The 72,089-nt window shown below is 38.5% G+C and overlaps 2 protein-coding genes across 6 annotated transcripts in view; one reads left to right on the forward strand and one right to left on the reverse strand.

The window, feature by feature from the left end:
* ABCE1 (ATP binding cassette subfamily E member 1) overlaps positions 1–7,468 on the forward strand; it is a 29,958-nt gene extending 22,490 nt beyond the window's left edge. For 2 of the 3 annotated variants that reach the window (XM_073892303.1, XM_073892304.1), the window contains exons 12-18: positions 488–547; positions 649–707; positions 2,160–2,270; positions 2,350–2,492; positions 2,618–2,740; positions 4,133–4,244; positions 4,868–5,820. In XM_073892303.1, the coding sequence (XP_073748404.1) occupies positions 488–547; positions 649–707; positions 2,160–2,270; positions 2,350–2,492; positions 2,618–2,740; positions 4,133–4,244; positions 4,868–4,936 (677 nt within the window). In that variant the 3' untranslated portion in view covers positions 4,937–5,820. The other variant, XM_025874257.2, reaches the window with a different exon arrangement.
* A 4,074-nt stretch (positions 7,469–11,542) lies between these two features.
* OTUD4 (OTU deubiquitinase 4) lies at positions 11,543–54,178 on the reverse strand. 3 transcript variants are annotated; one of them, XM_025874255.2, is made up of 21 exons: positions 54,020–54,178; positions 48,998–49,081; positions 46,483–46,533; positions 40,874–40,920; positions 40,121–40,193; positions 38,136–38,217; positions 36,412–36,544; positions 33,235–33,292; positions 32,865–32,982; positions 32,707–32,771; positions 30,007–30,101; positions 28,868–28,971; positions 28,566–28,752; positions 24,042–24,204; positions 22,104–22,227; positions 21,749–21,804; positions 21,183–21,257; positions 20,004–20,151; positions 18,981–19,241; positions 17,973–18,013; positions 11,543–16,554 (listed from the first exon to the last, which is right to left on the reverse strand). In XM_025874255.2, the coding sequence occupies exons 1-21, from the start codon at positions 54,176–54,178 to the stop codon at positions 15,352–15,354; spliced, it is 3,327 nt and encodes a 1,108-aa protein (XP_025730040.1). In that variant the 3' UTR covers positions 11,543–15,351. The 3 variants fall into 3 exon arrangements, with proteins under 3 accessions (XP_025730040.1, XP_025730041.1, XP_025730039.1); XM_025874256.2 differs by having other exon boundaries at positions 20,004–20,148; positions 30,007–30,104; XM_025874254.2 differs by having other exon boundaries at positions 30,007–30,104.
* Between the last annotated feature and the right edge of the window lie 17,911 nt (positions 54,179–72,089).

Below are 72,089 nucleotides of genomic sequence, written 5' to 3' on the forward strand. Positions count from 1 at the left end.
AGTCTTCTAAAAAGTAACCCAAGACTTGTATTTTATAGATCTACCATTTATTAAGATGGTTATTAATGAGATTTATTAGTCTATATTCCTCCCAGTTTAGTTGGAAATGATACTTTAGAGGTGAATCATGAAAGTCTTTTTTTTTTTTTTTAAGATTTTATTTATTTGACAGAGAGAGGGAATACAAGCATGGGGAGTGGGAGAGGGAGAAGCAGGCTTCCTGCTGGGCAGAGAGCCCAGTGCGGGGCTCTGTCCCAGGACCCCGGGATCATGACCCGAGCCAAAGGCAGACGTTTAACGACTTAAGCCACCCAGACACCCCGAATCATGAAAGTTTTAAGTATTTTTCTGTATAACCTTCAGAATTCACTAGTGTCAGTATATATCTTTAAAACTAGTTTCTTATTAAAACACAAGAGTGTACATAGTGATTTACTATAAATGTGAAGCATCTTTCAAGTCCATTTGTTATATATTGTGTTGGCAGGTACTGGTAAAACAACATTTATCAGAATGCTTGCTGGAAGACTTAAGCCTGATGAAGGAGGTACTGTTGTATATTGTTGACTGTTTTTACCCTGTCACACATAGGAAACTTTGAAGATACGGGTGATTTTCAGTGTCTTCTTTATTTGCATTATTTTGCAGGAGAAGTGCCAGTTCTAAATGTCAGTTATAAGCCACAGAAAATCAGTCCCAAATCAACTGTGAGTTATGATTCTGTTATTTGGTTATTAAAGGAAAGTTTATACACACACGCCTATGGTTTTAATCTTTCACTGCACCAGAATTCTTCAGATTATTTTCTGTATAGTTTTACCAAAAAGTGGCTAAGGAAGAGTATTAAGACATCAGTCCTTGATTGATTTCCACTGGTAGGAAATGTTTTTAAATCTGTTTGACATCTTTTTCCAAAATAAAAACCTAATGTGGGGGCACCTGGCTGGCTCAGTCAGTGGAACATGTTACTCTTTATCTTGGGGTCATGAGTTCAAGCCTCATGTTGGGTGTAGAGCTTAACTTTAAAAAAAAAAAAAAAAAAAACCAACAACAGCAATTTAATGTGTTTTGTGCTATGTATAACACCATCGAGAAAGTAAAAGGCCACCTACAAAATAGAATACTTTTGCAATTTAATAATAAGGTACTTACATCCAGATTATATAAAGAACTGTTACAACTCAGTTTAAAAATGGGCAAAGGATTTGAATAGACTTTTTTTTCTCCCCAAAGAAAATGTACAAATGGCCAAATAAGCATGTGTAAAGATGCTCAGGACCATTAGTCATTAGGGAAATGCAAATTAAAACTACAGTGAGATACTGCACACCCACTAGAATGACTTAAAAAGGAACAAGTATTGGTGAGGATATGGATAAATTGGAACCTCATGCATTGCTGATGGGAATGTAAAATAGTAAGAGCCACCTTAAAAAGAAACTTGGCAGTTCCTCATATGATTAATATAGGGTTACATATGAACCAGCGTTTCCACTCCTAGATACATACCCAGAAGAAATGAAGACCTGTCTCAACACAAAAATTTGCACACAAATGCATTATTCGTAATAGCCAGAAAGTGGAAAACCACTTCAATGCCCATCAGCTGATAAATGGATAAACACAGTGTGGTATAGCCATGAAATTGAAAGTATAATATTTGTACTCAGTACCACTTTGTTAGGCCTATTTGAGACAGCTTAGCTTACAATAAAAATTTTATTGTTGATCCTTTATATAAGCTTAGCTTTTAAGTTCTCAGACTCAGTCAGCCCTCTCCTGAAACAAGTGCAAGACATTTTAAGATTCATCCCCATCACATTATGCATTTTATGTTATCTTTCTGATTGCCAGAGGGTACTTCATACTCATGCTGACCTTGAGAATTATTCCTATTCTCAGGTGATATTTTCTTGAAACAGTCATCATTTACTACTTTCAGATTTTAAGATGCTTTTTTTACTTGTTGGACATGATGAGTTTTTAAATAAAAATTGCAGAACAAGCTATAGATGATGAATAAACATAAAAATACTATCATATCTGTGAGTGGCAAATTGATACACTTTTTTTGCTCTGGATCTTAACTTTGTCAATATTGATTATTAGAGGAATTCTGTACTGAAATGAAATTTCAATACTTTTTTCACTAAAAACAGGGAAGTGTTCGACAGTTGCTACATGAAAAGATAAGAGATGCTTACACTCATCCACAATTTGTGACTGATGTGATGAAGCCTCTGCAAATTGAAAATATCATCGATCAAGAAGTACATACTCTGATTTTCATTTTATTATTTTAAACTTTGCACGTCTCTACATAGTTTGCTAAACTTCTTCTCCAAATAGGTGCAGACCTTATCTGGTGGTGAACTGCAGCGAGTGGCTTTAGCTCTTTGTTTGGGCAAGCCTGCTGATGTCTATTTAATTGATGAACCATCTGCGTATTTGGATTCTGAGCAAAGATTGATGGCAGCTCGAGTTGTCAAACGGTAAAGTCCCGCCAGTTAAGAGTATTAGTTTTAATTATGTGCACCGGCATACAGCGGTGCTTAATACAGCATTTGAATAGTTGATAATAGAAAACTGGAAACATTTTCAAAATCATGTATTTTAGTTTCATACTCCATGCTAAGAAGACAGCCTTTGTTGTGGAACATGACTTCATTATGGCCACCTATCTAGCAGATCGAGTCATCGTTTTTGATGGCATTCCATCTAAGAACACAGTCGCAAACAGGTAAAACTATTTTCTGAAACATTGAAGCCTAATTATAAGTTCTGACAATTAGAAAGTTATTAGTCAAAATTTTCCTTTAAGCTTATGAATTTTAATTTTTAAAGAGGTAGCTAGAAAATCTAGGGATGATTGTGTGACTCGCAGGATTATTCATGTTGAATGCTGGATGGGACTGGAAAGACTAGTGTTCAGACTATAGACCTCCTGACCCAGGGTTGGATAAGCATGCAGACCTCTGGGCCGCTCACCTTTTCTTGCAAGTTAACTTTTGTCATCTTCATTATTTGGATTTTCAAAACAGATGTGGGATTTTAATTCCCTGAAAACCATTGATGCTCTTAAACAGCAGATAAAGATGCACATAGGTTATGTGATTTGCCCAACTTACACTGCTAGGGGTAATGCTCACAGTGAACCCCAAATATCTGGTATTGATCTACAACAGAGACAAAATGAATGATTTTACTGTTTCCCCTTTTATTCTCTAATTTTTCTTTATTGGCTCAAATGAGAACACTTGACATATAGAGAAGCCTAACATTCAAATCAGTTTAATGAGAAATTTCTTACACTTTTTAGTGCTAAAACCTTATGTTAGGTTGAAACATATGGAATTACTGATATGCCACCATCTTTTTCCTGTAAAAATAGCAACTTCGTGTGATTCTAACATGTTTTCTGATATTAAAGAGAGGAATGGAGTTGCTATTTGAATAATGCATCCAAAAAGTAAAAGTACTTAGCGTCTTCCCCAAATTCCTTTGTTTTCATTTTTAAATTTACCAGCTGAGAACATATTTCTGAGAGGGAAATTTCATAGACTATATAAAGCTTACTGAATTCAAATAACAATCCTGTGTATTTACAAAAATGTTTAAAATGTTCCACAAGTATGATGCAGTTTAGTATGATTTAAGAATTAGTTTGGGTAAAAAGATGAATAAAGCACAGAAATTGAAAAAGGAATAATGAGTACAATCCATTGTGCTGTACATATTCACTCCAGTTCCAAATTTCTGATGTTAATGTTACCTTTTCTGTTAATCTCTCTTCTCCCCTGAAAATGTCAGATTGGAAATTCTGTAATCTCCTAATTAACCTTTTGTTTTTCTAAAGTAGTATTTCTTAAATGTTTTTTTCCAGATCAGAAACATAGTTTAAACTGGGTTTGTTTTGCACAGAAATATTATAGCCAAACAAACTAAACAGTCCAAGCAAAGACCCTTCTGAACATAGAATTTATAATATGCTGTGATTAGACTATTATTTAGATAACTTATGATTGGGGAACTAGAGGGAACTGTGCTGCTTTAATACTCTTCATCCCAAAATGCAGTTAAATTTGTGGGATAAATTTTAATCACAATTGATAAGATCTTATTTTTCCTCTAGTCCTCAAACCCTTTTGGCTGGCATGAATAAATTTTTGTCTCAGCTTGAAATTACATTCAGAAGAGATCCAAACAACTATAGGCCAAGAATAAACAAACTCAATTCAATTAAGGTAGGTAGAAAAACTCGTGGATAATTTCTCATTATAAATAATCGAAAGGCATGTTTCAAATTGGAGGGCTGTTTCATGAAAAAAATTGTCATTTCGTTAATTCTAAGATTCATATTTTTCACATTAAAATCTGATGGCATCCTTCAGTCTGGTAGGAATTATGATATCGTTGCTATTGCTACGGATACTCAGACCCGTCCATGTTATCTCAGAGTTGTACCCACTGTTGTGCTGCCTGTGTTGAGTTTAATTGCCATTTTAAATATCTTAAGATTACACTAATTCACTGTTGGAACAAAGAAGTTTTTGCAAATACCATGACCATTTTCTCTCATCTATTGTTCTTTTAGTGCATACACAACAGCCAACACCTGATTAAAATATTTTAAGAATCCAGACAAGCTCCTTCAGTGAGCATAAAATTGTACACAGTGGGAAAACATTTTGTCACTTTAATTGGCAGTGTTTTCCTTTCTTTGTGGTACACAAAATTATTCATTATGCCCCCTGCAATTGATGTAATCTGTGGAACAGCTTTTTTTAGAAAGCAGTAATTTCTTGGGGTCACTCAGGAAAAAAAAGTGAACTCTAAAAAACCATTTCTGTGTTTTTGTCTCTTGCAGTGCCTGCTTAAAATGCTGCTTACATTTCATGGCCCTCTAGCCTTTGTCCTTAATACTAGCATTTACTAGATTTTATTATTTTCATATTTGTACTCTGGCTTTGCTACTGAGCTATAACCTCTTAGAAAGCAGAGACCAGATCAAAATAGACATCATGTATTCTTAAGCGCCTGACACAGTGTATTGATGTCTTTAGACTTTGCTGTGTATTTTGTTTATACTTATTTTACTCTCTGGCCAGGATAATGAGATTACAAGTTCTGACTTAAAAACTTTTTATTTTAAAAATCATATCATTAAGTAGAAAAGAAGAACTAAATTCTACAACACTTATGCACAGCTTAATTTTCCTAAGAATTCCTTCTGAAGTGTTACAGATGTTGTATTTGTCATTTTCTTGTGTAGAGACCCATGGTTCTGGCCCCAGGTATACCTAGTCATCATTGCTCTGTGCCCACTCATCTTAGTCATCATACCTTAATCCTAAAAAAGGAAGTTCCTAGGCAGATAGATGGATGGATCATTTACTGGCCACTCTATAAACAGTACTAGGAAAAAATACTTTTATATACATTTTATGTAATAGGCAGTTCTCAAACTGACAATGTTAACCTTTTGGAGGGACTTAAAATCAAAATGATGAAAATGGAATTTAAGAGTTTAGCTGAAAATAGTATTTTATATAGCAAAATTTTACCTACATAAATAAGCCATTTTATATAAAAGGGCTCTGCTTGAGGTGGACCAAGGTAAGTTTTCGGGTGGTAGGGCTGAGTAACAGAGGTACTACTGTTGCCTTTGATTTAGTGGACCCAGGAGTGTGGAGACGCACGCAGACAGTGAGTGCAGAGGTTGTATAGATGCCATTGTAAACACCACCAGCCAATGCTGTGGGTGAAAGCTCTACCCTACATAGAGGAGAATGGTGTGGATTTTGTTGTTTCTGTTTTATTTTTTAGGATGTAGAACAAAAGAAGAGTGGAAACTACTTTTTCTTGGATGACTAGACTGAGAATATTGAAAAGCCATTTCTTAAAAGAAACATTTATTGGGATTTTTGTCATATAAAACTTTAATCAGGTTTTATGCCCCACATACTCTGGAGCTTGAAGTATAATTTACTTAATGTAACATCAAAAGCCAGTTGTGTTGTAAATTATAGTCTAAACACAGAAAATGCACTTTTCTGTTCTTGATGAGGCCCTTCTTGTGTCTAACATTCTAAAGTGAAAACATTTCAAGCTACACAAATTACCTCCAAGTTTTCATGATGTATGGGAAGATTTTCAGTAGGTGTTAATCATATTCATGTACCAAATGCTGACCAGTGTTACCCCCTTTTAAAAATCTTGAAAAAGCTTTCTGTACTTAGAGTTTGCCAAATACTCCTCTTATAATGAAACTGCCCTTATTTTAAAAGCCGGTCGAAGAAGACTCCACTAATGAAATTTGATAAATAAACACATCAGGATTGTATTTGTTATTTGTTTTCAGTCTTTGCACTATGTTTTCAGTGTGTTTAGACTTTCAAAGGAAGATGATCTACTACAAAACACCGTTGGAAAATGGCCATGTTCCCAACTTAAGCACTGTTTACAATGTTTTTGGTGCTTTTGAATATCTGAGTATCAAAAATCATTTCAACACCCTTCCCCCATCCACCAGAAAAAACCCTAACTTTACTATGAATTACTCAGTTTTAGTATTCCATAAGATTCTATATAATACTCAAAGTAATGTCATTCTTAACACAAGTATACAATCACTGATCAAGATTTAGGAAAAGCATTTTAAAGAATATTTGCTTCCTTTAAATGTATAGGCTGAAAATCTTTCAAGTTGATGCCTAAGCATCTATGTAAACTTCCACAGATTTCTAATGGGCAGCCAAGGACAGTGAGCCACTTTCCTAAAGGCAACATTAATGCAAGCGAGTCCCCACATAGCAATGTAAAGTACCTCTTGGTACCAAATATATTCACCTCCATGTTTGGATGTAGAGGACATGATCTAGTTTTGGATACTATGGAGCACGAGCTCTAAAAACTTACCTACATCTTTTGAATTCCTGAGTTTGAACTTTGGTATGTAATGTGAGACCACTTTGAATTACACTTCTAATGCACTGAACTGGAACGAACTTATACTACAAGTGAGGAAAAGAGTTTAATAAATAAATGGGGCAAGCAAAATTGGACAATTGGAAGTTATTGAAGTCTTTTAGAGCTCCTTGAAACAATAGAAGTGTTAATTAATATGCAGACGGTGAATAGAAAATATGGTTTAACTGGTCCCCATTAGGCCTTTTAAAAAATTTAGTAATCCATAATGTTGTGAAAAATTCAAACCTACTGAAATTTATGTAACAAAAACGTTACGATCCTTCCTCACATTACCCTCCCAAAGGTTACCAGTGTTTGCATTTAATAATACATATCCTTTTATGGTTTTTTCCTGTGCACTTAACCTAAGTGTGAATATGTAAAGAGTTTGTTTTGTACATAAATGGGATTATACTAAAATAAGTAGTGCCTATTTTTAAGGATAGGTTAAATTTGTGAATGATTATTTCAAGTATATTGAATAAAATAAGACAAAAGATGTTTTTACTTACTGATTCCATATTCTGCCCTAAAGAAAACACTTGTGATGAGAACACAGCTCTACTTAACTGAGGACAGAATATGTATTAGTTGTGATATTGTTCGTGTAAATGAAGTTTTTAAAATACGGATTTAGTTAAAGTTTTATATAGTAATAAAGGTTTTACAGTTGCTAACACAAGAAAAAAGTTTTTCTATAAAAATCCATTAATACCAACTCAAAATACACCAACAGCGCAGTTGTTAGCTATTACATTTAGAAAGAATGCTCAATATGTCCTAATTGGAAAATATCTCTAAATAGTATAACACAATACACAATTTATATGAAAATATACAAACTATTAAAATACCAAAAGGATACTCAAGACAATAAGCCTTTGGGGAATAACAACTTGGTTAAAGAACAGGTAAGAAAATGAGATAAATGCACATATGGCCATTACCTTTTGAATTTTGTATACTTGTATGTATCAACTGTTTAGAGATCATTTAAGTTTTTAAATCTTCAATAAAGAGATAATCTGCATTATGTTCAACCAGTGTACAGCAATATTAACAATTTTAGACCATGGCATCTTGAAACCCAGTCCCTTATCTCTGGCTTGTAATTGCATATTTTCACATCTGGCATGTAGTCTGTCTTCTGTGTTGAAGGAATGAACCTATTTGCCAGAAAGCAGAAAGACTGGATAAACTATTCAAGTTGGTACTATAATTTCATTGGTATCCATTAACATTTAGATACATTTATGTCAAGCTCTGGCATATTATGCACACCCAGCGGTTCGGAAGAGAAACTGTTCTGGGTTGGAGAGTCCGAAAGGGCTGAGGCGGCAGCTCCCAGAAAAAGTAGCACCTGTAACAAATGAGAAATCTGCAATGTAGAAGCAGAAATCAGCATGGCATGGAGAGGAGTGAGAAAAGGATGAATACAGGCACATGTGGATTTTCAGTGCCTTCAATATAGAAATTTGAGGTTTTGCCATGCTCGTTGTAGGGATCGAAGAGAGAGCAAAAACCACTAGAGAAGCAGCTAGAATTAGTTACTCAGGAGCTTAGTTTTTATTCTGTAGAGTTTTTTTTTGTTGTTTTTTTTTTTTTTAAAGATTTGACAGCACAAGCAGGGGGAGCGGCAGGCAGAGGGAGAACCCTATGTAGGGCTCTATCCCAGGACGCTGGGATCATGACCTGAGCTGAGGTTAGATGCTTGACTGACTGAGCCACCCAGGCGCCCCTGTTGAACCACTACTTAACCTGTCGTTTCTTTGTAATCTGGTCTCTGAAAATTCTGAGGTTTGGTGTGCCAAACAGTCCCCTTTTCCTTCCCACCCAACCTTGTACTCACCAGCACCTTCCCTTGTTGCCGTTTGACAGGGTAGCATGTGCCTAGCCCCGGATGGTGGATCATAAATGGGCTAAACCAATCGTGACAGCCTCCCTCGGTATTTTCCTAGTCTCCCTTGCAGCTACGCATGGCCATGTTGACCCAATTCTGGCTAGTAAGTTCGAAATAGAAGTCTCTTGGGGTGTTTCTGGAAGCCCTCTTGATTTCCTAATAAAAGGAGATACATACCTGGTACTGCTTCTTATGGATTTATGGTGCCGATAAGGTGACACATGGAAATGCCAAGAAAGCCACAAGTTTGCTAGTCTTCACGTTAAAACTGCTCAATTCCCAGCTGCCACTTCCCTCCAGATTTCTTACATGAGGGGGAAATACAACTGTTTATTTAGGCTACCTTAAGTCAAACTGGTTTCCTGTTCAAGTAATCTTGCCTCCTTGGCTGAGGTCCGTCTCTTCAAAGGCTCTCCGTTTGTTTCTGCCCGGTGACCCAAGTGTATTACCACCAGCTGGGAATGACTTTTCATCTTAGCTTGCAAACAGATATGGTAACATGCTCAGTGTTTGGGATTTTTAGGTATAGGGAATTTTTACTCTTCTGACTGCCCTTTTACTGGGATGCTCCTGTCTTTAATGCAGATGTGTTAGTTCCGGCCCCCAACGCCCCAACCTTGCATGCACCCCCGTTTCTCTCTCCCAGACCTACACAGATGTCAGCTAATCAGATTGTCAACCATGTCTATCCACCCCTTCTCATGGGCTGCAGCCTTAGTGCCACTACAAGTCTGTGCCTCTGGTTTCCGGTCTCCATTTCTGGCCCTAATCTGTGAATGTCTCATATAATTATATATACCTTATAAAATTATGAAGGATTTAAATGCTTTTACTTCTGATTTAGAAAAGAATTCCTAAGAAATATGCAACAAGTTACACAGTAATATGTACATCCCTAGGTCGGTACGTAGCATTACTTTGTTTTCTACTCCATAGGAAGGCGGTTAGTCCAAAGCCAGTTTTCATTTAAAAGAAAAAAATTAAAATATTGAAAGGGCCAGGAGGCCATGAGAATCACACTATTCATCCGTATTTACATCTTTGATCTAGATTTTTTTCTAAATGTGAAAAATATAATCACAGGAGGTATGTATGTAGAAAGGATGGACTCTGAAGCTCCAATTTCTAATCCACTCAGATCTAAAAAATTCTAAGATGTTTATAACCAATGTCTGTAGCTTCACTATTCTGGTGAGTGCCATGATTCACATTTCTAGAAGAGCTTTATAAATTGAGGGTTTATGCAAGGAAGCTATTTAACTTCCTTCGTTGTAGTGTACATTTTCATTCTATTCCCTAGACAAACAACAAATACTCAAAAGTGGAAAGCAAGCCTTCTAACTATATAAAACTTTAAAGAGAAACTAGAGAACACTTCCAATCACTTGGTTTCACCTTTTTTATCCCATCCACTTCAAGTAACCAATTCTGAAAGGGCTCCACCCAGCACCAAGACACCCTTCTTGCTTTCCTCATACTCCAGCTTCTCTACTACGTGGGCAAAGACAGTGGCACTCACACAGCTAACAGCGAAATGCTTCCCCCGTCTCGTCCTCTCCCTCCATTCCAAGGTTCTGTGATACTTCATTCACCTGCTTGGGCAATCCCAAACAACTGGCTTCCACGTCTAACCAACTTACATTCGCAGCTTGCTACCCCTGTTCCCAGCTCACCTCTCCACCAAACAACTTGTAATGAAAAGGAAGTCTTTTTTTCAGGCTCTCTTCCTGGGAAAGTCATTCTTAAGATAAGATCCATTAAGTAGATTAAACAAGCATTAAGAAATTTGGGTTTTTGAAGTGTTTCTATCTGCTACCTCATTTTCCAAATGAAACTTTTGGATGATCTTTCTTCATTAGATAATAGAGGTATACCTCAGTGATACTGTGGGTCTAAGGGAATCAAAGTTTTTTGGTTTCCCAGTGCATATAAATGTTTACACTGTAGTCTATTAAGTGTGCAATAGCATTATGTCTAAAGACAATGTATATAACCTTAACTTAAAAATATTTTATTGTTAAAAGATGCTAACCATCATCTGAGCTTTCAGCAAGTCATAATAATCACTGATCACAGTTCACCATGACAAATATAACGAAAAAGCCTGAAATATTGCAAGAATCACCAAAATGTGACAGAGTGAGCAAATGTTGAAAAAAATGGGACCAACAGACTTGCTCAATGCAGGGTTGTCACAAACCTTCTACTTGTAAAAACAGTATCACGAAGCATAATAAAGCAAAACACAGTAAAATACATGCCTATACTGAACGCTAACTTTAAATAAAGTCATTTAATCTGTAAATTATTCTTAGTCTACACATCCCATTTCATTTAATGAATGCTGGAAAAAATGGTAGAGAGCACTAGTTCTAAAACCACTCAGAGCTAGGTCCAACTCCAAATTCTACCACTTATTAGCTGCCTGACCTTAGTCAAATTAAATTACTTGGCCTATCTCAGTTTTATATATGTTTAACTAGGGAAAATAACAGTACCTACCCCATAGATTATAAATCCCACGTGGTTTTTAGTTGCACATACTAGAATTATCTTCTGACTGGATAGAAACCATGGAAATCATCTCATTTTTAGATGCTTACTAAAACTCCTCTTAAAATTTATATGCTATATTACTTGGTTAACCCTGAAACCAAAGAATCACAAGCAGAATCAAGAGACAAAATTTAATATATGCACACAGTTTTATATATAATGCAGCATCACACCATGTAGGGCATTTACTCTTGTTTTATACATTCAGATATGTTTGAAACACTTCTTAAGGCTACAAAACAGAACATAGAAAAATAAACAGGAATATATTCAACACTTACAAAAAGTGATATGATAAAGAATATAAAGTACTATTTTCCTTTCAACACTTCAAAAGATATGTATATATACTTTTTTTACAAGTAACATCACAAATGATCACATCTTCACATGCTTTTAAGTATTATTTGTACTCAGTGTAAGGCTATTATCATTTTTCATACATAAATTTTCTTCTAGCTCTGTAACAACGCAATTTTTAATCCATTCAAGTAAATTCAACCCCAAAGTTGCTGCTTCCCAGCATTAAGACATGCACCCACCCCTCTTCTAAGATTTTCTAAAACTTACATTTCAGGGGGGAAAAAAATTCCCAATTAGTGGGAAAGTGGCTGATACTAGTAGCAAAACCTTAGTTCTCTGAAATTGACATACTGGAACTGAGCCATTACTAAGATTTTAAACAAAAACACAATAGCATTTAGACATTAAATAGGAAGCAAAATACAGTAAACAGAAATCGTGTAGCCAAATATGCATTCTCTTTAGCTACACTAAAATGGACCTTGCTTAGTACCCATAAGTGAAAGACTAAGGTTACCTCATCTAAAACCAAAGGTAAAATAAATGAGGCATAAATAAATATTGCTAGTTTCTAGGATGGCTGAATGTTTTCTAAACCAGAAATGGTTAGAAAGGAACTTTATTGCACCAAGTCAATCATAAGCAAGATTGCAGTTCACAGGCATCTTAATTCAACCTTGAGTCACAAAGGAAACACACTGCAAAAATATACATAGTTTGCATCAAATAAGCTGTTACCAACATTGTGGTTGGGGAAGACCTACTCCTGCCAAGTCAAGACAGGATCTGGGCTTAGGTCAGCCATGAAAATGAACACACGGGTGACCAGGAAACAAGACAAGGACTGCACAGATGCTAGCATCCTACTGCCAGTGAGTACATGGACCAAGGGCTGAAGATGTAACTGAGAGGAAACTGGACTTGAGAAATACACGTGACACTAAAAGGAAAGGGTCAGGAACCAAGTTCAGCAAAAGCAACTAACAAAAATCAACAGGTGAGCTTTGGTCGTTCTAAACATCTGTTCTTCAAAACGTGTATAATCATAATACAGTGAAGTTCCATAATTTCTAACTCAAAACACAAATGATTCTCACTTCTATGCTTCTGTTTTTCTCTTATGTAGAAACATTATATCTCATGTCAGCATACCTTATGACTCAGTTAAAATGAAGGACAAAAGCTTGCTTGGCCCTAGTTTGACCTCAGCATAAGGCAAAATCCCCTGCACTAGTAAAACATTTAAAACAAAACTAAAGGAAAAAAATAAAACTGACTTTCATGCAAAGACTAATTTTAAAACTAAATATCAAAAGTCAGAGTTCTTTTATTCCAGAGGTCACTGCGTAAAGTACAATCTGCTAAAGTTCTCTTTCAGCACTGTTTCCATCATGTCCTGGAGGTAAGATATGGGAAACAGGAAGCAAATCAGTATTTCCTGCAGGAATTAGAGAGTATTCTGTTACTCAACTGAGGTAAGACAGAGTGACAATGAAGAAATGAACGGTATTCTTTCCTATCGACGTTTTAGACATTTCCAGAAGAAACGGAGATCCAATCTCAGTCAATAAAACGAAAGACAGTGGAAATAATTTCTTTTGGACTCCTGAGATCAAACTTATACTGAACTTTTAAATCTGGTCATTATATCTAAATGTGTTTTCATAAAAATTATCAGGTAAGCTAATGTGACATAAAAAAGCATTAGCTGAAAGTGGAGAGACCCTATAATCTTCTCATTCCGTTAACACCTGCTGATGTTAACCAAGAAAAAAATGGCTTCGGCAGTACCTTCCCCAACTGTTCTAGCTTAGAAGATGACAAAAAGAAACTTTTACCAAGTTCTCTCAAGAAATTTTTTTCTTTTCTACACAACCATCCATCTTTACAAATTTTTACCTAGCACCATCATAATAAAATGTTATCTTTCAAAGTGCTCTCTAAAATCCTATGTTACAAAACATCTAAATGCTAATCACTATTCAAATCAGCAGTTACACAGACATTAGGTAATTAAAACACACAGAGGTAAATAACCATTATTACAGTACAGTGGAGATTCAACTGAGCCTAGCTGGCATCCAAACATTCCTGTGGGTAATCAGAGAACCCAGAAAACTCATCTGCTTCAGTTTGTCAAATTCAAGTGAATTGTATTTTCCTTTAAAAGTAATCTGCCTTTAAAAAACAAAAATCTATTTTTGGCTAGGTATATTACAAATGGCATGCAGAGAGAAATTACTACATTATTTGCATAGCACTCAAACTTCCTGATCCAAAGAGAACATAAAAGGGTAGATTTTTCACAATGGTATGTACAAATTAAGAACCACAAGCTACAGTTATTTATAGAGTAACACAGATGCATGAATACTGTGTTGATTCAGAGTTAAATCTCCAACTGAGAATAGAGTGCAACATGCAAAGGGAATTTCTATGAATACTGCCAAGACTGAAAAGAAGCAGGATCAGAAGAGCTAGGTTACCGTAAAGGTAACCAAGCCATAAAATGCAAAGCAACCTGTTTCTAGCAGCATCCTCTAGAAAAGAACTAGGAATCACAATCATCCTTTTTTTGTACAACAGTTCCAGGCGAGTGACAAGCTGAACATGCAAATGTAAAGTGATACACATAACCAATGGTGCAAAGAGAAAAACAAAACACAGTAACTCCATAGAAACCTGTCAAGCTAAAAATTTTTAACATTTCTTCTCACAAAATATTTAAATCTTTGTCAGTGCATTAGTGTTAAAGTGGCATTAAAAAACTTCTGCAGTTTTAACAGATGCAGATTATTTTCAAAATGCATAGCATCTACATTTCTTTCAAGTAGGCACCATGATATTTACACCAGTGCTAGGAATTCTTGGTGGAAACAGCCATTTCATTAGATTTCCTATTATTTCTTAAACATCTGTCTTGTATGCGATCTCAAGTTCAACAAATACTCACCAAAATTCAAAAATATACCCTATGAATATTAAAAGAACTATATACAACATTTCTAAGACACAGGTTAATAGGCTGCCTTATGTGTAATATTAAAGAGAAGACATTATTCAAGTTTGACAGATATTGAGATGAAAGGCCTTTGGGTTGGAAGCATTTCAAAAGACAACAGTGTTTTAGGCTAAGAATTATTTGAGCCCAGTTTATGACTAAGGCATTGCATAATAAAATATACATTTCTATTTGGTGCAATGTTATGTTTTGGAATCTATAGTGTGTCAAATGGTATTTTTCTTGTCACTTTAGTAAACACTATAAAGCACACATTTCCAACATCTGAAATTAAACTTATATAAGGAAAAAACCAAACACTAAATCTAAGTTTTATATTATAAGCTGTTTATAAAAAATACTTTAACAAACTTATTTTATACTTTTTATGGGGGCAGTTACCTGATAAACAGATTCTGAACAAAGAAAAATGGCAATGCCAGGAACTGACTTGCCCCTTGAACACATATCCAAAATCTTGTCCAGGATGGGAGTGAGGGTCAAGGGGGAGGGGAGGAGATAGCTCCAATTTGGGTTTTTATTTTAATGTATTTTCTTAAAGCCTTCAGAAACATTCCACCTAAGAAGAGGTTTCTGCCCTAAAATACCACAGCATCGACTGTCAAGTGTTTTGCCCCCGATGGCCATCTCCCATTCCCGATCTCCTCCTGTCCCCGCGATAAGGCCGTCCTCGGGCATTTCGATGGTACTGGTAACCTTCATCTCGGCTCCTGCTCGGCGGCCCTTTCCAGGACTCCTCGCCTCTCGCATGCGGATATCCACCTCTACCCGAAGAGCCCCAATCACTTTTGTACTTCCTGCCTCCGTAAGTCTGATTATAAAACTGCTTGGATCGACCGCTTCTCAGAATATTAGACACTTCGTTTTCATCTTCCGAACTCTCTTCTTTTGGTCTTTGCACTCTGCTATCCACAGAGTTGGACCCACTGACCACAGCAGCAACAGTCTTAGGATCTTTCACTTTTTCTGATTTTTCTTTCAGACTTGGAATGGTCCTTTTAGGCTCAAGTTCAACAGGCACAGTTTCTCTCTCTCTGTTTAGAATCTGAGTGGGAAGATGGGCCTTTTCCTCTGCTACAGGAGGGACGGAAGCCAATGCCAGATCTGCCTTGGGTGTCTGGGACGACTGCTCCGCCCGGCCTTCATGCTTACTAGCACTCGCTTCAGGGACAGAATGTGCGCCCTCACCTCTGGCCTCCTGAAACTCATCTGTGGAAACTGAACTACATTCTTTAGACAGATCCAGATTCTCCAAGGGCAGATCCAATTCCTTCTCATCAGAGGGCAGAACAATATTCTGCCGCATGACTGGATTTTCTATAAATCCCTGGAAAGGATACCCATACCAAACAGGAGGAAAGAAAGGAGGTGCAATGGGAACTGGGCCTAAGAATGGATTCGGTCCAAAGGACGGTTGCGGGAACATATTCTTGCCACTCAGTGACTCCTCATATTCAGCATGAAGAAGCTGCCCAGCGTTTTCAGATTCAAGATCAGCCTGGTAAGACAACGGTCCATGACTTTCAGACACCTGAGATGGAGGGATAACCAGAGGTGAAGAAAATGTTGGCGGTCCGATCTCTGCCTGTGGCATCTGCCCATTAACACTGGCCTCAGTCTGCATAGGGAAGTGTGCATCGGTACAGGTACAATCACTTTCGTTCTGAGAAGGAGCTTCCTGGAACCAAGGGTTTGGAGGATACACGGGGACAGAGACCTTTGGGTACATCCTGCAGGCTGCCAGGTAGGCCTGGTGCAGAGGGTACAGGTAAGAATGTGGGGCCCACATAGGACAACTATATGCCTAAAAGAGGAAAAAAAAAAAAAAAACAGTTACATTAACAAAAGGGGGTGTTTAGAGCGAGTACTTCAAGTTTCTCATGCCTGCCAAGACCACCTCATCACTGTGATACGTAACATGGAAAGGAATTACAAAAGTCAGTCACTGTTCTAAGATTCCATTTTTATTCCTATCCTGCAAACCACCCAAAGTCCTGGTATTGAGGTGATGAGGAGACAATATGATGAACTCACTCACAGATTATCAGGATCACTAACTCCATCCTTTGGATATAACTGCATGGAAACAATTTTGGGTGATACAGATCCCAGAAACAACCACCATCAAGCACTTGAGCCTCCAGCTTTGAATATCTCAATCACTGGCTCTCTAGCTTGACCTGCATTCGTGTTCTGGCTCTACCCCTAACTCATTGTGTGACCCCACGTCAACTAGTTAATTAGTCTGGACCTTTCTGTTCTACCAGAAAAACGCTGGTATAGAGGTAGAAGATCCCCAAGGTTAGGACTCTACAGGTTCAGGAGCCCTGAGAACACTCCAACTGCACAGATTAATGTTAGACCTCCAGTCAGAGAAGGGAAATACTCAAAATAAACCAAATCTTTCCCCCTGCAAAGAGCCAGCTAAACTCCAAACATAAAGAAAAATTTACCAGTAATTGGCAAATTAACCAATTAGCTGAAGCAAACATTAACTAGTTAAATATAAAACTAGACAATAAATACCATAGACGATAAAATTAACTAAGTCTCCTTTAATGAAATGACCAGTGCCTATACAGGAAGGCACCTTACTTCACATTTTAATGCTCTAAAACCCACAGAAATTAATCCGAAACAGGAGATAATACAGCACTGACAAGGACATAGAGTTCTCTCCAGCCTCTCTATGACAAGCTATTTCCAGGCTGACGACTTCCCAAAGGATACCTCTGCTCTGCCAGTGAACACATCACCTCCATAGGAGAACTTTCACAAGTTCTTTCCTTTGATCCCAATGAGGCAGATGGAAGAATATTATCCACATAACACAAATGAAAAAAGCTAAGCTAAGATACATTAAATGACTTGCCCAGGGATATATAGCTAAAAAGTGATGGAACAGAATTTCAAACCCAGATCTTCCATTAAATTCCTCAAGGAAGGCATTTTCACTAGGCTGCCCAGGGGACGAGGACTATCTCCTGAATATACTCACAGGGTTAAGCCATTGCCAATTAAAAGGAAAAGCAAGCAAATACTGCAGCCTCAACCACCACTAAAAACAAACTACAGCACTGAAAATCCTAGTTCTTAAAATGTGATTTAGTAAACTTTAGTAGGTCATTCACCGACAAGATGAGTTAAGATTATTTAAATACTGACAATTTAAAACAGTATTACCTTAAAAATCACTTATTTAAAATGATAAAATATAAATACCTTTACACCAAGATTAAAGAAGAATCGAAGAATGTTCTTATCTAAAAATAACATAATAATCACTCATTAAAATTATACATTAAAAAGGTTCCCCCGCCCCACTATCCTCAAACAATATATAGCTCTAAAAACAATTTTGCCTACTGAAATTGTTTTCTCTAGCCTGTGATATAAAACATAGATAAAAACTGTAATATAACCAAAACCAAGCTCTGTTACTATAGGGTAATTCCAGGTTCAATATGCTTTGTCTTTGCTAATACCTAAGTCCGAAAATGGCTTAAACTGAGATTTTTATCTGATTAAAACTAATTTTGTATGAAGGAAACTCAGGTGTTCATTATATTTCTTTTTTAACTCTGTGGGGTTTTAAAAGTTATGAAATAAAAATGTGGGGGGATATGGGTAAAATCAACATAAACCTAACAATGATCATTAATAACAAAAGATTAGTAGGTATTCATTTGACATTCACCAGTTATCCATAGACTCAAACATCAAACCACTAACAAAATTAGCCACAAAAATCCATGACTGTTCAATTTTTCTACAGATAGGAAATTTTGCAAACTAAAATTCCTTTAAAAAGGCAAATTTAAAAGAAATTCTTAAAAAATATATTGTTATATTTATTCTTCTCTTATCATTTTTTCATAAATGACATAACAGGAGTAGTTTCAAAACCCAGTCCAGTGATGAGAAAACTCAGTAATGTTTAAGTTACGTAGTTAGTGACATTATTAAGATTTAATTCAAAATGGTTTTAGGCTGTTTTTGAAAAAAATGACATAGGGGAGGGACAGTTACTAAACATACAAAAACCATATTCCAATCAAACCCAAGCTGACACAAAGTAAATGACTGAGAGCCAAATCTCTTCTCTCTTTCTCAAAGTCAATCCTTCGGCTTACTCAGTAATATAACCTCTGATTTCTATTCACATTTCTCACTGAACCCCTATCAGTACTCGATAAATAAAATTGGGTAGAACTCAGAGAAGGATCTCACCTTTAGGCAGGTCCTCCCCAGTGTGACACAGTGAATAAGGTGGTGCAATGGCTCGATCTCCTTTTTCATTATAAGGAAACCCAGGGTAGAGTGGGTCTTGGTAAAGGCTCAATGTCTGAGGCAAAGGCATCAAGGGCTGGTTAACCGCCTGTATTGACACAGGAACTGGAGAGGGTGTTAAATGAGCTTGGGACACAGCAGAATCAGGTCCAGTGGTCAGAGTCTGTGTCACTGACAAAACAGGAATTTGAGCAGGGACACCTACAAAATAGAAGGAAAGGAATCACAAACTATAAAAAGGTGAAAATATTTCTCCCTACAAATGTAAAGTTACATTAAGCTGAAAGGTAAAAAAAAAAAAAAAAAAAAGAATGCTGTACAACTGACATAGCTGATAAAATGGTATATAAGAAATCTAAAGTAGTACCTTTTATATCAACCAAGAACCCTCCTAGACGAGGAAATGGGCTCAGGAAACAAGCTTTGAGTCAATGTCTTCTAGTAAGTTGTAGCTCTTACAGACATGAGCAAGACACAGAACCAGGCAAAAGGTTCAATGGCTGGGTCAGGGGGGTACACAGAGCTGGTGGACGGGAAATGCAAACTGTGGTATCAGTGCTGAGCACAGTGGAGAAAATCAGCTCAAACATCTTGCTCCTGAGATTCTGAGGGTCTATCTCAAATGAATACCAAATTAAAATGGCCCTCCCACACTGGAAGCAGAGCAAAGCAGAGGACCACAAAAAGCTCTGTGAGGCTCTACACAGCTAACCATGCTCTGAATTCAAGCTATTAAGAATTTGAAACCTCTGGGGCGCCTGGCTGGCTCAGTCTCAGTCGGTAGTAGCGCATGCAATTCTTGATCTTGGGGGACTGGGAGTTCAAGCCCTGTGCTGGGTGTAAAGGTCACTTAAAAAAGTAAAATAAAACATTAAATAATACTAATAATAAATTGACCCTGAAGTCACTGACTTGGAGGGCTTTTGTTGGTTGGTTCAAGGAACTTTTTAATTCTTAGCTAACCTGTTGGTCCAAAAGTGGTAGGCTCACTTGGCCAGGCCGGCACAGTGGTTGGTAAAGAAGGCACCGCAGGGGCAGCACTTAGATGAACCTCTGGAGAAACTAGAAGGGGAGGAGCTGGGTGTGACAAAGACACGTGTTCTGCTGGCTTCTTCGAGAGAAGGGGGTGGAAAAAGACAAGAGTTCATTTTGTTTAACACTAATTTTAACACCAAATGTACGCTCAGCTGCCTTTTACTTAACTGTAGTTTCTATGTAAGTGGTCTTTCTGATCTTAGAAATGAAAGAAAAACACAGTAGCCAAAAATTCCACACAAACAAATTTGATCCTAACCAGGAACTGCCTACCAAAAGTCACAGAAGACACTGGAAGAGATATAAACAAATTCTAAAGCAGCCTGAATACTATGCTTTTAAGGAAAGAATGCAAAAATCACTGAAATCATTTTGAAATTCCTGAGTTATTTTGAATTGCTCCTCACACAAAGACATACCCTAAACCGTACACTCTCCAAGTGACATGAAGGATGTTAACTGAAAGGCAAGGAAAGACTAAGAACTTTATTCCTGTATGAGACTGAGAATCACCAAAACGTCTGACAGAACTGAAGTTCCTTCTTCATTACATTTGTAAATTGGTGGTACTGCTTTCTAAATGTCTATTTTTCTAACCTCTTCGATCATTACATTCCCTCCCTTCTACGAAATAATGGTTAAAGATTCAGACAACTCCTTAAAAGTAGAAATTTGTAATTTCCCTTCAAAAGTCTAATTTTCAAGCCAACCCAACCCACCACAAAGATAACACAAGATACCAAATGTAAACTTATTTGAGATCAATTCAGAAGTATGGCTTCTAGGTCCAAAAAATGGCGTTATAAAAACTAACACTTCATGGAGGCGCCTGGCTGGCTCAGTCACATGCAGCTCTTGAGCTCAGGGTTCTGAGTTTGAGCCCCACGGTGGGTTCAGGATTACTTACAAACAAGAACAACAAAAATCCACAAAACTGAAAACATTCTGGACTAAATAAGCAACAAAAAAAATTATAGATTAATCACACTGCACCCAAATTAAGATGCCAGAGTAAGTCTTCCCATTTTCTGTTTTTAGATGATCATTTAAAGACATAAGAAACCCAGAGAATGAAGCATTCGATGTCAAAACCAACAATGTACTTACTTGCTCTGCAGGTGGGCACTCTTTCTTTGACTTTGATGGTGACGAAACTCTTGCACATTTATCATCACTAATATTCTTTGGAAACAAAAAAAACGAAATTTTATACTTCAAAGACCCACATTCTAGAATCATGGTTGCCTATACAGCTCACCCTACCTGCACCTGACTGAACCCTCTCATGACTAAGTATTTTTTCAATTATATCTGATCTTCAACAGGTAACTTGGCCTGCACATCCTGATCATATCAAACTACTAGGCAGTTTTTACTGGGGATATGGTTTCAAAAATCTTTAAAAATCGCAGTCTATTACAGAATAATGGAAATAATGGAAAGTAAAAGCTACTTTCCACTGATTCAGAAAGGTCATCATAAAGAAATGGGTTATGTGAGTGAATTCTCCTCAAGCACGAGCATCTTTTCCCCACTTTTTCTCTGCTTTTCTACTTCCAGAACAGTTATGAAATGATAAAATCATCTCCAGCTTTTCCTTCTACTTCTTCCTCCTATTTTATTATGTTTAAGGGGGGGGGGGGCAAGATGTAATTATTATTTAAAACATTTACCTCCAACGTGCTTGGCTCGGGTTTTTTATCCAAAGGAGTATGTCCATGAACAGAGTCTGTAACAGATCAAAAAAAAAAGGGCAGTTATCAGCCACTAAACAGGTCTGTGGACAGAACAACAAAATATGAAGACAGACAAAGCCAAAAGTACTATTTCAACTGTGTTTAGTCAATGAAAAATGCAGTTTTTGGAATGACATTTAATATGCTTTAGCCTGAGTCAATGTTCCTCTGCAATGGGGAGATATGTGACTGTTACACTACTTAATGATTTAGAAAGGATTCTTTCCCAACCTATGACTTTAAACCAGACACAGAGCTCTAGCATCTGCTTTCAAATGATGAAATAACATACCTTTATCTTTCCGTTCTTCAGTATCTGTTCTCCGCCTGCTTCCTTTTCTGTCACTTACATGTGACGATTTTCTCTGGACACATGGGTTGCTACTCTGAGAAGCTGACTGACTGACTGATGAGCTCTTAAAATGAAAACCCAACACTTTGTTTTAAAGATTTACCCACAAATGTATGAACAAAAGTCTTATAATTCATCTTACTTTTCATACATCTGATTAAAAATCTCAAATTTCATAGCCCTATGTCTTTGTATTTCCAAAACTACAAAATAGGACACTGCATTCCTGTTTAAAGTCTATAGCAACAGGCTTATTAATAAGTCAAAAATATTAGGCAATCAGACCTGTAGCCTAAATTAGTAGTGCGACTTCTTCATACCCCTTCTTCAGGAAGCCACCCTGACCAAATCTTTACCTTGCAACGTATTACACTTATATTCTTTGCACCAAGAACAGCATCCTTCATACCAACCTTCAAAAGCTCATTGTAGGGCCACAGACCTTTCTGAGGGAAAAAATACCCAAGTGCAAATTAGCAGATACAGTGCACTAGGATTCTTTCCACTGAAATGCTGACCATCAGCAAATCCTTAAGGTCTGCATGAGATCCAACCTTCTAACTGGGGAAACAAAGGGACAAAGTCAGGTTTCTAAGCTAAACTATCACTGAAAATCCTTTCCTTCTCTAGCTCTCTGTGAGTAAATGTTGCACACAGCTGAGAACAAGAACTCAGCCCTCTGTGACAGGAGTTTTCTAGAAGACGAACCTGAGTCACTATCAAGTCCAAAACAGGTCTAAAAATGGTGAGTGTGATGACCCATTTTAACAATCAAAAAATTTCATTTATTCCCACATTACACTAGTTGTATTTTTTACCGTTCACATACACTAGTTGTATTTTACCATAACAACAACAACAGTAACAACAACAGGACAAAAAGCTAGGATACAAGTGTAAATGATTTGTACTTTTTTATTATCTAAATGTTATGTTATGGGAAAATAACATCTATCACATAGAGACAAATATACTTAGCATAAAACACACGATTTGGGTACATCTTCCAATAATTCCTAAGCTCCACCTCTGTGGCCAGACTGAACTACTATTCCAGATCAGTGGTTTCAAATGAGCATCTCACACCTCTAAAGGATTCCACAGAGGCCCGATTATTGAGTGTATGATGCTATAATGTTTTATACTGGTATACCTGGTGGCATCCTGTAATATTCCATTTTGTTTATTTAATCCACTGTTAAGAAAAAGTGTCCAACCACCATTCTGAAACATACGGTACTTGGTTCACTTACCGGTATTTACAAGACCATAGGCACAGGACCCCCAGTGCCCCAAACTGAGTTAGTTACCTCACTTTACATGAGAGCTGTCTTCCCTTCTGACTTCCCCCATAGAATTTAAAGACCCAAGGGTAGAGAACATTTCTTTCATCAGAGAAGTATCCATCACAGCCCAGCATCTGACACACACACAGTGAGGGCAAAGCCACTGGATTACATGGACTACCACCTCTGACAGCAAACACTCTGAATGACAATTCTTTCTGTATCTATTAATTAGGTCCTGGTGTGTTTAGTAAAGGACACTGAAAAGAGTTTATAGACGTATCTTGTTTACTGAATGTGAACCTCTATTACATAACTTTAGCTAACAAAATAAATGTATTTTGTTTTGGTTCAAGAGACAATACTAAACTAGTGAGCTAACCAAGTTACTTGCCTCAACTCTGCCAACAAGTAATATCTTCACACCTCATCTTCTTCATGAAAAATGTGAAACTGAGGGGCAACTACATGATCTTTAAGGTACCTTTCAGTTTAAAAATTACTAGTCTACCATTAGAAACTATAGTTTAACATAAACACTATATTAAGGAGAGACTTCTAAACAACTTTTAAAATCTCTTTTCATACATACGGAAAGGGCTGGGAAAGCCTGTTCATCTCTGTTCTGAATCTCAAAGAGTAAACGAGATTCTTCTATAGCTTGTTTCTCTCTGCGCTCTTCTGGGGAGAGGCCAAAATAGTTAGATTCTCGATTCGTGTGATCAAAATCCTCAGCTCTCTCACGATCGGGTTTTCTGTCAAATAAAACATTCTCGTCATGAAAAAAAAGACAAAGTATATTAAGTACCTAAAATAATTTTTTTTGCAATACAAATATTTGACTAATTTAGCTACACTGTGACATTATAGAACTTTTGGCAGCCTGACTAATAAATGTTTAGTAAATGGAAGCTCCTGTAGCCTAGGCCACATGACAGAGTCAAGACTAACAATAGGAGAAAAAAAGAAAGAAAAGAAAAATAGAATTTATTCCAAGTGGTACAGAAATAACAGATTTTTTTTCTTTTCATCAGGGCAGAAATTTAAGCACTATATATACTCTTTATGCCATAGTCCAATACTGTCATAAAATTCACTTTCAAAAGAAAAGGGAAAGTTATTAGTTTGGATCTCAAAAGCACTCTCATTTTCTGTACCCCATTTCATTTCTGTACCTGCAACATTCAAAGCAGACTCCAGGACTATCCTCCTGCTTTTTGATGATACCAATGAGAGAGATAGAAAGATAGAAAGCATAAAAATTAAAATACACCAGACTAGATAAGAACTGCCCAGATAAGACTGCCATCATCTCAATATAATTTTGGTCCGAGAAGGATGACAAGAAATTTGTGCATAGTTCAGTAGCCTATGCCAAAACCCTAATGTGTTTATATGGTCACAATACCAAGACATATAATCCTCCTTTTAAAAGTGAGGACATAGGGGCACCTAAGTGCATTCGACTCTTGATTTCAGCTCAGGTCATGATCTCAGGGTCGTGAGATCAAGCCCACGGCCGGCTCAAAGCTTAGTGGGGAATCTGCTTGGATTCTCTCCTCCCTCTGTCCTGACCCCCACCCAAAAGTAAATAAATAAATCTTTTTAAAAATAAATAAATAAATGAGGACACAATGATACCATCTAATTTTTTTTTTTTTACCTCCAAAATAAAGAATAGCCATTTCATGTCCTCATATAGTCCCACTTAAAATCACACCCTAATTCCAACAGGGCAGATGTCAACCCCAGTTGGAGAAAAAAAAAGGCAGAGGAGCAAATTTGGACCCTCACAATCTTAGACCAGTCTTTCTCAGACCCCAGAGAGGATTCAGTAAGTGCCAGGCATTCCTGAAAGCTAAAACTACCTCACCACCATGTCCCATCCCCCAAACTGTACACCTCACCCTCACCCATCACACGGCAAGAGTCAAATCCTTCCTATCTGCAGTTAGCTGGAGCAGATACATGCAGCAATGACATTACTCCGTTTCAGCACGTGCACGGTGAAAGCATACATGGCAATCCTGCACTGGTTTCTGTTATATTTTATTATCTCCAAAGAGAGAGACCAATACCAGTAAGAAATGAACAAGTGAGAGGTCATAAGGCCCAACATTACAGTTCTTTTATTCTGTATCTAAAAGACTTCAAAACTGACATGTTAAATATAAGAAATAAAATCAAGATAAAGTAATGGGCTTAAACCAACTGGACTATTAGCTATAAATTCCATACTTTAATTAGATTTTTTTAAAACTCTTATTGCAAATAGTCATCAGCAGTCTCTAAATTTGTTTCAATATGCTAGTAAAATTCACTCTCAACCACAGTGGAGAAGGCACACTTAACTGCAAATCCAAGTAGGTTCCCATGTAATCAGTTACAATGTCAAAAATTCTTTGAAGCTTCATGTCTATATATTACCCACTGCCTTCTGCTATCGAGTGTTTTTATACAGCAAGTATATAGCTAACACATAAAAAAGATCCTAGGAAGACAAAGACATTTCACAACTGTCTGATTATTCTACCAATTCCTAGGAGATTAAATACAACACCACAAAAACACTGGCCATAAATTCAGTTTGTGGTAAACAAAAGTATAAAATCAGCCATTTAGTAGTCTATGTGTATTTTTAATATTTAAAACACTAAAGAGCAGGGGCGCCTGGGTGGCTCAGTCGTTAAGCGTCTGCCTTCGGCTCAGGTCAGGATCCCATGGTCCTGGGATCAAGCCCCGCATCGGGCTCCCTGCTCAGCGGGAAGCCTGCTTCTCCCTCTCCCACTCCCCCTGCTTGTGCTCTCTCTCTCGCTGTGTCTCTCTCTCTCTCAAATAAATAAAATCTTAAAAAATAAAATAAAATAAAATAAAACACTAAAGAGTACCTTTGTGTTCAAGGGGAAAAATGTTTCTTTTCTAATCTATTAAAAAAGTGAGAACTTTAAGGAAAATCTTAATTCTGCCTATGACCTTCATGTATTTACTTCCTATTTTTAGGTTTCCAAAGTTAATATTCAAAAGAAGTTAGTCCTCTCAAGTACTTTGCCTGCTTTGAAGAAGATGCCACCAGATCTTAGGGGAGTCTAATGTCCAAACAACAGACTTCACCCACAACCAGTTGATTAATGGCTCCAATTCTGTTAGGAGCAATAACCCACCACAATCCCTGAATGTCCCTTGCACACTGTTGCCGGGCGTGCCAAGAAGGCAAGGCCCTGACCACTCTTTACCCAGGCCAATTCTCAGAATTGTGTTTCTATCACCAACCTTCAGGAATGAGGTAACATCTTTCTTCTGACTGATTTTTAATCATTTGTTCTCGTTAGAACTTTTGGAAAGTTGGTTTGTGAATACATATGTACTTTTTATGCATATGTAAAATACACGGGCAGGGATACACAAGAATCTATGAACACTGGATGCCTCTGCAGACAGAAATTAGATTACTGGGAAAATAGGGATAGGAAAAATTATCAGAATAAATAAACTTCTGAATGTTTTGGACTTATAATGGACTCAAGGTCCTGGTGTTTTTATGATTGACGTGTGCATTCCAAAAAGATATATTCAATTCCTAACCCCTGGTACCTGTGCATAGGACTTTATTTATAATAGGGTCTTAGAGAAGTAATCAAGTTAAGATGAGGTCATACTAGGGTAGGGTGGGCCTAAACCTAATGACTGCTATCCTTATTAGGAAAGAGACAGACACACAGGGAGAACACCATGTGATGATGGAGGCAGAGACCAGGGTGATGCATCCACAAGCCAAGGAACACGGAGGACTGTAGGCAACACCAGAAGTAGGAGAGGATTCGAAACAGACTTGCCCCTAGAGTGTTCAGAAAGAGTATGGCCTTACTGACAACTTGACTTCAGACTGCTAGCCTCCAGACCCCTGAGAATAAATTTCTGCTGTTTTAAGCCAGAAGTCTGTGGTACCTTGCTACAATAGCCCCCAGAAAACTAACACAGTATTTGGCATAGGTCAACCTAGGAACCTACAACTCTGTCTTGAAGATCTTCATTACATAAGCTGTCTTTAATGACAAAAAGTTAAGAGGCACCCATGTGGCTCAGTCAGTTAGGCATCCAACTCCTGATTTTGGCTCAGGTCATGATTTCAGGGTTGTGAGATTAAGCCCCATGTCAGGCTCCCCACTCAGTGGAATTGAGATTCTCTCCCTCTCCTTCTCCCCCTGCCCCTTCCCCAACTCGCAAGCTCTCTAAAATAAATGAAAATCTTAAAAAAAAAAAAAAAGTTAAGTACATTCCCAAGAAAGGGGAATGCCCAAAAGCCAGAAATAAAGGAACTAAAGACCAGAGTTTGGCAAGCACATAAGCTGATGCTACAGCTGCTCAGGCAACTGGGGAGAAGCAGCTTGGAATGGGGAAGGCAACGGTCACAGTAACCTAGGAGGGCTCCAGCGCCCAAGAGACATGGCTAAGTTTGCGTGAGAAGGACAGCCTCAACTCAAAACACACCCTCTCAAAGTTCCTCCAAAGGGCTATAAACTACTCCACAAAAAGGCAGATTAGGGATAAAATAAAATCCACTGCACCGGAAAATTATGATCCTGAAGTTCATCGGTCTCTGGACATTCAGTCAGATTGCTAATATGCATGATTTACATTAACTTATAAAACTGGTAGCCCCATTCAATATGAGGCACATGACCACAAACAACCCAAACTTATCAGAACAAAGGAAACTGACCATTTTGGTTAAGTTCCTATATAAAGGGAACATCTCCCACCAAGGAACAGAAATGCAATTTGGAATTTAGTATTTAACAAATCACAAGCTACCAGAAAACTATTAAGTGCAAGAATAAGACTTGGCTAGGATAAGTCTTTATAAAGATCATTTGAAAAAAGTTATTCAAAACTAAAAATGCCTTACCCTAAAAATTACTTTGATTCATTTAAAGAGAATTATGCATTTAATTATAAAGAACTAAAATCCTCACATGGTATTTTATCAACAATACTTTTAATATTATACTATAGACAAATAAATGAACAAAAAATTTTAACGACTTAAATGCATGTAATGTGACAGATAAAAGAAATGCTACTCAATTTATATTTCCCTTGCAACCAAGGAGGTTACCTTATGATCTGTGAGGGTGTCCTACTAAGATTTTTGTGCTCACTGGAGGGTTTCTGAGATTGTGACCCTGCAGAATGACTACAGAATGCATGCTGTCTTACTCCCGAAGGATGCTGGAGTCGAGGAGGTAGTGCTGATGGAGCTTTTACTGGCTTGCTTGGATTCTTTGGCCCTCTGTAATCCATGTCTGTGACAAGAAGCCAAAAATACCGCATGATTTTCTTATTAACAAAAAAACAAAAACAAAAAAAACCCAAGTACCATCACCCCTCCCCCGAAGATTAATTTGATATAATCCTAACCAGAGTGGAAATTTTGTCCAGAAGTGGAAGGTTTTCTCATCTTCTTCCCTGATACGGTGTTCCAGGTTTCAGAGGGAGGTGGTTTGAGGTTCTTCGGGGAGTGTCTTCAAAAGAAAAACATTTATAACAACAAAGTATTCCTAGTAAGATCTACTTAAGTATTCTGCATGAGTATTTTTAACTTACAAAAGAATTTACAGTTTTAGTTCTTATATTTAAAAATTAAAGTACAAAGCATTTAGCAATCCAGATGTAATTCTAATCAAGTGAGATGACATAAATCAAAAAGCCTATTTTCTAACCTAAAAAAACTGAAAACTAAAAGGCTTTGAACACAACCTTAGCAAAAGACTGGATAAAAAAGGAATGACTTTAATTCTGTTAGATGTGCTGATGGTACTACAGCTAAGGTGGGGAGGGAGGAGTCCATATTATGTTAGAGAAATATATAAGCATCTATGTGTCTATAAAAAATGATGTGATGTCTGGGATTTGCTTTAAAATATTCAATTCCGTTCCCATTTTTAAAAAAGCGGGTTAGGGAGAACAGATCAGAAAGACTGACAAACACTGTTAGTTGCCGAAACAGAGTGATGCTTATAGTGAGGTTCACTGTACCATCTTTACATTTGTGTATGTTTGAAATTTTCCCTAGTAAAGTTTAGGCACGACTTACTACCTTTTTTTCTAACAAAAACAGCAGCAATCGAAACAAAAGGTGCTATAAAGTAAGACTGTGTAACAGCAAGTCAACCATAGTATTTTACTACTCCATGTGACAAACATTTAGTGAAAACCAACTATATGCAATGCAGTACTAAGTGAAAATTAGAAATGACTATGGTCCCTGTCCTCCAGTGATCCCCACTTTATAGTTAAAATAGAGTCAATTTCCCAAACTGCCTTTATGAAGAATGGTACATTCTAAACTGGAAACAAGTTTTTAAAATGCGTTAACACGCAAACACAACATTTGAACTCACACTGCTGTTTCAAGAGATCTAAACGAATACATTTTCTACACATTGGCAATACCTTTGGTTAGTTTACAAATACACAGAGCCATTTAGAAATCCACATGATTACAATAGGCTAAATGGAAGAGATAGTAAATGCCTTAGTTGAAGAGTAGTACATACTTCTTTCCAAGTTCTTCAACCAAAACTGGTCCATTCTCCGAGTGAACCCCTGGAAAGTCTGCATTAGAAAATTTTCCACTGTGATCCAACCTAACCTGCTGAACAATTCCAGAAAGAAAAATCAGTCACCTGCTTCCTTTGCATTAATAATCACCATTTAAATTTTTATCGTTTTCAATTAAAGAAAAAATGACTACATACTGTTAAAAAAAAAAAAAAGTTCAAACCGGTACACCATAGTATTTTTCTGACCGCCCAGACCTCTGTACCTCTAGCTAAAATAAAGACTTCTTTGTTTATACTTCCAAAGTTTTATAAACTGTTTCTGTAAGTAATTCAGGGAGAAGTAGGAACACAATCTATCAAGGCTCCAAACGAGAGGCAGCATGCCCTGGTTCTGAACAAAGGGTGACAGCACTGCACATACCAGGATTCTAGGCCCATCTTTTCTACTTACCAGCAAGATGACCTTTGGCAAATTACTGGTTTCATGCTTCAGTGTCCTCACATGCAAAATGGAGCTAATAATAGTACCTACATCATAGGACTCATGGAGATGGAATGAGGAACATATGACATACACAAAGGGCACTGACTAACACACAGCAACCACTCTGTAAATGAGAGCAACTAGTATTATAATTACTATTATCTTCTCACTTTCCCAACACTTAAAATGCGTAACTATGACCTTTTTTCTCCCACAAAATAGATCCATCACGTGTTCTCTAATATACATTTCATATTACCCAATAGCAAATTGTGACAAGAGTAAGCCTTTAGGTTTCTTCCTAGAGTCAAACGGTACTCAATGAACAGAGCATTGCACTGCTGATCACTGCACTAGGAGCCCAATGTACACAGCACTGCTTTAAGTTAACCTCCTACTTCTTATTAGTAGATTCAAGTCCTAAACCTGAGGTTTCATTCTTCATTAACCGAAAAAGGACAGTGTGCCTTCCTCTCTTCAACAGTCTAGCAATAAAACAGATCTTTCTGACGATTTTAATCTATATCAAAACTTTAAACTACATCTTACATGCTTGAGTAAACAAAGGTCACCTTTGAGTCATAGCAGTTTCCATAATAGAATTTCAATTAAATTTTTTATCCAAGTGAGATAGTCTAGTAGATATAGAAACAAAATACTCCTAAGAAGGAAAAAAAATTAACACACGTATCTGCTTTGCCATCTACTTTATCAAGAGCATCTACTTTACCAAAAGCACTGCAACCTCAAAGGAAATATACTTGACTTAAAACAGCAACAGTTTTAGTGTCGCAGCATAAGATAAGCAATCTTCTCTGTTAAGGGGGAGTGAGGGAGGGAGGCGCTAAACCCTAGATTCTCTTCTGCTTTATTCCAAGTTTTCCAAATCACTATAACAAAAGATTCTATAATTCTGTTCTGTAATTATAGCACATTTCTGACAATTCCGTAAGGAAGAACATAAATGAATCATATCCTCTTCTTCCTTTCCTTTCAAATATCTCAGAATGAGAACACTTAAAAATTCTCTTAAGATAGTCTATCATTGATGCTGATATAATCCTGGTCAATCAGATACTTTTCACAAACCCCTTTATCACACAGGAAATGAGTGTTACCTCCACAAGTCAAGCAAAAATGTTTGTCAATGCCTACTTTAATTTTTAGAAGGCAACACTTTTCAATGAAACTATTTTTTATGAAAATTATCTCCAAATAAAATTTTTGTGTACATAGATTATTTCTGTTTTGGAAATAGTACAATTTTTTCATAAACAAAAAACAGAAAAGGAACCTTAGAAATTATCCAGCCTTGGCATACTGACACTAAACTGGACAATTCTCTGCTAGGGGGTAAGAGGAGGTGTCGTGTGCACCATACGATATTTAGCAGGATCCCTGACCTCTACTCAGTGGATGTCAGTAGCACCTCCCTGGTTCTGACTACAAAAGTTGTCTGCAACACTGCCAAATGGGGAGTGAGGATTGCAAAATCATTCCAAGTTGAGAACTGATCTAACCCAACTTTCCCCTTTAACAATCAGCTACTTAAGTCCAGAGCAATAGTTTACGCAAAATAAATGGCAAAACTCCCTTCACTACTATTCATGCTCTTCCTCAATCCAAGAGAAAACCATTACGTATCCATGAAAATCTTCCAGGCCTATACTGTCCTATAAAGGACAAACTGGCCTGTAATGTCAAGTTTGAATCGATTTCAGTAATCTGCCAACTGTAATGAAAATATCTGAAACTCTAAGACGTTATTTTACTGCTTTCAAACAAGTAGTATCAAAGACTGACACTATACTTAAAGATCACATGATGGGACGCCATGGGTTTTATATACATACAATTTTGGTAACTTTAACGGGTCAAAACCTTAAACATTTACAGCTACTAAAATGTGTACGTGGTAGGGCGCCTAGGTGGCTCAGTTGGTTAAGCGACGGCCTTTGGCTCAGGTCATGATCCTGGAGTCCCGGGATCGAGTCCCACATCGGGCTCCCTGCTCAGTGGGGAGTCTGCTTCTCCCTCTGACCCTCTTCCCTCTCGTGCTAGCTCTTTCTCTCTCAAATAAATAAATCTTTAAAAAAATAAAATAAAATGTGTACGTGGTAAAGTATATTCTGAAATCTCAAATTAACATTCAAACTTGAACTATCTTAATTTTCAAGTAAAATCTTTCCTTCCCCTATATAATCACTTACTTGACATTTATCTCCAACTTCATACTGTAAGCCAGCAGCAATGGAATAATCACGTTTTTGTTGAGCTGTAAACAACATCAGTATAAGTATCAAGTTGACTTAATTATTTTCAAATGCCACAAAGCAAATTTATGGAAAATACAGATTGTTTAACTTACCTTGCTTAGACTTCAGCCAAATTTCATATTCCACATTTCTATAGACTGCTGGATTGAGAGACTTAAGAACCTTTCTAGACAAAGGGAGGCTAGAAGAGTTCCCATTGTTTTTCGGGTGCTAAACAAACAAAGTCAGGAAGTCCAATCAACACAGAACAGAAACGCTTTTAAAACATTTTTGCTTGAGATACGTATAAGAGTAAAATCAAACGAAGCAGAAAAGTTAAAAAATTAGGAAGTGACCAAAAATTTGCTCAGAATCAGATGATCCTGACTCCCATTGAAAATGTACAAGAAAAAATTAAGACTAAATTCATGTGCTTTCTTATGTGGAAGAACTAATTAAAACCATTAAAAAAAAAAAAAATACCTGATCACTCGACAAAGCTTTAACTCCGTTCACATCATTAGCAGTGGTAGCTTTACTCCTACAAAACAAATATAACCATAATTAAAAGTACAAAAATGTTTATGCAATTAACTTATCTTAACCTCACATAAAAATCTCCAAAGTCACAGTTAACGTTCCAAAAAGTCAAAGCTATATTCCAGTGAGCTCATACAAGCTTTATTATAAGGATGTATTTTTACACACACCCGCATACACACACACAAACAGGGCATGCACATGCACACACACATATGTATGCACATTAAAATATAAATCAAAAACTGTATCAGTAATTCTTTATGTAAGGCTCATCATCAAAAAACAAAATTGAAATTTGGGTGCATAGAAAACTGAATTTATGTAACATTTAATGTAAAAATTTTCTTTCAGTATATAGATGAGGCTCCATTAAACAAAATATTCCACAACAATGAGCGCAGACACAAACTAAATAAGTAATCAGTATGTTAAATGATGGTAAGTGCTATCTCCAGGGTGGGGTGGGCTCCAGGTAACAGAAATGATAGCGTTGAAACACAGGCTTGAATAATAAAAAGTGAGATGAGGAAAGGACTTGCTAAGATGCCTTTTCCAATAAAGAATTAAAGGTGATGAGACAGCAAATCATACAGCTATTCAGTATTCCAGGCATAGAGAACAGCAAGTGGAAAGACCCTGGGGTGGCCAAGAGACTGGCAAAGCAGGAACACAGTGATGGCAGGTTGAACGGAAGATGAAAGGAGACTGTGGTCTTCCATCCTATAATTCCTCCATAATTAATCAATCTCTAGTCTTCAGGACAATCTCCAAATCTGTGTCCTTAAATGTGGGAATATTTAAGAGACCCCAATCTACAGTCTAGACTAAAAAATCACCCATAACTCCCACTACACTTCAGGACTGACCAATATGAATGTGAAAAGAATCCAGGCACAAGAGTAGAGTGACATCCTTGGTCTTTCCTCCCTATTACGTAAACTATGCCAATCTATCGTGCCATAATTATGCAACATTCTTCCCTAACTGAAGCCTTATCCTCCTTAAGCTAGATACGACACAAGAGAAATGTTATTAATGCAACAAAAAGTTAATTTCAAAAAGGCTTCCAGAAGGCCTAGGTGGCTCAGTTGGTTAAGCGTGTGCCTTCGGCTCAGGTGATGATCCCAGGGTCCTGGGATCAAGTCCTACAGCGGGCTCCCTGCTCAGTGGGCAGCCTGCTTCTCCCTCTGCCTCTGCCTGCAGCTCACCCTGCTTGTGCTCTTTGTCAAATAAATAAATAAAATCTTTTAATAAAAATAAATAAATAAATAAATAAAAAGGCTCCCATGTTGGGGAGCCTGAGTGGTACAATCAGTTGGGCATCCAACTCTTAGGCTCTGGTCGTTATCTTGGGGTCTTGAGGTCAAGCCCCATACCAGGATCTGTGCTCAGCCGGGAGTCTGAGATTCTCCTTCTCCCTCTGCCCCTCCCACTCATGCACGCCTCTGCATGTGCACACTCTCTTGCTCTCAAATAAATAAATCCTTGGAGAAAAAAATGGCTTCCATGTTCAAGGGCTACACACTAGCAAAGTATAAAAAGACTGCACTTTACAATGAGCACATCTTCCCTCGTAAACTTCTCTAGCTTACTAGCCTTAACTTCATACTCTAGTTCATCAGCCAACTGCTATCCCAGACCCAACTGTTGCTAAAATGATTAGCAGTAACCAAAGGGCATGTGCTGAAGTGCCCCCACACCAACCACAGGTAATAAGTTATAACAAAAGCTAGTCATTCTCTCTCTCAACTTCCTCTAAGCTCAGTGGCACATCCTAATCAGAGAGGTGTCTAAATTAAATGATGGAGCAGAACTGCTATCTGTCCAAAGTTAGTCTACTCTAGAATTAAGTTTACAACAGCAGACCCAGATTCTAACCTGACTCATTTCTCTTACAAAGAAATGGTAGTCAATCAAATTTTCAATGAGGATCAGAAAAATGTAACTCAACAAATGCCTGGTATTTCAGATAAAAGGAGATAATATTTAACTATTTAATAAAGAATTAGATATTCTGGGCGCCTGGGTGGCTCAGTTGGTTAAGCGACTGCCTTCGGCTCAGGTCATGATCCTGGAGTCCCGGGATCGAGTCCCGCATCAGGCTCCCTGCTCAGCAGGGAGTCTGCTTCTCCCTCTGACCCTCTTCCCTCTCGTGCTCTCATTTTCTCTCTCAAATAAATAAATAAAATCTTAAAAAAAAATTAGATATCCTAAGGCTTAATTTCATTTCTCTAGTTTCACAATATGTAACACCAACTAGGATACTTTCATACTCTAACAAACTAGGAATAATATACTTGTATCTTCACGAGGAATGGAACAGGGTAGGTTCTTATAGAGAGTAAATGTTTTAATACTGTTAATAAAAACTAAAACCTGTCGGACACGGTATCTAGAAACTAGGCTATACACATTATTTCTTTAAATTCTTACAAATTCCCTCCTTCAAGGAAATACTAATATATCCTAATTTTATATAGAATTAGGGCTTCCTAGTGAACTTAAGTAACTTGTCCCAAGTCTAGTTAGTTTGGCAGGAAGCCAGGATTGAAACCAGATCTGGCTGTCCACAGCCCCAAGCTCTTAACCACTACCCTACACATCCTGTGTGGAAAAGAAAAGCCTGAGAGACTCTAAGTTAAAAGGTGCTTGTTCACAACCCTAAACAGAGGCATTACCCAGAGCTCTCCACATACTTGTACCCCAACTTGGGATTTTTATTATCTAAAAAGAAAAAGGAAGGCATTATCTGAGTAAGGAAACAATAAAAGAAAGCCACGGAAATAAAATGGTCATTTTTTCATCACTGGGTATGTAAACAAATGACAGGTTAACCTTAAAATTTCAAAATATACACACATATACGCAGGACTAAGTCTATTATACACATACATATATTTGTAGCTCATGTAGAAATAGAGCCTTTCAACCAAAAACATCAACTTTCAAAAACAGTCCCATAATAAAAATTAGCTAAAAATCAGTAAAAAAGAAACTTGTACTGCAGATGGCTGTATTTTAGGAATACCATAGGCAACTCCATGCCTCACATTCCTTATTGAACTGTTTCTTTATAGGGTACTATAAAGATATTTTAGGACTTAAATTCATTCTTACTTGCAACTGTCATCCTCTGAATCTGATATTTCACTGTTGTTCTCATCAGCTACTTCAGAGGTGTCCAGTCCCATCAATATTTTACTAACATCAGTTTTAAATACCTTCTCATACAGCAATTCATAAAGGAGAGCTGCAATTAATAAGAGAAACATTATGCAACATTAACTAATTTTACGTTTTAACACAAAATTGACAATGTCTATTGCCCAGGCTTCAAAAATCCTAACTAGGGCACCTGTAACATCTTCTGATCAGTAACACGATTTAACCGAAAAGTTACCTAGATAGAAAGCAACTAGAATTTGTGTCTCTGTAATTCGAAATCATTACATAAGATACTGCCATTTTTAAAACACAAAAAGGTACCACAACCGTGAAACAAGTATGATGACAGTAAAAGCTAAACATGCATATTGAGCAATTACTGCATTCCAGGCACTGTGCAAAGCCTTCATATATGTTCATACTTAATTCCAGGCACAGCAAAGTATTATTATTCTAACAGTACAGATGAGGAAACTTGAGAATTAGAGAGGTTCACATAATCTGCCCAACCTTAAGAGATGTGGAAAGAAAACATTAAGAAACTTTAAGATTCCTAGAAGAGGACAGCTTTTCATAAAGGACTCCAAAAACAGCTGTTATAAAATGTATTCTGAGCAGCCACTGAAAGAAGCATATTTAATCAACTTTTTTGCTTTAAAAAAACAAACCTCTAGAAAACACAAAAAATATAGATTACCAAATACTCAAAAACGTATTACACATGGTGTTTAGGACTCTCATTTGGTTATACTGCAGTGATCTTTATGAAACTAAAAATTCATCAACAATAGGTGCCCACTCTCTAAATGAGTCCCCAAAGAGACCTTCTCACAGACCACTTTTTTTCACCCCTGGTATCATCCAAACCACAGGCACTGAGAAGCAAAGGTAAGGTAGGCTTCATGAGCTATCCTTCCCAAAGCTGAAATGTCTAGATTTTAACCAGCTGGAAGAGGAGGACACAGCCCAGGATACAGACAGCTACACTTTCTTACTTTAAAACAGATCCATCAGTCTTAAAAACTGCATTACAAATATCTTTACTGGTCACCACTAGCTTAAGAACAGAGGAAAAAGCTGTTACATGCCCAGCACTGATGCTCTGTTTGAGTGATGATAAAGGAGAATAAAGTAGAAAGGAACTACTGAAGCGGTATTTCTCAACTGGGGAAGGAGAGAGGATTTTATCCTTCCAAGAAACACCTGGCAAAATCTGGAGAAATTTTTTGCTTGCTGCAATGAAAAAGAGAGCCCTCTACATGGTACATGCCAGGGATACCACTGAACATCCCATAATGCAAAGAACAGCTCCAAAGAATTATCTGGCCCAAAATGGCAGTACTGTCAAAGTTAAGAAAACCTGTTCTAGAGGCAAAAAGTCAAACGCCTGATTTGCTCATTTAGATTTTCAAGCTCTATACCAGCAACTTTAAAAACACATACAAATCCTTTATAGCAAAATGAATTGCTGCAGGAAAGAAATAACTGTATTTACAAGTCAAACTCAAGCTACTAGCTCCTTTTCCTAGTCAAACAAGTTTTTATTACAGTATTAATATTTTTGCTAACCTAAGATTCTTAGTATATCTTTGTATACAACAAAACAGACTTGTCTGCATTAATACTGTATAGCTTAGGAATATAACTTCCTATACAAACACAAGGGTGATACTCACACTGACACATTGCAGAGTTCTCTTTATACTTTATGGGGTAGACAATATCATAATGATTTCCATTTGAAAAACACAGTAATACCTGAAAGGGAAAAATTAAAGACACCATTCAGTCCTTCATTTATGACACTTACATAGCAACTTTTATCTCTAATTTCTCTGAATTACTAATAAATAATTTCCAAATAGAAAATGATTATTTTAGGGGCACCTAGGTGGCTCAGTCGGTTAAGTGTCTGCCTTTGGCTCAGGTCATGATCTCAGGGTCCTGGGATCGAACCCTGCATCGGGCTCCCTGCTCAGTGGGGAGTCTGCTTCTCCCTCTCCCCACCCCGCTCATGCTCTCTCTCCCTCTCGCACATGCACTCGCAAATAAATTTTTTTAAAAAATGATTATTTTAGGGGCGCCTGGGTGGCTCAGTCGGTTAAGTATCCGACTCCTGATTTCAGCCCAGATCTTGGTCTCAGGGTCATGAGTTCAAGCCCCACACTGGGCTCCATGCTGGGCATGGAGCTTACTTAAAAAGATTATTTTAGAAGCAACCTAAGGCTTCAATGTGGTCAACTATGGTATATCCAATGCTGAAATGTTACACAGCCATTAAATCAAAAAGTTCTTAATGACCTGGTGAAACGCTTATGGGATCACAAAAAATACACAATATACATGAAAACAACAGAATTTCAGCTACTTAAAAAACAAGACAGCTGAAAGACTGTAAGAAAATACTAAATACTCCAAAACCTTATTAAGATGCTTACCTCTAACAGGCAAAATCAAAAGCAAATTTCTTTTTTTTTTTTATTATTTCCTTTTTATTGATCTTATCTGGGATAAGGCAAGTCCTCCTGATTTCCAAGGTCAATTTTTTTCCCTGCCAAATTCTGGGAACTTTTATAACCTATTCCTTTTAAATTTTTATTTTAAAGTAGGCTCCATGCCCAACACGGTGCTTGAACTCACAACCCTGAGATTAAGAGTCACATGCCCATGGACCGAGCCAGCCAGGAGCCTCTAACCTATTCTTTTTTTTTTTTTCTGCAGCTTTAGTTTTAAGTACTTTCTAAATAGTCAATTACTTATGCAACGAGATATACACACTGATTTTGTTTGGATTATGTTGTATTCCAAAACCTGTATTGGAAAGGCCAAATCCAGAGCCATGCACCTCAGAAACTCTGAAGTCCTTTTTATAAAGGTAGTATCTCACTCAATTCCCCTCCCCCTTAACACCATTAGCATGATGATGACAAAACACTTCAACTTGGCCTGGATGATTCCAAAACTGCTAAGTAAAACAAGGTTCTCTTAATGAATCAACTGAGGGTTTTTTTTTCTTTCTAGTCTTCACATAATTTTTCAGTTGTTTCCAATTTGTGACTAGATAATAACACCTCAGCCAGTAAATTATCTTTATAAGGAGAAATATATCACTATTACCCAAGTATTTTTGGATGCATTGGCAGAATCTATTTTCACAAGTTATTTTAGTACTTAATGTTTATAGTGATGCAAACGGTCTAGTTAATCATATACACTAGTATCTGAGGTTTCTTCCTCTAGTATAATGTTCTGATAGCGTTCAACACAGTGATGTGTGGGAAGAAAAAACAAATACAAAATATGACTCAAAAACAATTAACAGGTGGGGCACCTGGGTGGCTCAGTCGTTAAGTGCCTGCCTTCGGCTTGGGTCATGATCCCAGGGTCCTGGGATTGAGCCCCCCATCGGGCTCCCTGCTCTGTGCAAAGCCTGCTTCTCCCTCTCCCCCTCCCCCTGCTTGTGCTCCCTCTCTCGCTGTGTCTCTGTCAAATAAATAAATAAAATCTAAAAAAAAAAAATGATTAACAGGAACTTTAAAAAAATTATAACCTTCATACAAAAATATTTCAAAAGGTCACCTTAAAATCAGAGCTCAGAAGGTCAAGGTGGCAAGTGGTTCTTTTACTTAAATCCTTTAGAAACACTTAGAAAAATTCTTACCTTCTCCGGAAAATTATTTTCAGTTACTTGTGAAGGAGAAACATTTGGTTCCTGATAAATGATAAAATCTTTCCTGAAAATAAAATTGAGCAATTACTTCTGAGAAAACGTATTTCATGACTTAACCATTTGTTAATTCATTCATCAAGAGCCTAATATGTTCGAGCAATGTTCCAGGCGGTGGGCACAGAGCAGTAAAGACAGTAATACAATAACTAAGTTGTAAACACCTATATGAAAGTACCTTTTTAAAAAGTAGAACTTCAAATATAATTTGCATACACGTTAACTTCAGATACAATTCTAAAAGCAGACTTCAAAACTACAGAAATTGTGAAGATGGAATTTTACACAGATTATTTCAGAAAGAAAAAATAAAGCATTCACCTGCTCCTCTCCCAAACAAAAGTAGTAAAATAATAACATGGGGTGTTTTGCCTCTGTTCTAGTGGCCATCTGATGCTACCAGCCCTGATAAAGTAGGAAGCCATTCCTCTATCAAGTTGTAAGTGATATCGTTTATAGGCCTGAAAAAAGTCTGTATTCCTTCCTGAAAATATTTTGAGAATTATAATTTCTCAATGCTGACATATTTAATGTCAAAATCTAACTGATGCAATTAAAAAATCTAAAAAAAAAAAGCTTCACAGTTAAGGCATAAAACTGCTTTGCTATTTTAACAATTTTTTAGTATAATGGAATATACTAATTTCCCACTCAGTTTTTGTTTCCTTATGTTACTACAGTGTTTACCTGTACATAAGAGAAAGGGCACTTATTTCCACTTGTCCAACCCATTCCTGTATTGAAGAAAAAAAGTTGGCACTTAAGTGTCTCATACTTTTACAATACATATACCTCTATACAATACCTTAAAACATATCTTTATACAACATATCTAATGAGCTAGAAAAAGCTCATTAATATATTATGAAAACATTTATATAAAACAGAACTTACATATATAACTAAAAAACTATTTAAAAAAATAGCCCAAGTCTCTGTTGTAAAAATCCTTAGTAACACAGGGTGAAATGATAGTTCCTATTGTTATGGTAAGACCACGGAGTGGTATCTCTAAGTGGAGAACCTGCTGAAGGCAAGGACTCTGTCCTTTAACCTAGCACCCAGAACATAGCTTGGAACATGTACATGCCCAGAAAATGAGATGCTGTAAATAGAAGGAGAACTCAGGAATCACAAAGGTTAAAAAAGGAGTTGGTCTGTTATTTTCAGGGTGATTAAAAGTACAAAGAGATCAGTGTCCTAGCAATCTTTCTGAAATGAGACAGAACTTCTACAGCCCTAAAGGAGTCACTTTATGTTTTTAAGCCTATTAGAGGAAATGGCCAGTATATATCAAAATTTTAAATATCCATACATACTCTTTGACCCAGCAATTCAAATTCTGTAAATCTATCCTAAACAAGTATTTCATAGGTCCACAAAAATGTACATAAACAAGGATGTTCACTGTAGCTATCTGTAATAGTTCAAAAAAAAATTTTTTTAAGAAAGTCTGAATATTCCACTAATATGAAAGAAGTAATCAAATAATTTATGGTTCATCCACACCATGCATGGAACACCATGCACTCATCTAAAGAATGAGGTACACCTACACGAACTGAGTTGGAAAGATCAGACTGTCATGTATAAGAAGTCAGTCATGGGGTGCCTAAGTGGCTCAGTCGGTTAAGCATCCAACTCTATTTTGGCTCAGGTCATGATCTCAGGATCATGAGACAGAGCCCCGGGTCAGGCTCCACGCTTAGTGCGGAGCCTGCTTGAGATTCTCTCTCTCTCTCCCTTCTGCTCCCTCTCCCTGCCCATTCGCATACGCATGCTGTCTCACTCACTCTCTAAAATGAATTAAATCTTAAAAAAGAAAAATCCTATTGGGTAAGAGAAACAAAAAGGTAGGTTTAGTGTATGTATGTGCAGGTGTATGAGGACTAGAAGGATACATCCTAAATTGACAGTGAAGACAAGATCAGGGAAAATGAAGGATTTCCACTCTTCATTCTGTATTAAATCTTTTACCATGAGAATGCATTCCTATACTACTTGTGAAATTAATAAAGACTTAATACCGAGACTCACTAACAATAATGAGCTATGGTAAGCGAATGTTGCCACTTTTTCCTTTAAAGAAATTTGAGATAAAGATTTTAAACAATGTGTTGATCTCAGACAAGGATAATCTTTTCCCCAGAGATTTTTCATTTTAATGGTTCTTAAAAGTTGGCTCTGGTTTTCAAAATGAAACGGGTACCATATATTAAAATAGATTTCTTAAAATGGCCTCAGCCTAACAATCATGGCTTCTCATAAACTGCTACAAGTAACATTCTGGGGTAAAGGAAATCCTTCACTCAAACCAGTTTGCTTAAATCATAAACATAAGCTACATCTACTTCATGCAAAAGACATTAAATCACTTTGGAAAATTATTCTACTCATGTCAATAAAATACTACCTCTCAAATAATGCACCAGAAGTCCTTAATCTTCAGAACAAATTCTGTTGTAGTCTTGTTAAATAAACAATGGCTATCATAGTATCTTGTCTTCTCTAACCAGGGTCAATTTTAAGTTATATAAAATACCTAATGTTCTACCATTGTCTTCCACCTTAAGGCTGTAATTTTATTTACTCATCACTTCTTATGATGTTTAATATACTTTATTGTGGGTGACAGTACAGCATTTCTGCAATATCTGTTTTAACTAGTGAACTATATAAAAACATGTAATTTAAATGTTCTTCAACAGTCACTAAAAATAAACTTTTGTTACTAAGGATGCTATTAAGAAAATGAAAACACAGTTATAAATTGGAAGAAAATATTTGAAAATTACATATCAATAAAAAACTTATATCCAGTATAAAGAACTCTTACAATTCAATAAAACCAGCAACATAACAAAATATGGGTAAAATCTATGAACAGACATGTCACCAACAAAGATATATGGATGGCAAATGAGCACATGAAAAGATGTTCAACACTAGAGAAATAACTACAAGTTAAAACCACCATGACATACCACTACACAATCACTGAACAGCTACAATTTCAAAGGCTGACAAGACTGAACATTAACAAAGACAGAGAGCAGTTGGAATTTTCATATATTGCCAATGAGAAAGCAAAATGGCAGAGCCACTTTGAAAGAGTTTGGCAGCTTCTCATTAAATTAAACATACAATTACCCTGTGACAGCAATTCCACTCCTAGGTGTTAATCCAAGAGAAAATAAGACATATGTCCACATTAACACTTACAGGCAAATATTCTCAGCAGCTTTAATCGTGAAACAGTCTAAAACTGCAAAGAACCCAAATATTCATGAAATGATAAATGGACAAGCAAATTGTAGTACATCCATTATAATGAACTCATCAATAAAAAGGAACCACTGATACGCCCAAGAACAACATGGATGAAAAAGTGTTTCCATTATGCTAAGTAAAGAAGCCAGATACATAAGACTACAAACTATATCATTCCATTTATATAGTCTAGAAAAGGCAAAACTTACAAATCAGATCAGTGGTTGCCAACAGCCAGAAGGTGGGGGAAAAGAGATTAAGGGCAAAAGGGCATGGGGGTCTTTATGAAGTGATGGAAACGTCCCCTATGTGTCTGCAGTGGTGGTTATGCAACTGTATACATTTGTCAAATCTCATCAAATTATACACTTAAAATTGGTGAATTTTAGGTGAAAAAATAATTGGTGATTTTTACTTTGTCGATTTTACCTCCATAAACCCGACAAAAATATATTCTTGCAAAAGTTTGAGACATTTTTCAAAATGCTCCACTGGCATTCTAAGTAAAGAATAAAGATGTTTTCTCTAAGAACTGGGTGAAACGTGTAAGAGTTTATCAACTGTTTCTCTTTTCATTTCATACACCCCATTTACCAGGGAAAAAGAAAAACGAATAAAGACATAAATATCTGTTGCTAATAAAGAAGCACAAGGGGCGCCTGGGTGGCTCAGTCAGTTAAGCGTCTGACTTCGGCTCAGGTCATGACCTCAGGGTCTTTACAGAAGGTACTTTCCTGAAACATCGGGAGAAGAAATTTGATCAGACTAGGGAAGGAGGTGTCATAAAAACAAAAAAGCTGGCCAGCCAGCACAGGGAAGGAGACCCCTGTCCCATGTGCTCAAAACCACAACTTTCCTCCTTCCTCTCCTACAGAGGCCCAAATCAGTCTCAGTTCACTTCACACTACGTCATTTCCTCCTTCTCTCCCCTTTCTCTCCACTCCCACCATGTCCACCCTTTCTCAGAACCTCACAGCTTGACAGCCTGAACTGCTACACAAAAATTACTATAAAAAAACATTGTGGGATTTTTCTTGATTAAAAAGTTAATCAATAGGGGGCACCCAGCTGGCTCAATCAGTAGGGCATGTAACTCTTGATCTCTGAGCAGTGAGTTCAAGCCCCATGTTGGGGGTAGAGCTTACTTAAAAACGGGGGAGGGAGTTAATAAACAGACTTTGTTATTTCCTTTTATTTTCCATAATGGAGTAAAAATTACCAGGAATATTACTAGAGATAACAACATTCTGGTGTTTATCTTTCCTGTATGTTACATACAATGCAGTGTGGATTTAACATTCAAACCACACACACAAATCAGTTCAGCACCCAAAATTGAAAGGTAACTAATGAAAATCCCAAAAGCAATAAAATATACAATCCTCATCTTCAAAGAGGCTTTAAGAGGAAAAAAAAAACTGCAGGAAAATGATATTTGTGACCATGATATGTGGGCAAAACTCAGTACTGAAACGACTGAAGAAAAATGGGAGTCAGGAGTGGATTTAGCGAAAAGACTTTCAGAGGTATCTGTCCCTGAAACTGGAGTACTTACTCACTCCTTTTTTCACACTGCATGTAATGTGCACACCTTTCCATTTTTTTAAAACTATGCAAATGGTCTTCCCACCTCTGGTCTCATCCACTTCCAAACCATCTCTGCACAATATTCTTTTATCCATCCATCCAGACAGCCAACAAAGAAGCCAAGCACTATTCTTGGTTCTCAGCAGTGACATACTCACTTCCTGTCTCAAAAACTTTAAAAGGTTTCCCAATACCAGATTCTCACTCCCCAGGCACAGCCTTTGATTCAGGTCTGGAATAGTGGAATTTACAACCACCTCAGGTAATTCTGATGCAGTCTATGGCTGACACTGAGAAATCCCAGCCTAAAGCATAAGCTCCGAACTACTGAGCCTAGCAGTGAAGGCTCTTCCGTGATTGGTCCCACAGCCTGCCCTCTGACTTCTCACTACCTCCTATCTTCACATGCTCCAAGCAAATTGAACTGCTTTCTGAATCTGCCTTGCTCACAATTTTCCCTTTCCTAGAATTACCCTTCACCCTAGACATTTCTCATTCAGAATCTATTCAGATGTCAAATGCCAACCCACTACCTCTTCCTTTGCCTACCCAGGTAAAAATATAACTCTGAATGCCTACAGCATCATATTTAGACTTTTTATGACATGTGCTTTCTCACTTTTCCCTACTACAGGTAAACTCCTGAGAACAGCACCCAAATCCCAGTTACCTCTGCATCCCCAGAGTGCCTGTCAATTCTTGGCACTCAACAAGGACTCAAATTAGTTTCAGAGACTCAAATGGAGACCCCAACTGTTAATCAAACACATAAGTTATTTCTTTTCTTCCCTACCTGACTCCTCTTCTTAGCTTCTTCCTTGGCTAATGTCATTTTAAACTCAACAGAGATTACCTCTGGGGATGATGGAATATTCTACAAGGCATTCTGTGTGGCATTTCATGATATTTGGATTTTTACAGGGAGAGTATTAGTTTGGAAGCAGAAAAACAGAAAAATTCTTTTCACTTCAACATGACTGAGGAAAGTATGGCAGCGGGACTTGGGGAAGTGCCATCCTTTTCCTCTCAACAGTCTCCTCCCTCTTCTCAAGCTGATCATGGGAAATGGAACCTCCTTAAAAGAACCTATCTTCTCAGTGGCCTAAAGAAGCATGCCCATCTTGCACCCTGTCCACCAAGACCAATATCCATACCAATACAGCATCCTGAAAATCATCACCGTTATCGGAGGTCTTCTATGCTACATTCAGATGCCATTATGACAAAAATAAAAAAAGCATGACTCTGTCCTGAGGCAACATCCAGTACACAGCTCCAACTGTCTTCCAATTAAATGCTACATAAAATGTGCAACTAAGAAATGTTTATTTAAAAAAAAGTATTTGCTGTAACCCCTCCATACACTATATTGCATTTTAATGAATGTTGAATACATTACTTCAATATATAAAAAATAGAATTACAGAATCACTGCATACCTGTGGATTTTCCAAACGTTTTAAATACTCTTCAAATGACCCTTCTATAAACTGCAAAAAAAAAAAAAAAAAAGTCTATTAGAAATACATCAAAACAAAAAACCTTTCACTGTGAATTACTAAGTTCTTGCATGAACCTTGGAAACATCAGTAATAGTAATATATACACATACAACCTAATTATTAAAATACATAAAAATCATTAAGTAAAGATTATAAACAGATGGAAGAATTTTAAAAAGGAAACATTATCAGAAAAGATTTCCTGGACAGGATGTGGACAGGCACAGGCACAATGTGGCATGAAGAGGCAGTGAGCACTGTGTTGAGAAGACAGAAGCCAACCAGCCAGTAGAAACAGGACAACTGGGTGGGGAGAAAAGAGTGAGAGAGGAGCACAACTGGCCACCTGTTTATAGAGGGCCCTGAGCCCAGGAAGGACTTGCAGACTGAGGGAGAAGGCAATTCAAGGTCACTGCCAGTGACATTATGAACAGAGAAATATATAAAACAAGCACTTAGAGGAGTATTTTGGTAATGGCCAACACAGAGAAGAGAATTAAGAACAATATATTAGCTAAGAAATATTAATTTACTAATCACAGATACGTATATTGTCTCTTAGGTCAGTCATACTAAAAACATAGATGAGAATAATGCAAGATATTTTGGAGAACCAACAAGATTTTTCTAAGATAGCTTGCTTCATTGTTTAACTTAAAAAGTTTATTCAAGCTATGCGATTTTTGTTAGCCATCACACTAATTTAACTGCGAAATCTCTAAAAGACATCTGAAACATCAAATTCTATTTAAAGTATAGTCCCAGTTAACTTAGCAAACTGATACACTTTTTACACTCTCCAGGCTATAAAAACCTTTTAAACACCCATGGCTTTTTTTTTTTGAGATTAATACTTTTATAGATCGTGTGCTGTCAAATTCCCAAGAAGTATCTTAAGTTTCAACACAAGCTTATAATAAAACAGCCATATTATTTTAAATATCCTGCCAATCAGCATTTTATAGCCATATATTTTAAATACCCCACCAATCACAATTCTGTATTAGGTGATTATTTATACTTTTGGGGAAAAAAAACCCACAGAACCATTTAAAGTTGGAAGAGACCTACACAGTGTTCTGACACAAGCCTGCATCCAATCTGAGATTCTCCTTTCTACTCAATTAGGAAGTATCCATCTAGACTGACCAAACACTGTCAGTAAACAAAGCACAAACCTCCACCCTCCTTCCCATGACCGCCTTTTCCAATTTTGGCCAACAGGAATTGTTTAAAGGCACTTACTATAAATTATAAAAGGAAAGTGAAACTTCTCCCCTTGTTGAGGGCTAAATAAATATATGCAAAGAACTTAAACAATGCCTGGCAGAGAGAAGTGTTCAACCAATGACAGCAATTTCCATTACTGTCAACAGTGTTTTACTCTCTGGGGCCAATAATAATGATTAATCACTTATAATTTCTTTAAAATACTTAAAGAGCACTCCACTCTCCCCATCCCTCCTCCTTTTGTACTATACCCTAACACTCTTATCTAACCTCCACATCACCAGTTTCCTTTTTGTAAAACAAGTTCTCGAATCTCCTGATCAAGTAGGTTAACTCTCCTTCCTGGAATACATTACTTTCTTATAACACGGCACCCAGAATACACCCAGAATGTCACCAGTAGTAACATGTGGCTTGAATACAGGAACACCAAGCGAAAAGCACATCCAAATTAAGAACTATTTACCTATTAAGTTTCAGAATTGAGTTATTTGCAAGGTGTCAGTGTTTTTTTGGCAGTCAAAGGGGAAAAATATCATTGAAAGTCCAATGACATAATTCTAGGTCATAAAACCAGTAACTAGTAAATCCTATAAAGCTTTCAACGTAAAATGAAAACAGGCCACTGTGGCATCTTATTTCACAGCTACTACATACTACTGAGAAAATTACAGTAAGTTGCTATACAACATCCTAGCAACTATTAATCATTATTTACATAATTACAGTGTTCTGATGTGTGATTCACAGTGATGAACCCTGAAAATTAAAAATCTATAAATGCCTTCTGATAAAAGTAAAGGTTCAGTATTAGCTTTGCTCAGCATATTTTTTATACTCCAAGTCTGAAATTTTTTAAATTCATAGGGGGTTATCAATCACAGAAAACTATTAATTCACTGACACCCAACTCCCTGACCATGACAGACAAAGCTCACTCTTAATATGCAAGGATTCTGTCCAGGTCATCCTTCCAACTTCCACAGTTAACTATCATAGCTTTCTAAATGTCTAAAGAAATGAAAACCACAAAAAAGCCTAAAAATGTCACAACTGAATATAAGTGGATTTAAATTCAATAAAGCAGTTCTTTTTTTAAGTTCTTTTTTTTTCATAACCTGCATTTAAGATCTAGGCTGTGAAAATCCCACCAGACCACTTCTAAAGGCTGAAATATAAACGCAAGTCAAGACACCATTCCATGTTTAAAATTACAAATTACCGCTTCAAATTTCTCTCTGTTCTCTCGAAGATAGTGAATACAGGCCATCCGGACTTCCACATGGCGAGACTGAGAGTGCAACACCTGAAAAGGAAAAGCAACACACCATTACACATTTTGTTAAAAGAGGACTTACGGTACAAGCTAGCACTTTCTTTCACACCCTAAATAACCTCAAAACTGATAGAAATCAGTCTCTCTCCGTTTGCCATTTAGTAATTTCTAAATCTTTATTCATTCCCACCTCTTCCTCTAACCACAGACGAAGTGACCTATACAGTCAGTGGTACTTAAGTCAGTCTATGAAGAACTTCTTACCATTTCTCCCTTAGGTCACTCCTGTGAGGAAACCTTTGTAAACTTAACATACTTTTCCTCTCTTGACCGGCCCTCTTACAGCCTTGCTCTTCACAAAGCAGGGCTAACAGAATTCCTGCTACATAGTACTTAGCTTCATCCTATGCTTGCTGGAAAAGAGAATAGGCAACTTCAACAGGAATCCACTAAGCCTATAAGAATTAGATTTCTTTTTCTCAATAATTTGGAATTACTTGCCTTATGTAGAAATTTAAGTCCACTGTGGGTTTCAGAAAAATTAAGGTACTCATTCCCAAATCCTTGTCAGGCTTACACAACTCTTGAAAGAATATCCAAGTGAGCAGCACACAGGATGCAAACATGCTGCTGTGTGCTGTCATCCCAACAGCCTAGAAACTTGCTCTTAGGCCCAAAATCTTTTTTTTGTTTTTATTTTAAGTTGCTCCATGCCCAACATGGGGCTCAAACTCACAACCCTGACCCCGAGATCAAGAGTCATGTGCTCTACCAACTGAGCCAGCCAAGAGCCCCGGTCCAAAATCTTAAAGCACCAACTGAAATAAGACACTACAAAGAATATCCAAATCCTCTCACTTTGTAGCCTCTGTATTCTTCTGTTAAACCAGTTCAACAAAAGAATACCTTATGGGCATTTTGTCTCTTACTAAAATGCTGAAGCTTTGGTTTGAAAGAAACTAGCATAACCAAATGTTTAAGAACCCTTCTGGCTAACATCCAATACTTTTAACTATCAAGCTTAAAAGATTAAAATTATTTTCTATTACTGAGTGTCTCAAATGAAGATGTTCCTGGTACCCTAAAGGGTTAAGGGGGCAGGGGGAGACAAAACCCTGAAACATTTAAAATAACCACATGTCCAAATACTAATAAGGCTCTTGAGAGTTTATATTAATATAAAGTAGCTTTAAGAGTTACAGGTCCAAATGAGTGATTTTTCCTCATGTTCAGGTGAGCAGAGAATTCAGGAAAAGGGAGGCTCCAGCTGCATTTTACAGATCTCTATGGATAACATCCAAGGTTCATTTATACTCACAGAACTAAAGGGGCGCCTGGGTGGCTCAGTTAGTTAAGTGTCCAACTCTTGGTTTCACTCAGGTCATGATCTCTGATCTCAGGGTCATGAGATGGGGCCTGGCATCAAGCCCCTCACTGGACTCTGCAGTCGGTGTAGTCTGCTTGAGATTCTCCCCCCCTCACCCTCCCCTTCCGGCCTTCCCTGCACATGCACTTGCAATCACTAGCACACCCTCTCTCCATCTCTCTCTCTCTCCCCCTCTAAAATAAATAAATAAATAAAATCTTTATACTCACAGAACCAGACAGGCACAACTGTCTGGAGACAGCTAGTTATGTCTTTACATTACGGTAAATTGAAAATGTACTAGCTGAAGTTAGCAATAAGTTTGTTTTCAGTATACAGCTGGTTTTTAGCTTAACAAAGTACACCGAACATTGCTACCTTGCAAACTATTAAAAAGCATCCTTATACAGTCTAAGCTTCCAGCCCTGGAAGAAATGTCCATATATAAAAATAAACCACCACACAATATTTTTGCCAATTCAACAAATGACATTTAGCAACACTTCTTCCACAGAAGCTACTTTAGACACTATTATGAATCAAGGTATTATTTGAGTAAACCAGTGTTGTCTGATAAGGGCTTTCCTGCCATCGGTAAACTGAAGATAGTGTTAAAGCCATTTACCTAGCAACAGGTGGCAGACATAACTGAATAAAGCTTATTTTCCATCAAAAACAATGACAGGCATATCTGCTTTTTCTCCTCTTAAAAAGTCTTATTAGCACATGAAATGTGAACCTGTCACTCAGAAGCAAAATTCTCAGCAACTTCCATAAATTGCAGAGTGCTGGAGCTTTACAAAGCCAAACACTGCAAGAGAAGCAAGGTTAAATGACAACTGTTTAAAAAAGTATAACTTTGTGCAAGTTCAAGGACACCCAGGAAGAATGCAAGTGGTAAGACAAACATCTCTGCAATTATATACATGAAAATAACCTAGAAAATAGGTGACTTTCTGATCTTTACTTGGGACAAGATAGTGATAAACACTGGGAAAGGCCAAGACACACTGCTTTAGCAAATCCTCTAAGAGCACCCTATTTTTAGCTCCATGGCCACAGAGCTGATTCAGGTCAGGCCTCCTGCAGGCCCAAGTTCAAAAGTGTAAAAAGGGAAGGGCCTAACTAAATCAGGTAATTTGGAGGGAAAGACTACTCCTAATTCAAATCTCTCCCCTACCCTACCTCCCAAAGACTGCCATTTAGATTATTTACTCTGGCTGCTTAGAAATGATAAATTATATTACTGGAAAAACTGTTGGCAAAAAAATAAAGTCTTTGTACGTATTTTTATAGAGCACACCCTTTAAGCCTGAGGTTGGTGTTACTTCCCTCCCCACCCCAATACACAGACACACGCATACACTTTGCCTTTAGCCATGAAGGCTACACCCTTAATCCATGTCTACTTAAGAAAGGAGTTTCCCTCAAAATTCATGGATTTAAGCTTTCTAAACTCAGTATACTAAAAATCATAGTCACATAATCAAAGGGGATATTTTTTTTCTTTAAGATTTTATTTATTTGACAGTGAGAGACACACAGTGAGAGAGGGAACACAAGCAAGGGGAGTGTGAGAAGCAGGCTTCCCACAGAGCAGGGCGCCCAGTGCGGGGCTCGATCCCAGGACCCTGGGATCATGACCTGAGCCAAAGGCAGACGCTTAACGACTGAGCCACCCAGGCGCCCCGAAGGGGATATTTTCTTATGCCTGATTTAAATCCTGAGATACAATAAAAGGTGTTATATGATGTGACAATGAGTTAGTTCTCAGTGATACTAACTTTTCCCCTTTCTACTTAAAAATAGAGATTCCAGAGGCGCCTGCCTTCGGCTCAGGTCATGATCCCAGGGTCCTGGGATCGAGCCCCGCAGCGGGCTCTCTCTCAGCAGGCCTGCTTCTCCCTCTCCCACTCCCCCTGCTTGTGTTCCCTCTCTAGCTGTCTCTCTGTCAAATAAATAAATAAAATCTTAAAAAAAATAGAGATTTCCCCCTTCAATAAGAGAGGTTTCTGTATAATCAAGTTTGCCAATTATGGCACAGGATACTGAAACCAGACACACTTTTCTACTTCACTAAGAACCAGGATCGGGATAATCCAATGCCAAATAAGCATCATACTTCCCTTATTTCCATTCGTTTCTACCTCCTTCCTTAGCAAATTCTTGCTAGAGCTAACACTATGTGTAAATAAGGGCTGAATTCACTTCCACCCCTTCCCTCTGCTTCCGGAGGTGCTGAGGAGTCCAGGGAGGCTGAGGCAGAAGCAGCAGGACAGAAGGAGATCCGGAAAATTCACAAATCGGAAGACTGTTTACCTACTAATAGTAAAGACTGGGGTGGGAGTGTGTGAACATATCCCACAACAACACTGGAACATCCTAAGTTTCTAAAAATCAGAGAAATCTAATGAACTGAAAAAGAGCTGAATTTGGGGAGTTATACAAAGAATGTCTGAATGACAATGCCTGCAACATAATGCAAACCTGAAGTAGGTAAGTCAACTTCTCGCTTGAAAAAAAGATTTTAGGATACTGATGTGAAAACAAGGGCCTCTAGAAAATAAATGGCTGGCCTTTAGAAGTTGGAAAAAAAAAAAAAAGACCAGTCTACATATGTTAAGTAAAACATTTACTCACAAACAGAAATTTTGAAAAACTATTTAGCATTCAAAAAAAGGTGAGGAAAAAAAAATCATAAAAACTCCACGACAGGAAAAGAGAAGGAAGAGATCTTAAGCTGAAGGAAAGCAAACTGTGAAAGGTATGAAATGCACACCAGGGCAGTAATGTGAAACTTTTATCCAACTATTTCAGCAGCTATTTTTCAATATAGGATGGGTTGTGGTGATTGCATACCAACTACACAGTGTTATATAACATGGAAAAAGCTCTTATAAAAGAAAAAAATTATTCCTTGTTAGAAAGTCATTTGACCATTAGCAAGGAAAAATTCGGTCAAAAGCCTAGAGAATCCCCAACACCAGACTTTTAAGAAATAAATTATTTTTAGCATACCTTGCACAGCATAACAAAGAGGGGAATCTACTCAAAGACAATTCTTCTGAAACATTCTATATTTTTAAAAAGCTGACTTTCCCAAATTGCACATTTTTCTGCTCTTGAGTCAAGCGGCCATCGACGGGCTAGACTCCGCCACATTCCAAAGTCCAGTATAGCAAAAAAAAAAAAAAAAAAAGCTCTGCGAGTAATGCCTGGTGCACCACCTCCTCCAGTAAACATCTGGTTTACTAGCGTGAACGCTGGGCTTATAAAACCGAGAGAAGATGAATGCGGAACAGAATGGAAAAATATCCTTTCGTCAAGTCCCCAGCAATCAATCAACCGTACACGCGCTCAACAGGCCTCACAGGTTGTCCTCATTACCTCTTCACCGGGAGGGACGACACCGACACCCAGTTAATTTATGGGTTTTTAAGTTTCGATTTACAGCTTCCAACCCAGGGCACCGTCCCATTCCTGCGTTACAATGGACCGCTGTGACGCCAGCCGGACCACGCGCTGTCCCGGTCGTGGGCGGCCCGCACAGCTGCCCGCCGCCGCTTTCCCACCCAGCCTCCCCCCGTTCCCCACCCCATTACCTGCTCCGCCACGGCCCGGAACAGGCACGACCCGTCCTTGGCGACCAGTTTCCGATACAAGCCCAGTTTCCGCAGATAGGCGTCCATGGGCGTCGCGTCCTCGCGGGGCCCCGCGCCGCTCTGGTCCACCCCGTCGGGAGCGCCGACGGCCGCCTCCATGTTGCCGGTCCTACTGCAGGCCAGACGCGGCGCGGGCTAACCCCACATGGCCGCGCCGCCGGCTCCTCGACGCCCCGGCCTAGGACGGGCGGCGGCTCGGGCTCCGCGGGCGGCGGCAGGCGGCGGCGGCCCGAGGCAGCGGGCGGCTCTCCCCGCGCGCATAGGGGAGCCCTGCCTAATGCATGGCTGTGCGCACGCGGCCGCCTCCCGGGAGACCACGAGCCCGGCGGCAACGGGGGGCAAACTAAAGAAACCCCAAGCGTGAAAAGTCACTTCCCCGCGGCCTCGCTGCCGGGCTCAGGAACACATCCGGGGGTCGCCGCCCCCTACAAGTTTCCTCGTTCCGACTGGGGTGAACCGAGGAAACCCCCGCCCCCCGCGTGCGCGGGGCCCGCTCAGAGGAAGCGAGGCCTGCGTCCGCAGCGCGCTCCCCACCCTGGGAGCCGAAGAAGCCAAAAGAGAAAGACCCGGCCTTTCGTTTCTCCACCTCGCAGGAGGGCGCAGGAGGGCGCCGGAGGGGCAGGGAGCGAGTGGGGGCGCCCGGCGGAGGGCAGCACCCTTGCAGCCCAGATTTGTTTTCACTTTCGGCCGCACAGCGGAGAGGACGCCGGGAGGTGTAGTTTTGGCAGCGGCAGGAAGTCGGCTTGCGGCGGGCGGGGCCGCACGGACCGGCCTACCCGGGGGAGGTGCCGGGGAGGCACGCGGACTACAAGTCCCTACAGCGCTGGCGCCGCCGCTGCTGGGAGCTGGCTTCGCGCTTCCCGGGCACCGCGTCCGCGAGTAGGCCAAGGCTGTCCGCGAGCCGAAGCGCGGCGACTTGCGCGCGCCACCCCACCCGCCCGGCCGCCCACTGCGCCGAGGCGCCGCGAGAAGTGCACGCGCTCTGCGTGCGTGGGTTGCCAGGGACACAGCGGCGGCTAGGTCGGCCCTTTGTGTATTCCCAAACAGAGGGCGCACCTGTCTGCTCCCCTCCCCCCGGTCTCTTCTGGCGTTTCCATGGAGGTGGCTTTAACGGCTTAAGCAGAAAATAGAGCTAATTGGCAAGGTCTCCTGGAACCGGCACCGTGCAGGACGACACAGGCTGTCCATAAATCAACCGTGGACTGCTGATTCCTATTAGAAGTACAGTTCCCTCACTATGGCGAGATGATGCCTTTGCCACAGACTTTGTTCACCCTGCCCTTTTAGCTGCGCACCCCAGCACAAACTGCTATCACTGGTCAGAAGAAGTTAGAATATTTTTTTCTTAAAAAATTCGTCTTGTAATTGCTTGATAACATGCTGGATTTGCCATGTCTTCCAGCAGAGGCTTCCAACTCAACTTTCTACCCTTCGAGGATGAATGACACGTTATGCTTTGGAACCCAGAATTTATCTAGCGTGTTTTTGTGGCACCAGAATTCACTTTGCTAAAATACAACCTCATCTGGTGTCTTAATTATCCCAAAATGCATGGTTAATCATAAACTTGACTCCAGTCTTGAGGCCTTGTGGGGCAAGAGAGAGAAGGGAAGGGGCGCCTGGGTGGCTCAGTCGTTAGGTATCTGCCTTCGGCTCAGGTCATGATCCCAGGGTCCTGGGATCTAGCCCCCCGTCGGGCTCCCTGCTCAGCAGAGAGCCTGCTTCCCCCTCTCCCACTCCCCCTTGCTTGTGTTCCTCTCTCGTTGTGTCTCTCTCTTTCAAATAAATAATCTTAAAAAAAAATTTTTTAAAAAAAGGGAAAAGTGTAGGGTTAGCATAGGTTTAGACATGTAGTTAAGTAAACTCTGGAACGGGGGCAAGGCAGGCCAGATGGTGAGAATCCAACGCAAATTACTGAAAATTCTGTTTTAGAAATTTGTTTTCAGTACTTTGGGTGCAAGCAGTTAATGACGCCTGGATTCGGTTTCCTCGGTGCTTCTAATTTTGAATTCTTAATGTTTAAAGAGTCTATGTCTAATTGTGCTGTTTTTGAAGAACACAAAAGTTACTGTGACCTAAATGAATTTCTTGCCCCAATATTAAATTTTGTACATTTTGTAGAGAAACACTTTGGAATCACTTTTTAGAAAAATCTAGTTTCAAGTCAAACCTATTGTTTTTTCTTTAAAAATAATTATTTTGCATATATATGTTTCTCATTTCACTCAAAAAGAATTACACCAAGTTTGCTACTACCTACAACATGGCTTCTTTTGTTGTTTTTTTTTAACATGTTTTGCCTTTTAATGGGACTCCCTGCTCAGCGGAGAGCCTGCTTCTCCCTCTCCCTCTGCCCCTACCCACCTCTCTCATTCTCCATCTCTCTGTAAAAAAAAAAAAAACACTTAACATGTTTGCCTTTTAAACCCACAGAGGAATTCAAAGTAAAATCAAAACTGTAGAGTTTAATTATTGCATTCCTAAAATGAGTAGGTTCTATAGGATTAATTTTATAAGGAGCAGACTTTCTGGTGTGCCAAAAGAAAACTATGCCTTTTCTAATATTTATTTTTATATTCCTTCAATAAGAATTTCTAAAGCTAACCTCATGTTCAATATGTATTTATGGGGAATCTACTGTATATATCATGTTAAGATTGCATTGCTTAATATCTTGAGGCCATATTGGAAATGTATGTTTCCAGGAACTCACATTTGAAATTTTATCAACCCTTGTTTTGTAGTTGAAATGTTTCAGACACCTGGGTGGCTCAGTCATTGAGCATCTCATTCTTGATTTCCTCTAGGGTCATGATCTCAGGGTCCTGAGATGGAGCCCTGCGATGGGCTGTGCGCTCCAAGGGGAGGGGGGAGTCTGCTTGAGATTCTTTCCCTTTGCCCACCCCCTGTGTACACACACTCTCTCTTTCTCTAAAATAAATAAATAAATCTTTTTTTAAAAAAAGGAAATGTTCATGACTACATTGCTTTAATTTTTTAAAAAGTCATTCAAATACAAAGTTTTGCTCACTTTTATATGCATAATAATTTCATTTGGGGTGGCTGTGTTTCAAAGCATATTTTTTAAAGCTTATCCATATTTTAATCTTATTTAAATGTGCTTACATATATATTTTTTAATAAAGTAATATACCATCTTCTAAAGCTCCAAAATTCCTTTGAATACTTTGAAAAGGAAACCAGATACAACCTTTACTGTACCTACCATGTCTTTATTTTCCATTACAAAAATTTAATTCACTGACAATAGTATAATCAAAATAAGAGTGTACATGATCATTTAAATGAGTATTCTAGTATAGAACCTGACACTAAAGTGTACTTTCAATATTTTTAAAAGAATTTATTAAATACTAAGAAAACAGAAGGCTTTATCAGAAGTCATCAAAATTCTATGTTGTCTTCTAAAACTGTGGTTTGTTATCAGAAGTATTAGAAGAATAACACATTTCCGGTGTTTTCTACATTTGACGTATTGCCAAAATTACTGTTCTCACTCCTTCTGAATGAGTGAAGAACAGCCTCACTATCAACTGGCTGCTTTTGGTTCCAAAATTAGAAGTGAAACACCTGTTGTATCTGACCCTGGGCCTGTTTAAGGAAATCCTTTAGGTATTTAGAGACCTAATCCAAGTCAGACCCTCTGAATGCCAAATCCCCAAATATAGCTCACTGTTCAGACAAGGTTAAAGGGTCCTATGGCTTTAAACTGGACCTTAATTTACAGAAACTCACTTTCAAAGGGCCTTGTTAATATTAACTTCTGAAAGTTTTTAAGAAACCACATCTGATTGAAAATGTTCACTCTGAGGAACAGCATTTGTGAACAGCAAAAGTGAAGAACTCTTTTTTAATCATTATTTTTTAAGTGATCTCTATGCCTAAGAGTGGCCCAAACTCATGACCCCAAGATCAAGAATCACGTGCTTTGCAAAATAAGCCAGCCAGGCACCCCAGAAGTGAAGAACTCTTTAAAACAGACATTTTTTTTAAGATTTTATTTATTTATTTATTTGAGAGAGAGAGAGAGAGAGAGAGAGAGCGTGCACAAGAAGGGGGAGCAGCAGAGGGCGAGGGAGAAGCAGACTCCCTGCTGAGTTAGAGAGCCCAACATGGGGCTCAATCCCAGGACCCTGGGATTATGACCTGAGCCTAAGGCAGATGCTTAGCTGACTGAGACATGTAGGCACCCAAAGACTTGTGGTTTTAAAAGATTTTTGCACGTAAGCCTGTGATTTTATGCCCATTTCTGTAGTAACTTGAAATATCAGCCTTAACAAGGTCCTTCATGAATCTTTTAACTCTTTAATACCACACTCTTAAGTAATCCAAAATACTTTAACACAGCACAAATTATTCAGTTATTCTACGTTTTCCTAACTCCATGGAAAGGGTCAAATGAATAGTGGAGGTGGGACATCTTCTCCTAAGACAGCAAATATTTCTTCTTACCACAGGAAAGTGTTTCGAGATCACACTCTGCTAGCCCTGACAGAAAAAGGAAGCCACTTTTCTGTAGTTAATTCAAAAAAATTTTTTTGCTCTGCCTTAATATCTCTCCAGATTAATTCAAGAATTTACCAAAAAAAAAAAAAGAAGAAGAAGAAGAAGGAAGGAGGGAGGAATGGAGAGAGGGAGGACAAATGCGTGTGCCCCTGGTGCCAACGGATAAGCAAGTGCCAGGTGAGCAAACCTAGAGAAGGATCTTGCAAGAAGTTTGGTTGGAGATCCCAAGAGCTAGAGTAGCTTTGTCCTTTCCATCCTGCCCCTCCCAGGCCCCACATGAGGGAGCATCTTCCACTGGCCATTTTAGTTAACTACCCCAGTGCTTTGCTGCTTGACTGCTCTGTAAGACTAAAGCAGGTGTATGCTATGAGCCCCTTGCTCAGGCCCAATATGAATACCTAGAGGAGAGGAGAGGGAACACCCATCCGAGCTTCAGGGAATAAACTGAGTTCCAAACCACAGTGCTTGGCCTGCATAGTCCTGAAACCTTATTATCAGTATGATTGGAAGAGTCAAATTATGGTTTAGTTTCCTATCATAGCTGTCAACTTCCTCGTGAGGTGAACACACCACCATGCCCGAGCTGGAAAGATTAAGCCATCTCACAGTAGACTAAGGCTCTTATACGAGCAGCTAGCCAGAGTCCCTCATCTCTCTAGATAAACCCCCACACATTTCCAGTCTTTCTTACCCCTCCTTCCTAGTACTACCACCTCTTAGTTCCCACCCTCACCAAAGCAAACTCACAAAGTCATGTTGCAGAGGATTAACTTTAGATCTCCGGTGGGATTATAATTCTTGGTAGCTTTGTAGAATTTAAGATTATTTTGTATTTCCCAACTGTCTAAGAAAGTTTGTTTTTGCATATTTAGATGAATATTTCAACAAATATTCATTAAATATTTTCATGTATTTCCAATAAATCTCTCAATGAGGAAAATATTTAGAATGAAAATTTATAATTATGCAAACTATAGTTGAGGTCTAACTATTTGGTCAAGATTATGTGTTAGGTTGGGGCGCCTGGGTGGCTCAGATGGATAAGCGTCTGCCTTCAACTCAGGTCATGATCTCAGGGTCCTGGGATTGAGCCCAGGGTCGGCTCCCTGCTCAGTGGGGAGTCTGCTTCTCCCTCTCCCATTTCCTCTCTCCCTGGCTGGTGCATATGCGCGGTCTCTCTCTCTCTCTCTCTCTGCACTTTCTCTCTCAAATAAATAATTAAAATCTTAAAAAAAATAAAAAGATTAAAAACAAGGTTTTTGAACTTCAGGTTTCTTGAGCTAGAGTAACAAGGATTACGACACAGGAATCTCTTATCGGTTTCCTCAGGGGATTCTAAAGATCAGCCAGCAGGTCTGGGAACATCTGAAAATTGGGATGGTGGCAGGGCACAGTGTACACCGCTCAAGAAAAGGAAATCATGGACCTTTAAATAAATGTGAGAGGAGGAAATAAATTCCCAAGTTTATAAGTCCTAGATCATCATGAAAAATTCTTAAAAGACTCCAATCTTAATGTTGTACTCACTATTTTATTTAGAATACAATCAGACAAAGATATCTAAAGATAAAATTATGTTTCTTAAGATGGTTGCAAAATGCAGTATCAATATTTTAAAATTTAGATAGGAATATACAATAAGGCATTGTCCATAAAAAATACAAAATTGTACCATAATAACCAAAACTGAAATAGATATGGAATATGCTACTCTTAAAAGTGGTATAAAAGTTAAGCAAAAATAAATTTTAATGGCTTTATTGAGGATGCAATTGACACACAATAAACGGTACGTATTTAAAGTGTGCAGTTCAGTAACTCTTGATGCACGTGTATATAGCCATGAAACCATCACCATAGTCAAAACAGTGAACATATCCATTATTCCTCTAAATTCCCTATTGCCCTTTGTAACACTTTACCCCCCATCCCTTCTCAACCCTCAACTCTCCATGTAACTACTGATATGCTTTCTGTTACTGCATTAGTCTGCTAGGGCTACTGTAATAAAACACCACAGACTGGTGGCTTAAACAACAGAAATTTACTTTATCATAGTTCTGGAGGCTAGAAGTCCAAGATCAAAGTATGCTTAGAGTTCATTTCTTTTGAGGCCTTTTCCCATGGTCTGTAGACAGCAAGGTCATCACTCTTTACCCATTTGAGTAGAAATTTCCTTCTAGGAAATTATAAGGACACCAGTTAGATTGGATTAGGGCCCACACTGATGACTTCATTTTAACTTAACTACATCCTTAAAGATCCTATCTCCAAGTACAGTTACATTCTGAGGTATTAAGGGTTAGAATTTCAACAGATGAATTTTGGAGGTACATAGTTCAGCTTAGAACAGTCACTGTATATTAGTTTGCATTTTCTAGAGGCTTATGTGAGTGGAACTCTTTCAATATGAACTCTTTTTTGCCTGATTTCATTCACTTAGCATAATTACTTCGAGATTGAGCCATTCTTATATAAATAGTTCATTTCTTTTTATTCCTGAGTTGTATTTTATTGTCTTGACCTGCTACACATTGTTTATCCATTTCCCTGTTGTTGGACACTTGGGTTATTTCCAGTTTAGGCAGTTAAAAAGAAAGTTGCTATGAACACATTTCTCTGAGGCAAATTACTAGGGAGTGTAATAGCTGGGTCATATGGTAGGTGTGTGTATAAACTTTTTAAGAAATTGTCATATTGTGATTTATAATGAGAAATACGCATTTGGTCTTTGTCCCTCTTAATACCAGGCACGGAGCTTCTAAAATCCTTAGAATTCCCTAACTGAAAAGAGTGATAAAATTGTCTTTGTTATGTTAGTGAGGTGGCTTTTGGAAAGTCCCTAGGTCACCTAAGGAGGAAGCAATCACAAACAGGTTAGAACTTTTAATTCCACTCCAACCTCTGGGGAATGGAGACAGGCTGAAAATTGAGTCAACACCAGTGGCTAATGATTTAATCAGTCATACCAGGTAATGAAGCCTCCATTAAAACCCAAAGAACAGTGTTTGGAGAGCTGGGCTGGTGAGCACATGTAGATTCCGGGAGAGTAGAACACTCAGCGCATGGGAGCTTCGTGCTCTCTTCCTTTACCTTATGCATCTCCTCCATCTGGCTGTTCCTCAGTTAACCTTTTTTTTTTTTTTAAAGATTTATTTATTTACTTGAGAGAGAGAGCGCAGAGGGCAGAAGGAGAAGGAGAGAGAGAATCTGAAGCAGACTCTGGGCTGAGCATGGAGCCTGACTCGGGACTCAATCCCACGATGCTGAGATCATGACCTGAGCCACAATCAAGAGTGGGACACTCAACCGACTGAGCCACCCAGGCACCCCCTCAGTTAACCTTTTATAATAAACTGATAATCTACTAATTAAAATGTTTCCTGAATTCTGGGAGCAGCTCTGGCAAATTAATCAAACTCACGGAGAGGAGTCCTTAGAACCTCCAATCTGTAGCAGATTGGTCAGAAGTACCAGTGACACCTGGTCTTGTGATTGTGTCAGAATCGGGGTGAACAGGTGGGTGACAGTCTTGTAGGACTGAGCCCTTAACCCTTGGGATTGACATTATCTTCAGGTAGATGGTGTCTGAATTCAGTTGAATTATAGGACATCCAGCTGGTATCAGAAAATTGCCTGGTGATGTGAAAAAAGCACACATTGGAATTGGTGCCAGAATCAGACTGCCAACCTGTTTTCCAAGTGGGTTGTTTCATTTTACATTCCCACCAGCAGTATATAAGAATTCCATTTCCTCCACATCCTCACCAGCACTTGGTATGGTCAGACACTTTAATTTTAACTATTCTAATAGGTAAAGAGTAGCATCTCATTGTGATTTTTTTTTAAGTTTACTTTTTCTTTTAGTAATCTCTAAACCCAATGTGGGGCTAGAACATATGACCCCAAGAGTAAGAGTGAAATACTCTTAGGACTGAACCAGCCAGGCACCTCTCATTGTGATTTTAATATGAATTTCCCCAATGACTAATGATGTTGAGCATCCTTAAGTATGCTTTTGTATTGTCTGTGTATCTTCTTTGGTTGAATGTTTGTTCAAATACTGGGGGGTCTTTTAAGTTTTGTTAGATGGAATCAAAGCAGCATTTAGCTTTAAATTTCCACTACAAGGCAAGAGTTTTCTGAGTATTTTACCTAAAGTCCCAAGAATTATAAGGTTTTCCAGTCTGACTGGTGAGATATAGGACCATTCCAGGCCCTCTGTATACACTGGGCATTGTTCTCTCTAATCTTCTCAGATAGTTCTTTCCTTGATGTTGGATAGTTTCCTCCTACCCATGCATTAGTAAGATGGGACTCCACAAATCTACCATAGTTCTTTCTCTGTGTAGCTCTCTCCTCTCTCGTAAACTGTCCAGTGAATTGTAGCAGCCTTGGTATTTCCAGACTCGGTGCCCCATCTCCTCAGCTCAGAGAGTCCCTAGGCTTTGCTTGAGTTTCCTCTCCTTATACCATGGCCTGAACCCTCTCTGAAGACCTTAAGCTAGGATAATCATAGAACTCAGATCACCTGTTTCCCATCTCTCAGTGGTTATTGTCCTTTGTTGTCTAATGTCCAGTGTCTTTAAAACCATGGTTTCATATGCTTTGTCTGGATTTTTGGTTATTTTAGGAGGAAAGGTAAATAAAGTTCCTCTGATTCCCTCTTGGCTGAAAGCTGATGTCTGAAGTAATAATTTGAAAACAAATACAGAACAACACAATGAGTATTTTTATTTTTTATAGGTTCTTCATTTTGGGCCACAAAATAAGTTCAGATTTCCCTGATTTTGACTCCGAGAGTGCTGTGCTATGTTGGCTCCTATCCCAATCATCTCTGCATCTTTATCTGTCATGTCTTCTTGAGGCATCCAATCTATCTTCTAGAAATGCCCTGGGCTTCCTTTCCACCATGTGGCAATGGACAATAACAAATTAATGTATACAAAGATCATTCTTCACAAACATTCTAATTTTGAGAAACTGCCTCATTACTTTTATATTTTGATCCATGTTTGTTAATCAGTTTGCATGAATATACTTTTTTTGTGTGTGTAAATATACTTTTATTTGAAGATTTGTTCAGCAAATCTTGCAGTGACCCAATTCACAAGATATGCAAAAATAGTGGCAGTATAAGAGGAACAAGGGTTTAAACAAAAGTTGACCAGTAGAATTGTAAATGGAGAGAAAAGTTTTTCTAAAAATGGAGGAAGTATATATATGGCATACATATCAAAGACACATTTTCACTTTGAAAAAATAAAATGGAAAAAAAGAAAATGGAATCCTTCAGAAAACTCGAAGATTTAATAAACAAGTTCAGCAAGGTTGCAGGATACAAGATCAATACAAAAATCAATTTTATTTCTACACACTAGCAATAAATAATCTAAAAATGACATTGAGAAAACAATTCTATTTACAATATCAAAAAGAATAAAATCTTAGAAATTAACAAAAGGAGTTCAAGACTTACACAAAACTACAAACATTGCTAAAAGAAACTAAAGGAGGCACAGATATCTGTATCAAAACCTATCCATGAGTATTCAAAGCAGCACTATTTATAATAGCCAAAAAGTGAAAGAAATTCAAATGTCCATCATCGACTGATGGATGAATAAATAAAATGTGTCATATCCATAAGATGGAATATTATTCAGCAATAAAGAGCAGAGGCAATGATACATGCTAAAAACATTGTGTTAAGTGAAAGAAGTCAGTCACAAAAGACTATATATTGTATGATTTATAGGAAATCTCCAGAATAGGTCAATCTATAGGGACAGAAAGATGAGTGTTTGCCTCAGGCTACAAGTGAGAGGTTAGAAAAAAGTGGGAAGTACTAATGCATTCAGGGTTTCTTTTGAGGATGATGAATACTAATTAATTAATTGTGGTGATGGTGTCACAGCTCTGTATTAAAAGCCATTAAATTGGGTGCCTGGGTGGCTCAGTCAGTTAAGTGACTGCCTTTGGCTCAGGTCATGATCCCAGGGTCCTGGGACTGAGTCTCACATCAGGCTCCCTGCTCGGCGGGCAGCCTGCTTCTCCCTCTCACTCTGCCTGCCACTCCCCCTGCTTGTGTGCGCGCGCTTTCTCTCTCTCTGTCAAATAAATAAATAAAATCTTTTAAAAAAACCCATTAAGTTGTATAATTTAAGTTGGTGAATTATGTAGTATGTGAATTATGTGATATGTGAATTATAAAGTTGTCAAAATTTTTTAAAAAAGAAATTAAAGAATGGTGCGCCTGCCTGGCTCAGTCAGTAGAGCAAGCAACTCTTGATCTCAGGGCCCTAAGTTCAAACATGTCCTAAGTTGGACATGGAGCCTAATTAAAAAAAAAAAAAAAAGGTGTAAAAAGAAACTAAAGAAAACACAAATGTATCAAAAGATATCACATGTTAATGGATCAGAAGACTTAATAGTGTTAAGGTGGTAATACTCTGCAAATTGATCTACAGATTCAACACAATCCTTATTTGTTTCTCCAAAAAGCTATATAAATGACAATAAGTACATGAAAAGATGCTACTTATTCATTATGGATATGTAGATCAAAACCACAATGGGATACTACTTCACACCCACTAGGATGGTTACAATCAAAAAGACAGGCAGTCACAAGTTTTGGTAAGGATGTAGAGAAATGGGATCCCTCAAACACTGCTGAAGAGATTGGAAAACATAGAAATTACCACACCATCTAGCAATTCGACTTAAGCTATATATTCAAGAAAATTAAAAACTTATGTCCACACAAAAACTTACACTCTAATGTTCATACAGACATTATTCATTACAGCCAAAACTAGAAACAATGCAAATGTCCATCCAATGATGAATGAGTAAACAAAATATGATATAGCCCTTTAATGCAATATCTTTTAGTAATAAAAATGAAAGTGCTGATGTATGCCACAAACTGAATGAACCTTGAAAACATTCTGCTAAGTGAAGTAAGTCTGTCACAAAAATCCACACGTATAGTTCCATTCGCATGAAATGTCCAGAATAGGCAAATCCATAGAGACAGAAAGTTTTACAGGTGCTACTGGCTGCAGGATGGAAAGAATGGGGAGTGAGTGCTAATAGGTATGATTTTGGAGGGGAGATGAAAATGTTCTAAAATTAGATCACAGTAAAGTTCACACAACTCTATGACTATAGTAAAAACTTGAAATTGTGCACTTTAAAAGGGTGACTTTTATGGCATGTGTATTACACTTCAGTAGGACTGCTACAAACAAATAAATAAAATGGAATATAAGTATTTAAAATAAACTGTAAAAGCCTAAAATGAATGTATTTTATTATTATTTGCCTTCAGGTCTACTACAAGATTCAGTTTTATAAAATGACTAACGTTTCCTGTGGCCAAATCTACTGTTTTCTTTTTTCTTTCTTTTATTTTTTAAAGATTTTATTTATTTATTTGACAGAGAGAGAAAGAGAGAGAGAGGGAACACAAGCAGGTGGAGTGGGAGAGGGACAAGCACGCTCCCTGCTCTGCAGGGGGGAGGCTAGATCCCAGGACCCTGGGATCATGACCTGAGCCGAAGGCAGACACTTAACCGACTGAGCCACCCAGGCGCCCTCTTTTTTTTTTTTTTAAGATTTATTTATTTATTTGAGAGAGAGAGAGTGCGTGTGAGCACACACATGTGAGTGGGAAGAGTGGCAGAGGGAGAGAACCTTCAAGCTGACTGCCTGTTGAGCAGACATGGGACTCGTGAGATCATGACCTGAGCTGAAACTAAGAGGTGGTCTCTTAACCGCCTGAGCCACCCAGGTGCCTCAAGAAAAAAAATTCTTTTTTTTTTAAGGATTTTATTTATTTATTTGAGAGAGAGCATGAGTTGGGGAGGGGCAGAGGGCGAGGGGCAAGTGGACTCCCGGCTGAGCAGGGAGCACCACACAGGGCTTGATCCCAGGACCTGCAGATCATGACCTGAGCCAAAGTCATATGCTTAACCAACTGAGCCACCCAGGCGCCCCAAGAAAAAATTTCCTAAATGATGCCCTTTAGCTGGCTAGCTCACAGGACTGATTATTTACCTATCGTCTTTCAACCCCAAACGCACCCTTTCATAGCTTTTCTATTGATGCTATGACCAGGACTTTGCCGATTACATTTCCCAGACTCCTTTGCCAGCTGGTGTTAAATTCTGCCAATTCTAGAGCCAGGTTAGAAGGTGGAAGGAGGAAGAAGACTTCTTTCCTGATCCTGTGTTGTTTCTAACTACGTTGGCCGAGCTCTGTCAGCCCCTTGGAGGGAGCCAGGCGGCAAGCACTTCTCAGATGCCTGATCCCCAGCTCTAGAGGTTCTCTTCCTCCGAGGAGGTGACTAGTAATCCCAAGAGCTTCCCTTTTGTGTCCCCAGACTAAGTGTAGCTGCTGCTTCTGCTGTTAGCTCTGGGTTACCTCCTTGCTCCACTCTTGTTTTTTCAGTCCTACAACCCTCGAGTAACCAGTTGTCTCTATAAAATCTCCCTGTTAACATACCCAGTGTTTTTCCTTTTCTTTTGTCTTCTTTTTATTTCCTCGTTGGACTGATGGATACAATACTATGCTCCGCTAGCTGTAACATGGAGGGGCATCCACTTCTTCCTTTATAAAGGGAAGATTGAACCAAAAAGGGGGAAAAATTGGTAAGTTTTGCTCCTCAGTTCAACCCTTATCATCTTCTTAATTAAAAATTTTTAATTCATCTCAGTTTGAACATGTCATACTTGTTTTTCAACCTGTCTACACCTACAACTACCTATAAAGCCTCCTATACCAGTGAATGAAGTTCCATATAAAATAAACATCTGAGTTTCTTTTTCCTAGAGTATGTAGCACATTTTTATAAAAACACAAATCTACTTTGGATGTACTTTCTACTGCATCTGTACAGCTAAAGGTCACCTAGTAATGTATTTCCATGCTACTCTGCAGATCAAAGTAAGAGACTACCAAATTTCCATCTTCAATCATCTATTCTAAGCCAAATAAAGCTCTTCCAGTGGCAGGATTTTCAACCTTTCCTTTTACATTTTTAAGTCGTGTCCTTTCACCTGTAGAATTTGCAGAGCCTCCTGGACACTTTATGTCTTCCTCCTGCTCTGGCTAAGTTGTATTTAATTATGGCAGAATAAGGCTGATGGAGGGTATTCTTCCAGATGAGTATTTAAGAAAATCTCATAAATACTTTGTACCAGTTACTAATTTATTGCCTCACACCTCCAAATCTACCTTTCATTGCTTGCTCTAGAATAATGGACTTTCTCCTTCCTCCTTAAGCATTGTCATTAGAGGTGTTGCAAGCATGCTGGAGGAGAGAGGGGCTTCTCTTCCTGGCTGCAGGGTGCTCTTCCCTCCTCAGGTTTTAGCAGTGACCAGCAGCACTTGGGACCAATAGCATATGGCACCTTCCAATAAGGAGCTTTTCTTTTCTTTTTAAAAATCAATTATTTATTTATTTGTCAGAGAGAGAGAGAGCGAGAGCACAAGCAGGGGGAGCACAAGCAGGGGGAGTGGCAGGCAGAGCAGGTAGAGGAAGAAGCAGACTCCCCACTGAGCAGGGAGCCTGATGCAGTTCTCCATCCCAGGGACTGGGATCATGACCTGAGCCGAAGGCAGACGCTTAACCGACTGAGCCACCCAGGCGCCCCAAACTAAGAGGGATGTGTGTGTGTGTGTTTTCTTGTGGGGAGGGTAGTGGGGTGAGGGAGACAGAGAATATAGACTTAGTTTCCCAGGACAACAGAATTAAGAGTAAAGGAAAATCAAGTGAAATAGGTTAAGGCAGTGTTTTCTCTGTTTTTTTTTTTTTTTAAAAAAAAATTCTATTTATTTGAGAGAGAGAGACAGGAGAGAGAGCATGAGCAGTGGGGAGAAGGAGAAGCAGGCTCCCCGTAAGCAGGGAGCCCGATGACACGGGGCTCAATCCTGGGACCCTGGGATCATGACCTGAGCTGAAGGTAGACGCTTAACAATTGAGCTACCCAGGTGCCCCTCATAAGCAGCTTTTCATGGCGCCTCTTGGGTGACTGCATCTGGGTGTCGGTAGCAAGGTCTTTCTCCATGAACACCTTCTTCCACCACTCCAGGGGGTGGATTTCCAGCAAGTTTCACCAGTGTGGCACCTTAGCAAACTTGGCAATCGGTGAAATAAGGCCATGAGATTTCTGACAAAGTTTGGATGTCAACACTAATGAGTTCCCCTTCCTTGGTGCTCTATCTCAGCCCTGTGGGTGATGGCTGCTCCCAACATCTGCTATTCACATATCCTTTAGCATTCTCTTTACCTCTTGCTAGACAATCCCTCATTACTCTAATCCTTTGTTATATTTAATAATTCTTTATGTAGAACTTGCCCTGTTCAAATTACTATGTCATTCATCTCTCCTGATTGGACTCTGATGATATGAATCATTTGCTATATTTTGCCTCTTTCCATCTGTTATCAATACAAAACTATGCAAATATCAAGCATCCTCTATGACCAGTGATTAATCACAGCACAAATGTGTATTAGAAGGGGAAGTCAAGTTTTTAAAAGGTTTATTCATCTTAGTGTAGGTTTTTAGCCTTTGTCTGATCATATTCCTTCTTCAACTAGACAATTACAGACTTACCTCACTTTTAAACTTCATCTTTAGTGTTGCACATCGATTGTTTTGTCTGCCCTGTCCTGCCCCCTCTCATTTTGGAAAAAGCAGCCATTCCCTTGTGGGGGGGTCTCCTCTCCCTTTCCCACCCACTCTTCTAAATGTATGATTTTATAGGAAGTTGCCAGTAACACTCACTGTTATAGGATTAGGCACAGGACTCAAGTCTAGCCAGTTGGAGACTTTGGTTAGGATGTTTCTGATTTAGAAGTTAAAGGAGCACTACATTTGTATCTTTGGGGTAAATACCCAGTAGTGCAATTGCTGGATCGTATGGTAGCTCTATTTCAACTTTTTGAGGAACCTCCATACTGTTTTCCACAGTGGCTGCACCAGCTTGCATTCTCAACAACAGTGGAGGAGGGTTCCCCTCTCTCCGCATCCTCGCCAACATCTGTCATTTCCTGACTTGTTAGTTTTAGCCATTCTGACTGGTGTGAGGTGGTATCTCATTGAGGTTTTCATTTGGATTTCCCTGATGCTGAGTGATGTTGAGCACTTTTTCATGTGTCTGTTGGCCATTTGGATGTCTTATTTGCAGAAATGTCTGTTCATGTCTTCTGCCCATTTCTTGATTGGATTAGTTGTTCTTTGGGTGTTGAGTTTGATAAGTTCTTTATAGATTTTAGATACTAGCTCTTTATCTGATATGTAGTGATCCGAAGGGGCACATGCATCCCAATGTTTATAGCAGCAATGTCCACAATAGCCAAACTATGGAAAGAGCCTAGACGTCCATTAACAGATGAATGGATAAAGAAGATGTGATATATATATATATATATATATATATATATATATATATACCACGTCTTAATATTATATATATATATACCACATCTTAATAGTCCACACACAGTGGAATATTAAGCAGCCATCAAAAAAATGAAATCTTGCCACTTGCGATGATGTGGATGGAACTAGAGGGTATTATACTAAGTGAAATAAGTCAATCAGAGAAAGACAGGTATCATATGATCTCACTGATATGAGGAATTTGAGAAACAAGACAGAGGGTCATAGGGGAAGGGAGGGGAAAATGAAACAAGACAAAACCGGTGAGGGAGACAAACCGTAAGAGACTCTTAATCTCAGGAAACAAACTGAGGGTTGCTGGAGTGGAGGGGGATGGGAGGGATCAGGTGCTTGGGTGATGGACATTGGGGAGGATAAATACTATGGTGAGCGCTGTGAATTGTGTAAGACTGATGAATCATGGACCTGTACCCCTGAAACAAATAATACATTATTTGTTGATTAAGAAAAAAAAGGGGGCACCTGGGTGGCTCAGTCATTAGGCGTCTGCCTTCAGCTCAGGTCATGATCCCAGGGTCCTGGGATCGAGTCCCACATGGGGCTCCCTGCTCTGCAGGAAGCCTGCTTCTCCCTCTCCCACTCCCCCTGCTTGTGTTCCCTCTCTTGCCGTCTCTCTCTGTGTCAAATAAATAAAATCTAAAAAAAAAAAAAAAGTTAAAGGAGCAAGTCATTTCCTGTCTGGCCAGGCTGGGGAGATGTGAACTTGGACCTAATGGTAACTATAGTTCCAGCCTTATAGAAGAAGTCAGTCTAAGACAATGAAATTAATATGTGTGTGTGGGAGGGAGGGAAGCAACAATAGGAGGAAAGGGGAAAAAAATTGTTCGAGTTAGAGCACTCTAACCGATTAGATGGTAATCTTCACATCTATTACAGTGCCATGCACATGGTTTGCTGATTAACTGATAGTTGGAAGTCCCATGGGGCTACAAATGTCGTTATCTGTTTCCCTTTCGGGGTCTTGTTTAACTATATATTACAGTAAATGGTGCCTAAAATATTCAAATAGCATATTGTAATAACAATAGCCTCTATTTATTAAGACGCTGGTATATTTAAAGAACTACATTTTATGTGCATTATCTTATGTAATTGTAACACTATGAATTATTATTTTCATTTTAAAGATTTTGAGAGAGAGAGAGAGAGAGAGAGAGAGAGAGAGAGAGAACACGTGCGAGCGCAAGCACAAGCCCGCACAAGCTAGAGCTGGGGGAGGGGCAGAAGAAAAGAGAAGCTACTCCCCGCCGAGTGCGGAGCCCCTCCCCCGCTGGCCGATCCCAGGAACCCAAGATCACTACCACCTGAGCCAAAGTCAGACTCCCAAACTGAGCCACCCAAGCACCCCAGTATTATTTCCATTTTAAATATAAGAATACCGAGCTTAAATTAACATGACAGAATTTGAAGAGAGAGGGAACACAAGCAGGGGGAGTGGGAGAGGGAGAAGCAGGCTTAAATGACTCCAAGATTCATCCACCAAGCTATGGTGCTTCACCTGTAATGCTTATACTTTATACTTTAAAAGGAAGACCTCTGGGGGTGTATTATACATACTTTTCTCTTTGGCTATAGGAGATGGTTTAGGAAGAATAATTAGGCGGAGTCCAAGGGTACCAAATAATCATTACTAAACATTGGACATCTAAAGACATTTTTTTTCTTTAGAAGTTCTGAATCTTCTCGATATGAAGATAGATCTTCTTTACCTGTCTGTTTAATGGTATACACACAACGGGATGGGGGCAGTGTTTGGAATGGCCCCATCAGCCTGATTTGCCTTTGACGTCGCTCTGTATTGCAGTGAAGAGAAGCCCTGCACACAGTCTTGAAATAAAACCAGTGACCATCTAGGGGCGCCTGCGTGGCTCAGTCGGTTAACACGTCTGCCTTTGGCTCAGGTCATGATCCCAGGGTCCTGGGATTGAGCCCCTCGTTGGGCTCCCTGCTCAGCAAGAAGTCTGCTTCTCTCTCTGCCCTTCTCCCACTTGTGCTCACTCACTCTC

The sequence above is a fragment of the Callorhinus ursinus genome, unplaced genomic scaffold (genome assembly GCF_003265705.2).
Source record: "Callorhinus ursinus isolate GAN/ISIS: 27379988/994484 unplaced genomic scaffold, GSC_fseal_2.0 scaffold4, whole genome shotgun sequence".
Classification (NCBI taxonomy): Eukaryota; Metazoa; Chordata; class Mammalia; order Carnivora; family Otariidae; genus Callorhinus; species Callorhinus ursinus.

What these genes read in the sequence shown, in the direction of transcription:
- OTUD4 (XM_025874254.2), bottom strand. Translation starts at nt 54,178, where the DNA reads ATGGAGGCGGCCGTCGGCGCTCCCGACGGGGTGGACCAGAGCGGCGCG. An exon ending in AAAATAATTTTCCGGAGAAG is followed by an intron (nt 38,218 to 40,120) that starts GTAAGAATTTTT and finishes TTTCCCTTTCAG; the next exon opens with GTATTACTGTGTTTTTCAAA. An exon ending in AGTGCCCACCTGCAGAGCAA is followed by an intron (nt 20,152 to 21,182) that starts GTAAGTACATTG and finishes CTTCTCTCGAAG; the next exon opens with AAGCCAGCAGAACACGTGTC.